Here is a 72089-nt window from a genome sequence, read left to right on the forward strand (position 1 = left end):
AAGACGGCACTGTTTCCTTAAATGTAACCCATTTTACTATCCCTCAGAGGAGCACTCAAATATGAAAATAAGAAGCTTCCAGAATGGTGATTGGTTCTCGCTGCTCTGTTAGTAATGGTGTAAGATCATCCACCCTCCTCCTACCGATAACGGGTCATATCTTTTACATTAGGGATTGCACAGTGGAGCCAGTGATGGCATTTAGTGCTCAGCTTTAGCTCTCACCTTGTCTCGTTTGGTAATTCAGATTAGTAGTTTGGTAATTCAGATTAGTAGTTTGGTAATTCAGATTAGTAATTTGGTAATTCAGTAATTAGTAAAAAAAATGCTGTGGTGATAAATTACCACCATTATTAATATTTCTTCTTGTGGAAGTTGAAAGAGAAAAAAACATTTCTTTAGCAAAAACTGAACTCAAATCAAATGAATAAATAAAAAGAAAAAAAAGCAGACTTTGCCACTGCATCTCACACTTTTTATATTCAAGTTATTCAAATTGAATCAAAAGCTAACATATAAAGAAATTGGAATTTCATCTTGAATGGCTAATAATTTAGTAAGTCGAGTCAAATAATTTGTAATCGGGTGAATTACGAGATAAGACTAAAATTCCTCAAAATTATTTTAAAGATCAGAAAATATTCTTTAAATAAAAGTAGAGTTTTTAAAGAAGAAAAAAAACGTTTTTTTGCACTTGTCTGTTATAACGGCGACCAAAAAATCTCACCAATTTGTCGATTTCAATCATCAAACTGTATAGCATGTGATTATATAATTTGATACTTGATTATATTTTTATAATTTAGCGACATTTTTTCTTGCCGCTTTTTGGTCACTGTTGCAAACGAATTTTACCCTTTTTTTAAAGTTAAAATGCCGAGAACTATTCTGAAATCTGTAAAGCTAATAGACTGATGATTCGTCAAAAAACACCGAACTCTAATGTATCTGATAACGTAAAAACTTACTCTATAGAAAACTGACTCCGTGATGAAAATGCAACACTGACAAATCAAAAACAACTAGAAGTCATTTTGTAAATATTGTTTTATAAATTCAGACAGATGAAAAAAGTAATACTATTAGAGAAATATTCTTTGCAAGATCTCACAAATCTTATATCTTAAAATCTGCAATTAATTAAAAGAAAGCTATTGTGAAAAGAAGTGGAAATTTAACATATGTAGTCTTCGATGGTTTCAATTTAATGAAGCAACATAAATAGTAAAAAAATTCTCGGAGAGTAATTTAAAGACTAGGACAAATTATTTTTATGTGATAAAGCTATGGACAGCAAATCATCTGTGGTACATTCCTTGCGTGCAAAAAGGTCCATTGATTATGGAGATACAAAGTGAGGGTATTCAACTAATGACGTCGCAAAAAGCTCATTTTAAAATGAAATGTTGATAATAACCGATTATGATCGAAAGTTTTTACAGGAAATATGTGTCACTTGCTATCCTGCCTTAATACTAAAGAATCCATCTCAGTTGAAGTATTATGAGAATCCCAAAAGGCAATATTTACGGAAAGTTTTTCATGTCACTTTAGTAAAAAAATTGTAGTATTTCAAATTCACTATTTAATTTCACTCATCATTTATTTATTTTGATGTTGAAGGGAGCGATTTTCGTAAAAAAAAAAAACTATATATTTAACTGAATATCTATACATTTAGCCCTACAGTCTTCTCACATTCATTCTAAAAATATTATCAGTCTTTTGGAAAAAGAAATTGCAAAAGAATAAATATTTTCTGTTCTTATTCACATTAAAAAAAAAGAAAGAAGAAAATAACTTTTAATTATAAACTTAACTTTCTCTATTTAATAAACTTTTAATCATAATAAAGAACAAAATTAAAATCTTTAATCGTTATTTTTTAATATTTTTAATTTAACATTTTTCTTAATATAGTTGTAGTTCATGTACAACTCAACCATTGTAAAAACTAAACAACATTAGGGTTGCTAGAAGAGCGTTCCTATGGGTTGCCATATTGGCGACAAACTCGGGGGCACACTATTCTTCACTTCATTCCAGTGCTCTTAAAACTTAAGGAAACAAGCATTAGTTTAAGATTGGTTTACACTCGGCCAGTTATAAGACAGCCAGTAGGCAGAGAATGAGTAGAAAAGCTGAAAAAAGTTGTTCGATCCATGGGAAGTATACTTGTCCTGACGGCACAACAACACGCAGCTGTACTGTATTTTTTCTAACGTGCATGCTTAGTAGATTTTTTTTAGCCGACATTTTTTGCTCTTTTTTCTTTCTGATGCGAGGTTAGATTTTTTCCTTGCTTTATTTTATTTCCCGTTCTTTTTCTATAGTTGACCTTTTTTTTTATTATTTTACCATGTTTCTTTGTGTAAATATCCATCATTTTAATACGATACGCAATGTAAAAGAAAAATTCTGGGAACCCAAAATGGCAATTTATAACCTAGCGTGAAATGTCTGAATCTGTCTTATGAAATCTTGTCAAACATAAATCAGTCCCTTTCTGCGCATGCGTTGTCTTACTGGCTTACTGGCATAATTGACCGAGTGCTATTTATATAAAGTTTACAGCAAGAAAATCTTATTTTCATCAACGAATCGCCATCTTTCACTTTTAATTAATAAGTATTTGAAATTTTTCTCTATATCCTTTGTCCTTTCATTACGGTTCGACTTAAGAATGTGAAACCACAAAACATTAATTACTTTAAGACATAATTGGTCAGATTTTATATTGTTTTTTTAATATTGTATGGTTGGAGATTGTAGTGAATTTTGGCGACAAGCTCGCACCATCTTAGTTTATGCGTAACTGCTTTTAATAAGTGAAAATTTTATGATTCGATTATGATGAGATCCGCTCTCATGAGTATGAGTATCCGCTTTCTCATCAAGTAAGACAAAATCGACCTAATCAAACTAAAAACCATAAAAAAAACTTCTTGGCTGGTTACAAAAAATGATAACAGAAAACAGTAGTAATCGTATCATCCGACAAAAATATCATGTTTATTGCAAAAACCTATTAATCGCCAAAGATGTAATGATAGTCCTTTGATTGATGATTGCCAATAAATTGCGATTAAGCGTGAAGTTCGCCAATGATATGTTTTATTACATATGTACCTAAATGACTTTTAAAGTTGCAACAAAACACACTGGAGTAGCACATTTAGCGAGAAATCGCCAAAAGCTTTGGCGATTGGACATTATTTTTAAATCCAGCCATGAGCGCATATGCTTATATTCACATATTTGAAAAATTTTAAATCAAACCTACAAAATTGTATATTCGATCTGCCTAAGTAAGGCGCAAATTGAAAGTCGTCCAGTGCAAACGCACTATGTGTCAAAAGTTGTCTAGCAACCAGCATGTCACGGCCAACTTTTCTCAAAATTATTATATTCCATATTTATTCGCCGCAAGTGCATCGAATTTTCGATTATTATAAAAATCTTGGCATTATTTCTTATCTACGTTATCCCCATTATTTCTTATCACATTGTATTTTGAAAGAATTGGAATGCCGCAAGCAAGATGTGTAGCAGGGAATGGGAAGTTTTAATTGAAATCTAAGTAAACAGTAATTCGACTTTGAGTACACTTTCCCAGTACTTATTTTTTTCTTTGTACGCGGTTCATTAGAGGATACATTTTTTTTTTGTGTTTTACTTAAGTTTTTAAAGTGTTTCCTTCATTTCAATTTATTAAATTTCGGTTTATTTGCTTTATCGCTTGCTAAATTTATTTAGAAATTGGAAATATGGTTCAGATAAGAAATCAGGTTATGTGTTATATTATTGGCTGTTTACTAAGTTCATTTCGATCGTTCAACCAACATTAAGAGATGTATTGTTGAAAATAAAATGCAGATTAAGAATAAACCAGCGATAATGGTCTCCACAAAAAGTTCTCGCATTTTCTCTAATAAATGTGTTATACCTGAGATCGCCATGCATGGCATTGGCGTACAATAATACAGATATTAACCTTTTGTGTGAATTTAGTATTTTTATTTAATCTATTGTGTCATCCTTGGCGAATTATTTGACGATTAATCCCTGGCATACGTTGATGGTAATCAAAATTCGAATTTGTGTTTTTCACACGCTTTCCTCGATCAATCGAAGCAAAAATTTGACATAAAACTGCAATTGTAGTCGGAAATTCCCTTAATGAATTTGATATATTTAAGTAACTGCATTTTTGAATTATCGCATTTACATGCTTCTGAAAGTACAGACAGACCGACTGTCAATCTGTAGTTGTATTTGGCTCAATATTTGACAGGTGATTACACTATAGATGTTAAATCTGCGAACCGAATTTTATAAATCTAGCTCTCTTCGTTTTGCTATTATTGTGTTAACTTATGTTCGAATAGCCGGGCTTTCTCAGAGCTGAACAGATTTTACTCAAAATTTGACAGAAATCTGCAAGTTTGATGTTAAGACTTCATACCAATCGTCTAGCTGAAAGTGTTTTTGAGTTATTTTTGTCACAGACGGACATTTTCCAAAAATGTGTTTTTCGAATTGAGGAAGGTATAGATGATAATGTTTATATTTAGCAATAGGGTAAGCTCAGATTATTCGCGTGATTAAAAGGTGTAATAATAGCTCATTTTTCTGCGTTCTACCCCTTAGCGAAGGGCAAGAGCCGAAAAGTGCTAGTCTTGGGATTTTGAAACGGAGGCTTCAAACTTTTCTTTACATTGTCTGCAAAGTGCAATTTAATTCTGATGTGCGAAATTCTGAGTAAGAATTGACAGCAGGCTTTAAAATGTAAACGCAATTTATCGCTTAAATTTCTGGTGATTACCATTATAGTTGAAAATAATCAATGCTAAAATGCTTGAATTTCTAATATTTTTGCTTTAGAATATCAGCTTTTTTTTAAATAATTGAAAAATATTCAGAAAAACTGAATTTAGTCAAGCAAGATTGTTGCCTCAAAATACCACTTCAGCAATTAATGTGATACTAAAATGTTGGACGTGTAAAGATGCTGTTCGTTTCTGGATGAATGTTAGCGAATGAATGAAACGAGTTGATATCGAAGGTTAATCAGTTTTCAATGCATCAAGAATGATGCGATTTAGGAGACGAATTATATTCAGTATAAAAGTTTAAAGCTTTAAATAACTGTGACATATAAATGCTTTGGCTACAATTCTTTTAATTTGTTCACAATTCCGTATCTTCTGTTATCTTAAATATTTTCCTTCATTTGTTTTTAAAATCATTTAGTGAAATGGTTGCAGAAATAAAGGGAGGTGACCAGCAGATTCGCCGGGGATGTAGATTATATTTAATTTCAGTTAAATGGTTTAGATATATCTTCAAGTCCCTGATATAAAGTGTCATACATTAAGGCCATGTTATTTTAATAATCTTACATATGTTCTGTTTATTGTATACATGAACCTTTCTAATGAAGATCAGTTTCATAACATCATAGCGCTATCAAAAGTGTAAATACGTGGTACATTTATCTTCTAAATTTCGCGATACTGTAATGTCCTTCTTTTTATTTTAGAGAAAGAATTCTAATTGACAAAAAGTTCGAACTTGAGATTTTAACGAATCTCCTAATTTCAGAACCACTCTGGTATCGATAAACATATTTATAGCGTTATGTTTGACGTTTATGACGTTTTATGTCTGGCGTTTTGAGACAGACTGATGAAATTTAGTATTTACACCAAAGAGGTCGATTTTTGTCAAATTTTGTGCGAAACCCATTCAGAGAAACTCTGTTTGTCAAACTGTCCGAATATAAGTTAACACAATATTTACAAAACGAAGAAAGCAAGATGATACACATTTAAAGTGCAAAGTGTAGATACCTTTCCAATTCGGAATCAAATACATCAAGGAATTGACTTTCTGTCGGTCTTTATTTCCATAATCATGAAAACGAGATGACTTAAATATGTGAATGATTTTGTGACTACAGTTGTACAGTTGTCTGTGTTTGAAATCGGTTTCAATCGGTTGAAACAAAGCGTCTGGATAATATTTGCAAAATGCCAGGTATCAATCACCAAAAATTCGCCAAAGATCACACAACAGATTCAGTAAAAAATGCTAAATTTACACCTAAGATCAATATCTCGTAACAATTGTTCATCAGTGCCATGCGAGGCTTTCGTGGCTTTACCCAAGGTCCACAATGTTTTAAAGAGAGAGGGGGGGGTAATTCCTTTATTAGATAGCATGCGAGATTTGGGGAGACAACCCCCGATGTTTTGTCTTTTCAACTGTTCAGTTATTAAACAGAATTCTTCTTCTTTAACTTCAAACGTTGAAAGAATACAACGCGATTGAATATATGAGGAAAAATTAAAAATTTTTGATTTTCAGGGCAACAATTTAATCTATTGCCCGAAATTAGGCACAAAATATTTTTTTTAAAAAAATTACGAAAATACAGAAAAAATTTGCTCAGCTAATAATTTGTGGTCATTAAAGAGACATTTTTTTTAATACTTTGAAACGGTGTAAAATTCATTTTTGTGCAATGATATTTTCTGAAGTTAATGCTGAAAAACAGGAGAATTCAACTTAAATTTCAGTTAATTAAAATTCCAAATAAAAGTTTTAAAAAAATTGCTCCAACGTGCACATATATACCCTCCAAGGTATATTAGTGGAGGGAGCTCTAGGTCAAACGGTATGGCCCGTAGAGTGCCGACACACAAACACATTCATCTTTATTATTAGTAGAGATTAACAGAATAACCGACATTATCAGGACACTTTATCGAATCTTGAAGAGGATAGAATGACACTTGCCCATTTATTAAATGTCATTCAGTGACTCACTCACCCATGAATATAAATTAGGGCTCATTTGATGTATCTACATTGTTTCTTAGAAAATGAGAAATACATTTTCGGTACTTCATCTAATAGCCTTAGCCTTTTCGAATAAGCATCGCTTTACGCCCTAGTAATAGTTATCTGCCTAAGAGTTTATTATGTTAAATTTAATCCCATCATATTTTTAATCTGACAGTTTGATATCAGAGGGAAAAAATTCCCATGAACAGCCTATTTTAATATATATTTAAGCATTTCATCCTCTACCCAACTATTCAAAAGGAGGAAATTGGGGCAGCCAGCGTTTTGAGTTATTTTGATTAGAAATAAGTTAAATCTAAAGTATCTTATTAGATTTTGAGAGACTAATAATAGGAATCAATAGTTTCAAGATAAATTGATTATTTTTAAAATTTAATCAACTTTTATGCCAATAGATCTATTTTATAAGTGTGATTTATAGTCACTTTATTTAGAAAAGGTTGGGTTAAGAATTATTTACCCAATTTAAGCAATTCATTCTCTACCCAAGTATTCAAAAGGAGGGAATTGGGCAGCCATCGTTTTGAGTATTTTGATTAGAAATAATTTAAATCTACAGTTTCTTATTAGATTTTCAGAGACTAATAATAGGAATCAATAGTTTCAAGATAAATTGGTTATTTGTTTTTAATTTAATCAACTTTTATGCCAATGCATCCATTTTATGAGTGTGTTTATAGCCACTTTACCCAGAAAAAGTTGGGTTAGGAATTATTTACTCAATTTAAGCAATTCATCCTCTACCCAGCTATTCAAAAGGAGGGAATTGGGGCAGCCATCGTTTTGAGTATTTTGATTAGAAATAAGTTAAATCCACAGTTTCTTATTAGATATTGATAGACTAATAATAGGAATCAATAGTTTCAAGATAAACTCGCTATTTTTTTAATTTAATCAACTTTTATGCCAATAGATCCATTTTATAAGTGTGATTTATAGCCACTTTACCCAGAAAAAGTTGGGTTAGGAATTATTTACCTTATTTAGTCGATTAATGAAAAATATGTACACCGAGTTTCATTAATATCGTCATAATCGTTTATACAGGATATACAGTGATACTGAAGCATAATTACGCCTTTTTCCTTTAACTTCAACTGTTGAATATTGAAACTCTTGATACTGAAAGAAATAATAAGAGCCAATTCAGTGCTTCACTCTAAGGGAATAAAATGCGAAACCTCTTTATCAAAATTATATTTTAAAACGAATAGCAGCTTTAAAAAATTCAAATGCAGTTTATCTCTGCCAAGCACTATTTAGTATTTTTCAAAACAATAATAAAAGAAGAGTTTCCAAAAAATATTCCTAAATTCACAGTCACAAAAATTTTTCAAAAAAAAACCATTAAAAAAGGGAGGAGGAATTGGATTCTTAAACTCGCAGTCATAAATTTTTTAAATAAAAAAAAACCCTTCATTTATTCATTTAGAAGTGAAACTTCGCAATTATGAAGCGTCACAATGTAGCTATATAGATAAAGCTCTTGTTCCAAAAAAATTTAAGTTATGAGTTATGAATTTATATCATGCCTATTGTATCCCAAATAAATATTTTCAATATTTTGGAGTAGAATTCATTTTGAGGACAGCAGTTCATCACAATTTTATCTTTATCTAGGAGATTTAATGGTTTTATAATTTCCTTTAGCCTTTTTTGAAGTTAGTTTAATATTTTATTTAAACTAAATAAATCCTTGATGAATTTTAAATTTATAAAACTATTAATACGTTATTATTGAAAAATGAATCCTAAAATTATATCTATTCTTATTGATTTATACTTCTTATTGATTTATAATCTTATATTACTTGACCAAGTTGTTTTCACCCGACAATAACATATAATCCTAGGTATTACGTTTAACAAGTGAAGATTTTCAGTACTTAGATATGTCAATTTTCAGTTTTTCTCCTTCACATATATAAATGATAGAAAAAGAAAGTAGACAGATTAGTAAATATAATAGTAATATAAAGTAGTAAAATGAGTAAAAAAAATTAAAAATAAAAAGTAAGTAGTAAAATTATAGTAAGAAGATAAACTAATAACATAAATGAAAAAATTAAAATAAAATAAATAGTAAAACTAAAATAAGTAAAATAATAAAAGCAGAAAAGAATTTATTAATTTTTGGTCAATGCATTTCATATAATAAATTATTACCTAGAAGAACAGATCGAGACTATTACTAAATATGTTTTATAATTTAAACTAAAACCCTGGAAAAGTTTTTAGAACATCAATTTAAAACCTTTTAACAAAGTTTATGGTAGTTTTAAACCTTTCAGAACCCCTGCTTAGTTATAGCTCTTCCCACTTTTCCTACTGTAATCATGATAAATTCTATTCCTCAAAGAATTTTAACGCTAAAAAATATAATTATCTCCTCTGAATTTTCTTGTTTGTAAATATATGATTACAAACAAGATTATATATCACAATAAATGCATGATGGAAATCCATTATGGATATTTCATATGCAAATAGATGTTCTGATTTTTTTATTCACTTAAAGTTCTTTTGGAATCTTTTAAGTGCGCCGCGACATGAAGATGCCATAAATAAAATTCTGCCAAAATCCATTGTTCTTATATAATATACAAACAGAACTTTATGATTGATGTTCATAAACCAGAGGGAGAACCCCTCTCCCCAAACTTTCTCTATGCATTCTAATAAAGGTGTTATCCTAGATAACATCTTGCATAGCATTGGGATTCAATAATTGGGGAATATTAACCTTTGACGTGAATTTAGCAGTGTCATCCTTGGCGAGTTATTTGGCGATAAATCCTCGCATGGGATTAATAGTATCCAAAAATCAAATTTTTATTTTAGATGCGTTTAACCCAGCCGATTGAAATAAAAATTTGACACAAAACTACACTTGTAGTCAAAAAATCACATGCCAAATTTGATATATTTAAGTCACTGTGACTTGGAATTATTGGATTTACATATTTCTAACATTAGATACCGACAAATAGCTAATCTGTTGTTTGGATTTAGCTCAAAATTTGATATGTGTCTAGGTTATAGATGCTAACTTTGTGCATAGAATTATATTTATTCTACTTCTCTTCTTTTTGTAGTTATCATGTTAAATTATACAATCTACAAATTTGGTATAAAGACCGTCAATCAAATTTCATCTGTCTAGTTAAAAACGTTTCTGAGTTATCTTAGCTATATGCAGTCGGACAGACAGACAAGTATTCTCCAAAAATGTGTTTTTCGGACTCAGGGGGGTTTAAAACATGGAGATTCATCAAATTCCACAATTCAAATTTTTTTGACAATTACTACACTATTTATAGACGATTTTTTTTTTTTTTGCTTTGTTTCTGATTTTTATAATTTTTTTTGGCTATATATTAGAATAAGTAAGTTGCCAGGAACATTCATTCCATTTAAGATTGAAATAAAATGCCTATTTAATAATCACAGTTTAATTGACATTCTATTTTTGTGGAATTAAAAAAAAATCATTTTTTGATTCATTTTTTCATACAAATAAGTATATCTAAGATATATTATAAAATATCTAATTCATTGTGATTGCCTTTTGTCAGGTTAATATTCCTACTTCGGAAATCATTTGCTACGCGTACTTTTATTCCGTTTTGTTCTATATGAATAATTCTCTGTCCGTATCTTTATTTTTCATTCTTCCATGGAGCGGAGGCATTCGGATAGTGTTCGACATACCCCTAGATATGAAGACGCAAAAAGTAATTTCAATAGATATAGAGAGCCAGGTGCAAAACATGAATGACGATATCAAAAGCGCATCAATGGCGTAATGTCTATCGTGATTTGGATTGGCGTGCGAAATGGATTTACCTCACGTGACCAAGAGAAATCAGTTAGGTCAATTATTACGAATGTAAACAAATGCTTAAGTTGTCATCTATATTGAGTCGAAAGTTTTTTCTTTATATGGTTTATTTTTCAAGAAATTTGGGCAATTCTTAATTGGTACAATTATTTTAAATTATCATATACAATAGTTTAAATGAATGCCACATCAGATTATAGATAATTGATGAAACACAGTTCCTATGCTTCGGAATACAAGAATGTTCATATGAACGTGAATTAAAATGCATTTCTAAACTAAGGAATATGTATTTTAAAACCTGAAAATGCCTGATTTTTTAAAAATTAATTCAAGATTGTTTCGTTTTATTTAAGTTGCTTGACTAAATCATGTTAAAATGTATTAAAATATCATATCTTGTGTTTAACATGGTCAATGGTATGTTTTATGATTAGATTCTTGACAATCCATAATGAAAGGTTTTAATTGAATAAAAAAAATGAGGACAGCTACGAATATAAATTAAAATACCTTACTTTTTGAGTAGCAACTTAAAATTTATTATAGACTAAAATATATTATGCCCAATAATATAAACCAAAATAGCAAGCAGTTGTTGCCAAAAGTGAAAATATCAGTTTATATATTTATTTTTCATTAGGATTTGTAGAGTCATTTACATGTTACAAATTGATTTAATAACATGCTCAACAATTTTGCCCTGCTAAAATAATGCTAAAAAACAGAAATGATTATTTTATCGATAACAAAAAGTATTAGAGCTTCTTTCTTAATCTGAACTATAATGTAAAACAGAACTGAAAACGATATTTAAAGAAAATATTTGATATTTAAGGGCTAAAGAGTAAAAAGGAAGTCCCATTTCTAGCTTTTCTTTAGTCGATTGGAGAAGTGCATTTTTTCGTCTCAGCTGCCCTGCTAAAATAATGTTAAGAAACAGAAAAACGCTTATATTCTGTGTTCACTTACTTGAAATATTAGAATAGTTCACACATCAGTGATTTATAAATATTTGAATTTGATTTGCAGATTATTTACAGAGCTTGAATTAAAAACATATTACATGATAAATCTTTAAGTTTCCTTTAGCATTTTGGAAAAATGTATTTTATTCTTTTTTCTAAACAAGATATTGAGCACCTTTATATATCTATTGCTACATTCTTATATTAAAAATCTTTTACTTTGAAACAGCATTAAAATTTTATCTTATGTATCATTAGCCACCTTTGGTTCGACAAGATTAATGGTTGCCAAATATTACAATTAAATACTTTGTGAACTATGTTTTGATAATTTTCAAAGTAGAATATTCTTAAATTTCAAATTTTAATGCCGTTTAACTCACACTATTTTATAAAACATAGACTGTTTGCTTCGATTAGTTACGCATTTCGCTAAATTTCTGCCTACATCTTTATACATCCAATTACATAAAAGTGAAGAACAATAGTAATTAAAAATGGGCAATTTAAAAAATTTTTTACCATCGCTTGATTCTGAAATTAAACTTTAACTGTAAATACAACTAAATTTCAAAAATTTTACTAAAAATGTAGATTATATTAAACTTATTCGACATGAAAAAAATAATTAAATTTTCATATCTTGATTATCAATAATGGGAAAAAAGACAACGACGATAACGATTGGAATTTCCTTCCAAAAATGAATAATATAGTTGCAAAATATACTTACTATATTTTTAAAAAAATGATTAAAAGTTAAAAAAAAATAGGAATTCGACACCAGAAATCAGGCAGTTTGAATTTTAAAAAGACATTAAAATAAAATTCTGCGATATTTTCTGGAATTATCTCGAAAAACGAAAATCGCGCTTCATTTTCAATTAATAAAACCTTTTAAAATGTATAGCTTTAGAATGCATATTTATACTTTAAATTGCCAAGTGTGGTAGTTGAAATTTAAATGTTTTTTTTCTGTGTGTATGAAGATGGTAAACTGATACATCTTGTACCTCCCACTCCCCCCCAAAATCCTCCCCGAAAATTTCTTATATATTTCAAACAATAAAGACCAAATATTGGAGAATACAATTTGCATTGTTGACATATAATCTCAGAGGATATCGTAAAGGAAAATTAAAACCTATTAAAGGGAATTAAATAGAGCTTCGATGTCATAAATTTATAGCCTACAAAAATTTCTACAAAATACGAAATTAGTTTTAGAACTATTTTATTACTTTCATCAAGGGATCATATTTTGAGCATGCGGAAAACTTCAAAAATAGATATTTTATGTGGTGCAATATGCGTAAAATGGCACTCTATAAATCAAATGCAGCGACTTAAAATGATGATAGTTATTCAAGAAAATAGATATAACTATGAAGGAGAAGAAGAAAAAAGAAAATGAATGCAAAAAATGGTTTCCTTCATTATCATTGCTATTAAAAGAGCAGGTTACTTCGACCATGACTATTGACCGAACATCGGGGTCGTTGAGAACTTAATGACTTTTGCAAAAACGAAGACACAGCAAATTCGGGTTTCACTATCGAAACTTCCCAGGCGTTACCTTTGATCTTTTTCCCCCTCAGGGCCCGTGTCTCCCAGCCTTATCTTTTTCAATATGCAAAAGATAAAAATTTAATCTTTCACCTCAACACGATGATATACATCATTGTCTTATTATTGGAAAGTTTGAAAGGATTTTAAGATATTAGCGGAGATTATTATTTGTTGAATCTTTACATTTTGTTTCATTCAGTGAATCTTGGGATTAGGAATAATGGCAGTGCGGTTTGTTTTAGAAACTTCTGTTTGCAGATTGGCAGCCCCGTAGGGATGTGTGCCAGGAAATCGAGCGGTACGTTTTCAGATATGGGTAACATTAGGGAAGGGATAGAAAAAGTGGATTAGAACATCGTCTACATATTTTCGATTGTAATTTATTTTTTATTTTTAATCCCCTAAACGAAATTATTATTCATATTAGTTTTTAGGATAAACAAGGAATTTATTTTAAAAGACTGAGATTGCGAATTAATTTGAATTTTATATTTTTATTGTTTTATTAAGTTATTTCCCTGTCATGAAAAAAATTAGAGATATGAAGACACAATAATTTATTTTATAATTCTGTGTGAATATGAAATATTAGTTTGGAAATATAATATATTTGCAAATATTTTAAATAATATATTTACATGTTATAAATATTCACAAGAAAAAAAAATTTGCTGTCAAAATTGAAACAAGAAAGGATCTTAGGCTAAATATTCAATTTATTTAACATCACGATCTCAGGATAAAGGTTACTACAAATACGATTTAGCATGAAATTAATCATTTCATTATATGGCACACTGCAAATCCACTCACCATCAAATATATAATTTGTTAGTACACTATAATTGCATTTTGAATCGAAAATATATGTTATAGGCCATTTTTTGGCAAATAAAGTGTAAAAGAAATAATAATAATAATAAAGTTTTAATTGGTAGAAAAAACTGCAACCTGTTGTGAATTTTATACATATAAGCATAAATTCGTTTATATTACTAAAACTAAACTCAGTGGCACGACAGCCCATGTGGGCCAAACGGCCTACAATGCCTATATCTGTTTTCTTGACCGGGGGCTCTGGGATGCAAGACATATGTCCCGGTTAGGTGGTCAGCCTAACGCGGAACCCCCAGTGTTTAGTTCTCAAGCATGCTTGGTCCTCAGTTTATTGACCCACTGAAGGGATGAAGGGCTGCTTTTCGATTACACCTTTTTATATATTTATTTATAAGCTAATTCATAAAAACTAAACAATAATATAATTAATACTTAATTTAAAACTAACAATATATATATATATAATAAATTTTAAAAAATATTCATACGATTTAAATTTACTTTTATAATTAAACTAATTTAAAAATGATATCTAATAGAAAAAAACTCTAAAAAAATAATAAATAATGCCAAATGAACTAAACAATAGTGAACCTTGAAAAATATTTTTAAAAAAACCGAGCTGAAGTTTTATTATAAGAACTATAATTATATTAATTTTAAGGATTATATTCTCAAAATATAGATTATAATTATTTATTTTAAATAACGAAAGAAGTTAGTATAAAGCATGGGACAATAGATAGATTATTCATTGGATCTGATTGAAAGAGAAACTTAAATTCTAGAATGGAAAATGTACACTGCATATATATTTCGCATTAACAGGTATGATGGAATCTTAAATATTTTTCAATCTTAGTAAGCTCTTGCTCATCGTAAAGAAAAAAAGGGTAGGGTAGGGAGGGAATATATTAATCTATACTATAGATATTATTTCTACCAGGGCATAAAATATTTCGATTTTTTTAAGTCCATGCATTGTTACATTTGTTGACATATCACATTTTAAAGCATATGTTATTTATAATAATTTTTTCAAAAACTGCAGAGGCAAATAGATACCCGTGTTTTTAGGATTTTAACTTTGCGAAGTAGATTTTACCAGTTTTAATTGCTCAAGCACCAAACATTTTGAATAGTATCATCATCCGAGACCGGAGTTTTCAAAATTATAAATGTAATCCCATTAAACTGAAATAAATTAATTTAAAATGGGAAATATATTAATAAACCTGAAATCACTAAAGTTGGGAGACTTCATTCTATAGGTTTGCTCATTAAATAATTAATTACAAACAATTTTTAAATAATTTTTTTCTAATATAAAACTCAGCTGTCAATTGTGCTGGAAATTAGCGTCAACAATCAAGATTACTATCAATACTATTAAGCTTGATTTTTTTGATTGTCACACTGATACCTAAAGTGTGTGATTATTAGCAACAGAAAACTGATTACAATTGTTGATCACGTATTATGCTTCAGACGGTTTGGAATATTTCCGTTGCAGTTAGTAATAAAAGTGTTTCACATGCATGCATCTCAGCTTCTGTATTGTGGATCGAATCTTTCTAACTGGCTAGGTTCTAATCCCCAATCCCATTACAACTTGATTTTTTTCTATATACCGACTACTCCACTTAGATTTAAAATATTATATATCATTATATATTAAATTGTAACTTGAATTATGCTAAAAAGGAAGAAATAAAATATTTTTATTCGTCATAATTTCAAGGTAAAATTCAAATTCGCAGATGAATGCAAATGGTAAATGTCAAAGTTACAAATAATTTTTTAGTTTGAATAATAATTCCTTTTAAAAATGTTAAATAACCAAAGGCTAAATGGGGATGGCACTAACTTATTGTCGTCTTATACTTAACTGGCACTGTCTTACAATTTGAAAAAACAGACTCGAGTTAAATACCTTCAGTTTCAAGATATCTACGTGTAAGTTTTCAAGTTAAATTAATATATTGTACCAAAGCTTTAATTTAATTTTTACTTGTGCTAGAAAGGCTAGATGAGGAAATTGAATTCATTGTAATAAGGGAAATAATTCTAGACGCAAACGAATGAAATATAAAATGCATGCGTATGTCATGTTCTCATATAGAGTTTCCAAAATTAAGCATGAAAAATCATTCAGTGTTTTACATTTTGCAATTTTTTATTAAAAACTTTAAATTGATCTTTATATAATATTTTGTAAGTAGTTATTAAAATCGTTTCATTTCTTTTAAAACCTTTTCCCAAAAATGTTCCTACTTTCTGCATTTTAGGGACAAAACAAATTGTGGGCTTTGTTGACCGACATGCTACGTAGTTTTAACAAGCCTTAACATTCATAAATGCGTATCTCCATTATATGAAAGCGCTATTGTGACAATCAAAGATTCAATTAACTTTATGAAATCTCTTTTTCTACCTTTTATATCGTCTCAACATAAACCTATCTAATATTGAATATATTTAATATTTATATATTGCATTTATTGTCAATTAACGGAAAGTTTTAAAATAATCAAATTTTTTAAAATTAAAATTTGATTTTATTAACTTCTTATAATGAATTTTATTTAAGGACTGACAGAATGCGAATAGATAATCATAATGCAACTAAACTTGCTCATTAATCTCGAAGTTTACGTTCTACGCCAATATGAAAAATTGAATTGCACTAGTCTCATATGAATGACCTATCTTCGAATGACCTATCTAGCAAATAAGACGATTTTTGTCGTCTTAACAAACTGGTGCAAAAGAACGTCCTGCCTTTTTTTCTTATAAATTTAAAATATAGCGAGTAAAATAATTATTATTTTTAATGAAGTACGACTATGCATTTAGAAATGAAATAAAATTTATAAAAATGTATTTTTACTTTTTCAACTCCAAAAAATAAATTCAGCTTTTTTTTTCTTTTTTTTTTTAATTTTCTTTTTGAAAGTCTAAAATTATTATTTTTCTCATTTTTTTTCACAAAATATAATTTAGCGAATCTTTATGTTATTAATTTAGAACAGGTTATGGAATATTTTCATAGTTAATTCTATACAAACAGTGGCATATTATTTATTCGTAATTGCAAGAATACATGTAAAGCGTTTAGTCAAAAAATTACTCAATTCACCTATTTATTAATTTTTCATGAAGAACTCACTCCCTAACTTGACATTTAATCAAAGTATTTATTATCTGGAAATAATTCCATTCAGTTTTTTTTTATCTCCATAAATAAAAATATTCAATTTTATTGAAAAACTTAAATAACATACTGATTTTACACTTGATAGGTTAGTTGCAATAATGCCGTCTAAGTAAAATAGAAACGTATTCAAATGTCAGTCAATGGCAAAGGAAATTAAAATAAATATATCAAATACGGAATTTAATTGTTGTCTCCTACTCAAAAGCACATTAGAATTGTTTTTAAAAATTAATTTAGACATTAAATTTGTAAAATGTAGTAAAATGTAATCTAATTTTTTTTTTAAAATTTTTTTTTGAAATAGGATATAAAGTGAAAATATTATATTCATCGAAAACAGATCCAATTTTGAGATTTTGATAGATATATCCCTTTGACCTTTTTAAATTCGAAAAATAAAGAATAAAAAAAACTTTTTTTATATGTGAATTCAATTACCCTAACTCAAAATGATGTAGACAATTAAAATTTGACATACAGTTTATATTAAATTTAAAGACTGGTCCCGAATTTTGGATTGTCTGTTAAGCCTGCCTGCTAATAATACATCTAAATGCGACGAATTCAACAAATGAAATATGATAAAGTATATGATGCACCTTGATCCTCAGAATTGAAAAAAAAAACTATTTTCGACAAATTGGCTGTCTTTTGATGGTTTTTTTTTTTTTTTTGTGTGTGTGTGTGTGTGTGTGTGTGTGTGTGTGCGATAACAGAAAAAGAATCGTTATTTAAATTTCTGGACACTGAATCTTTAGATAAGCATCCGAATTTGGTCTTAAGTATTCAAATCATATTTTTCAATATCGTTACTGTACTACAAAATAAAAGATAATATATTCCATATTGTATAAATTACTAGAATTATTCTCGATAAGGATAATAATCTTCTAGTATCGGAATAGTTATCTTGAAATTTTAATTGTCCTTCATGAAATATAGTTGAAAGGCTAAACTATTAATTGGTTTTTGTCACAATAATATTCTGAATAACTTGTCGTTATTTCGATTTCTAACAACCAACGATTTTTAAAAGAGGCTTGTAATAAATGAAGATTAATTTATTTTTATTATTTTGGAGAAAAGAAAAATCCTTCTCATTTTTTATCATTTTAATACAAAAACTTTTGTTGGAAAAACATTGCTAATGTTGGTTTTCTTTGAATTTTCATTCAATATTTGCATTTATAAAAAATATTCGAGTAAATGAAATAAAGCCTCTTTTTTTCTTTTTTTTTTTTGGTAAAGGAAACTTTGAAATATTAAGATTGTCCTGCGTCAAATCTGTGGTAAAATGCTAAAAAAATTTAAAGCTAAATATTTGATGATATGGAAATAGTTCACTTTTTTCACAATGCGTTTAACCTGTTGAGCCATACATTAGGTATACTTTGAATTAAAATTCTAATTATTACTCTTTCTATTATAATGATTTGATGTCTTTAAATTTGTGCATATTGTACACCATTCTTTCGAAATTAAATTGAATTAATTTTAAGATTATGGAAAAGTTCTTTTATCATAAATAATCAGTTTAGATATATATTATTTCGAGAGATTTAGTGGTTGCGACAGTATGCGAAATAAAAAAAAAGATTAAAAATCAAATGCATTTAGTTGAAAAACCAAATTTTCTTCAAGAAAATTTGACAAAGCTGAATGAATGGTTATTTTCAATATTCAAAAAGAGAGTGTTGAAATAATACAAACAAAACGACATAAAATAAGAAATATTTATTTGAAAAAAAAAATACAAAATACATTTGCATGTTGTTTCAGACCTGCTTAACATGAAATGTTTGTGGCTTGTTATTTCCTTCGATGTCTTATTGTAATTTCTGAGCTAAATTGTAAAACATTGTTACCTTTGCAGCACAAATACATCAGCACTGAATATTTATTCTTGTTTCATCAGTTCCACTTGCATCTTTTAATATATTGATTATTAATTCGAAGTTAATATATAATTAAATAAGTATACTAATCATTTAAGTTCGGAATTTTTTACCAATTAATTCAAGAATTCAATCAGTTGGGAATTGGGAGATATGATCTTACAGAATTTTGAAGACTGTCACTGTCAAATGTTTCATGGCAAGCGCAGTTATATCTAGAATGTGACTTATTTTGTGAACTGATACCTTTAAATTCACAAATTATTCAGTTTGAAATGAAGTATTAATGCTGAATGAAATCTCATAAGGTATCTTACAATTGATTGAAGCCTTATTATTTGCATTATTAAATTCAAATAATAAGTATACTTTTATTATTACTTTTACCAGTGGACATCGAAGAAGACAATACCATGAAAAAAATACCACGTTTTTATAAAAATATAAACTGTCATACAATGTACGCTAAATATTATTCTTTGTTACAGAGCCAAATGAAGAAAATCTACAAAATATGTTCTTTCTTTTTACATTTTTATCAATAACTGCACCATAAAGTGCAAGAAATTGCGCAACGGAAAAATTAAATCCAGAATGTAAATTTTAAGTTATAGCACTTACTCAAAACATTATAAAAAAAGACAATTGCAGTATGCTTTCAAAATTAATATCTGCAATGAAACAAATAAACAATTTAAATTTTTATAGTAAATTACACTGATGTAAGTGCAATTTATAATATTAAATCCAAATTCACTAGTATTAAATCCAACATTAGTAAATGATTCCTGAGTGCATTACTACTTTTATACAATTTATTTTCCAGAATTAAAAGCATGTGTGAAATAAATCCAAATGATGAATATCTTTAAAATAAAATTTTATAAAAAGAAAAGTTCCGTTAGTTATTGTAAATGGTTGATTTTTTAAAATTTGTAAGGAAAATTTTAGATGACCAAAAAGGTACGTATGCCTTAATCGACAAGTCAATTTATTAATTGTGCTATTTTATTTTTAAATAAACTTTAAAAGTATATAAAAAAGGTATATCTGATTTACAACTTTTCTTAAAGAGGTGGAAATGAGTGCATAACGTAAATGCCAATATTATTTTGTAATTATTGAACAAGCAAAAGGCAGTTAAACGTGTAAGCAATGGCCGGTAATAAAAGCAACAAGTTTAGAAAGATAAATTTGCAATTTCGTGCCCATTACCCAGTGCAAAACAACTATACTTGTCACATTTGACTGACATGCCAAAGTTAAAGTGATATTTTTTTATGCCAACACATAAACTGTGACATCTGCTGTCAGACTTACAGAAAATTTATATTTCACGGTGTCATACATGCTCAGTAATAACTGCTGTTGAGCTAATAATAGGAAAGTGCCGAAACTTGTTTGGATGTTTAGAGAATCAAAAGTATAAATAATTCAATTTGTGGTTTAAAAACCCCTTTTATCTTTCCAGTCATTGTAGTATGCTCAATAGATCGTGAAGTTTTCAGAAAGCAAACTAAAACAGAAAATTGTAATATTGATTATATAAACTTCAAAAAAAAAAATAGAATTCAGAAATATATGTCCCAAAACTGTACTAACAAGGAAAGGATTGACATGAGATAAATTTTCTCAGCTTTTCTACCTTTTCAAAACTCGGAACAAACCAATATCTCAAAGCTTCCTTTGAGTGAACTTTGCAATATATTTTCATAAAAACTACAAATTGAAATTAGACACATCTATGTCTGCATTTTACTACATTTGGCGTTACATGAAATGGTGCGATTGACATTATTGTGCTCAAAATTCAGATGTTTAATGATCATAATTCTGATATGTCGCCAAGATTTGTTATGCCTTAATACTTGTACTATTGTTGGCTATACCGGCGCAACATTTGGCAACATATCAAAGTGTTCCGTTTTTCAGCCGTGGTGATGATGCATGGGGATGAAGACTGGAATAGGGATGGGATGTTTGTGATGGCCTCCACCTCCCTTTTGAAGGACCTTGGCGAGGATTCCAGTGAGAATTAAAAGCTCTTCCATATTCTGGCCTTTCCTGTGATGATGATGATGAGCTTCCGTGACAGCAATCATTTCCAGCGCAAAGGCTGCCACTACCACAATGAGAACAAATATTGCCCTCCTCTGAGAGTAAGCCATAGCACTCCTGTAAAAATAAAAAATAAAAACTTATAAACTGGAAATGAAATTAATTAAATTAATTTGCTTAATTAAATTAAATAAATCAAATAGAATTACTAAATTAATTTAAATTGTTAAATTAAATTAAATTAGAGTGTTAAATTAATTTTCTTAATTAAATTAATTTACTTACTTAAATTTAATTAATTTAATTAAATTGAATTAATTTACTTCCATTAGTATGCCAGCAATCAAAATATTGTCATATAAAGCAAATATAACTTAGTTGAAATCACACATTTTAAGTGTAGGATTTAGCAATTTTCGAATTTATACACAATCTAGCGGTAGTTGCGAACAAAATGTAGTATTTCTTAATCATATTTTTGATTTGTAAATAAAACTATTGATCGAATTCGAAAAGAACATTATTTACACAATCTTATATATATCGAATTTTTTTACTTTGTTTACTTTTTAAAATGTTTCAAGATTTTCTAATAAATTAGCATGATTTTTTTCAAAAATCGAATTCTAAGCATAAAAACGTAATGTAAAACTCAATAAGTAAAATCTCACTGTTGTTGTTATAAAATTATTGACAAATTCAATGGTATGTGGTCGATTATTTGCCGAATTTGAAGTCAATTTCGGAAAAGCACATAAACTTATCTTGAATACTCTCTGTTTAGAACTTGAATGCTCTCTTAGGAAGATAGAAATTTGAATCACTCTGCTAAGAATTCGGAAGGGAACAAAAATTCTTGGCTATAAAATTTGACTTTGGACTTTTGAAGCTCTGTCTTCTTGTAAATAACAATTACTTACACATCATTTTAAACCGCCTGTTGAGCAGTTGAGCAATTTTATTTACGTTAAAATCTTTGTAAAATTAATCCTTAAACCAATGCATATTTTATTATTAATAAATAACGAAGAAATTAAAAAAATGATAAAGTATTGCTAATATTATTTTGAATAACTTTTGAATATTTATGAGTAAATGTATATGTTCTTCATTTAAAATTCTTTTGTTGTGGTACAAAAATCTTCATAAAGGACATTTTGGGGCTGATTATTTAAAACTTTGAAAAAAAAGTTGCATTTTAGTTATTTAATTTTTTAAAACTGAAGTTAATGCCATTCACACAGTTTTTACCATTTAATGCAAGGTAATTGTTTATATTCATCGTAAGTGTTAATATAGAGCTTTTCAAGTTTTGATTTTATGATTTTTACGGCTCGCACTTTCGCTACTTGAAAACTATTTTGAGATGGACTTTGCCAAACGGGAAGACAAGAAAGGTGTACATCCCACTATCCAAATATCCACATCGCAAATTTGAGATAGAAGCCAGTGTATAAACAGATAGATCCCCTTTCGCAACCATTTGGCATACAAATTTCATAAAAGTATATAATTTTCGAAAAATTTGGCGGACAAATAAGAATAATAATTGTTGCATTCTGGAATCGTCATGAAACGGTTATTGAAAAAGAGTTGCCTCACCTTTTATTTTGTCGCTATTAAAAAAAAAAAAAAAAAACTCGATCATTCACTATATCTTACGCTGTGAATCTTTTGGAAATTTATTTCATAAGCATCTTATTCATAAAACTTGTTTAATTTTTCAAATTTTTAATGCTGTTTTACTCGTGCAGCTGACGAGAGAAAGAATAAGAGACAGAATTTACGCCACTACAGCTTCAATGATTCAAATGAAAGGACACAATACCTGTCACCTATAACTTAAACGCAATACATATGTTAAAAGTGGGAATTTTATTTTCTGAATGAACCTTATAATAATTACACTTGCATTCGATGGGTGAAAGAATAAGTGGTATTATTTTATGTCACTATGCGTCCGAAAGCTGTGGAGTTGCGAAATTGTTGCATATAATATACAAATCCTAACATTTTAAAAAAGTGCAAATATTTATAATACATAGCTTGTCATATGTTAGCGATTTTCGAGTTTTACATTCTGGTTGAATATCACATGATTAAAAAATATAGCAAACTGGATTAAACAGATGTGATACGTAATGCACAATTATAAAAAAATCTATAGAATCAAATCTGTCACTTGAAATTGGAATTGATCATTTATTTGATAATAAAATATATAATAAATGGTATTCTATTTTTTATACCAATTAAGTGAAGGATAGACTCTAATAAAATGAAAATATAAAATTACTTAATTGAAAATAAAAATTTAAGTATAATTTAATTATATAAATTAAAACCAAAAATATGAAAATTTCCTTTTTACAAAATTTTTAATTTATATTTTAAATTATCTTTTCGTGACTTTTGGAGGTTAAAAAATCTTAAAAATCGAATTTTAGTTTCTATAATGTTAGAATCTGTTGAATACATCATAAAAAAGAAAAGCGAATTTTACAACATTTAAGGCAATTTCAGATAGAGGTTTTTAATATCGTTTATATTTATCTACTTTAATCTTTTATAATATTGAATATTATTTTTCTAAAATTTCTTAAATGATTTAATTATGTTCATTTTTGCAAGCTTAAAAAAAGTTGAAAAGAAATTTAAAAAACAGCAAAATGATTTAAGTTTAAATTCTATACCTGATAAAGTAAAAAGTATATATATATATATATATATATATATATATATATATATATTAATTCTAGCGTAAGAAAAACAGAAAAATTCAATTCTTTTTATAAAAAAAAATTATCTCAGAAAATACACAATTCAGGAAGTGGAACTGGATGTTTGAATTTAAGTATTAGGATATCAATATCAGTTTATAAAAAAATAGCTAAGATGCAGTTTAACAATCTATTAACAAGAAAAACGTTGAAGAAATATAAAATAAATTTGTAAAGAAAGATATTTTTATTTCTGTTTTATGAAAAATTGAAGTCAGCTTTCAGAATGACCTACAGACTCAGTAGGAAAATTGATATATTTGTATAATCAGAAAATCTTGATCTTTTCAGAGAATTAAGAAAAAAATGATAATTCGTATTTATTCCGCATTTTTAAATACTTTCTTTGCTAAGATATCATTTGAAAAGCCTTTTTTTCCCCTTAAATTCTTTGATGGAAAAAATCTGACATTGATCGATTAACAAATATAGCTTATTCAAGGATTAATTCTTTGATTGCTTGAATTGTTTTGTTAATAAATTACCGATTTATCTTTATCTTCCATGGGAAATATCTTTATTTCTACAGAAGATCCAAAAATAAAAATAAATATATAATCTATATTTATATAAAGCTCAATGTGTGCGTGTGTGTGTGTTGGCGCTAAACAGAAAAGACCATTTGACCTACATGTACCAAATTTGGTACATGTATACCTTAGAGGTCCGGAATGTGCACCTGGGGTCCCTTTTTTTGAATTTTTAATTAGAATTTTAATTATTAATTAAAAACTAACTTTCCCGCCAAAAAAATCTTCCATTTTCCCCACCGCCAAATGAGAAAGGCTTCAATTTTTTTTCTCCCAACAGTAATGAGGCTAGGGTTAAAATTTTTCGGCGGATTATTTCAATCGATTCTGTTTATTTTCTTAATGTTTGATGCATTTAAAATTAAACATTGTTAATGAATCGATCTTTCAGATTCATTCTGGAGTACTTTTGAATTAAAATAAAACAGAATAAAGGAAATTAAAAATTTCTAATCCGCATAGCGTTACCCCAACTGGCATAGAAAAAATCACGTATTTGCGTTACGTAACTGGGGAAGAAAATTCACGCATGCGCATTCTGTTCTGATTGTTGTCATGACAACCGTTATCAATGGATGATTTAAATTATTTTTGAGTTAGTCGCATGCTTTTGTAAGTAAATTGTATTTATGTTAGTTATATATTTTTTGTATATGCTTATAGTTTTAAGTACATCGTTTTTTAAGTAGTTTTTTTAAAACCTGTTTTCAACCGTTTATTTTAAACGATTCGTTTTATTTTCTTAGTGTTTGATGCATTTAAATTTAAACATTGTTAATTAATCGATCTGCTCATAATGAATCTCAGAAAATTTTGTTGACAAACTCTTGAGATATGACATAAATTAAAAAAGATATTCTTTAGTGCCCATAAAGTTTAAACGCTGAGTGACTCTATTTTCAGTAATCAGATTATAAAAAAAATGCTTTGTTTCAGTAAAAAATATTATTATATTAATTGAAGATTAATTCTTTCCACTTTAATTTAAAGCATAAATTCTACGGGTGCTAACAGAAAATGAGAGATACATATTACGTTATGACTGAAGGCCTTTATAATATTATGAGTGAATTATGTGACTATCAAAATTTGAAGTTTTAAAATATTTTGATGAAGAATCTATTAAAGTGGGAATTGCGTAAAATATTTAATTATTAAAATTTAAACGAACATTAAGATTCGCGAACCAACTGGTCGCCAAAGGCGGCTAGTAATTCAATATATTCATTTATTGTAATGTCGTATAACGGGGCTGGGGCTCCATGCAAAACATCAGTTAAAATTTATATATAATATATTAATATGCAAGGTATATAAGGATCAACCACATTAGTTGTAGTCCAATAGTTAGTTTATAAGTCGTTGGTGATAAAATATAGATCTAATTTATGTTATAGGAATTATACATCTTCGTTTTTCTTTTAATATTTATTCTGTGAGGTTTCGTTATTTAATTAAATATTCACTTTCTAGATATAAAATTGCTTCCTGAAAGCGTTCATTGCCCGAATCGATCATGACTCAATCATCAATTATACTACCTTAATCATGAAGGATATTTCTAGAGATTTTGCTGGTAGAATTTCATTGTGTTTTCAATTATGCAAAAGATGAAATTATAATTTATTATAAAACTTTGTTCCATTGTTAATACATGTTAAATCGTTTGCTAAAATCACATCTGAAGTCATAGTAACTTGAAATTCGAGGTTTCGGGATATTAAAGTTAAAATCCATTCGAACCCCGAAGGAATCAAGTATCCATGAAAATGATGCGCCTTAAATAAGTAGATCGCAAATGCCCCCTCCCCTTCCATTGTTCTGATTCTGGAAGTTAAGTGAAGGATTTGGATGATCCTCAATATATTTGATGTGGCTCATAAAACAGATGTTAATTCAGCAAAATCATACTGAATATTTTAGTCATTCTCATACTTAGACAACACTGAATGTTTACTCGCATAAATTAATTTCCAAAATTATTTATTATATATCGTCTTTGCTAAAATACCTTGTTTTGTAATTACTACTCTATAAAGAATTTTTTCGATTCTGTTTCTAAAAGGAGTTACATAATTTCTTCTATTCTTATTAAGTAATTTTAAAAGGCATTTCTTCAAACACTATTGAAGCAACATTCAATAAGTTTTCTAAAATGATATACAATCTCTTCCGAATTTTATGCAATAAGTTATGCCTAGGATTTCAAGGTTGATGGAGAATTTCAAAAAACAATACATGCAAAAACAACATATAGCACTAGCATCCATCCACTGTTTTCCAACTTTTCTTCATGTAATCTCATTTAAGCTATGTTTGTCATCTAATAACAAGTAGATTTGCATATGCACAAGGTTCCGAGCTACTTACTATTCAAATAAAATAAGCAAAAAAAGTATCCTTTTTCAGACACTTGAGAAAACATGCCAACAAGAAAGAGCGACAAGTAGTCATGCATAACACGGATTTGGTCTAGGATATGATGCACATCTTCAATTATGATAATAAAACATATGTCGAATTTTAATAATTCATATCTTTGCATTTTTAAACCATCAAGTTCACATGATCTTAAACATACAGAATCATTCAAATTATAATATAGATCTCCAATTTTTGCTAACAGACTTTAAAACTATAAATGCACGAACTTTTTTCTCGAACTGTAGAAAGAAAAGAACATAGAGATTAGTGAAAATTTTGAAATTTCATTTATTACCGATTCAATGTTTACTAGAAACAACAATCTTTAATATTTTATTAGAAATAGTTGCGATTTTATTAAAATTGTTATAGTCATTCTTTTTATACATCAAAATATACCAAATATTGGTCTGATTCATCCCATTTCATATAAAGAACCGTCTGTGAGATTTAAATTGAAAGTCTGACAACGAGAGAATTGAGAAAAATTGTCGCCAAGTAATAACTAATGCAAATCGTCAATCACCAAGGAACTCAACTGAAGCGTTAAAGCGACAAAAGAGTGCTTAGCCAAGTATGAAATATCCTTCCTAATAACTTTGTTACTATGTTGATAAAGAAACATTGTATTTCTAAGTGAATTGTTCTATGAATACAAAGTGAGAAGAGCTCTTTATTATGTATTTTTATTTTCAAAGCAGCAATTTTTTTATTAGTTAATTTATTGTAGCCATAATTTCTTACCAAAAGATTTTTTAAGTTAACATTAGTAAGAATGATTTGGAATTGCTATTATATAATCTATTCATTTCAAAATATAGTGTCGATAATAAATCTCTTTTTACATATTTAATTGAATTTGTTTGAAATGTCCATGAACGAATTGAATTAAATTTATTATAATTCATGTTTATTTTGACTATGCATTTAATAATTCAGTCAAACTAATTGTATTTTTCATAAACATTGACGTTATACTGAGTGTTTTTACATAGATCGAAATGAGTGACTACTCGATTTTTGAGCAAAATTCACCATTATTAATCATGAAAACAAAGCCTTTCGAACATTTTAATTTTATGTACGAAAATCATTTTAATTAATCATTCACCATTTTTAAACCTGAAAAAAAACATGGTTTTACATATTGATTTTCTATAAGAAATTTTTATATATAATTAATAACTAAATATAAAAATGCTTAAAACAGTATAATCATTTAACTTAATGAAATTGATACAGTTATTTTTATACATCTTCGCAATATAAACAAAATTTAAATAATAGAAATATTAAAGCAGATTTATCTCGTATCTGCATACTTTCATTTTTTTTTCTTTTTTTTTTTTTTGTATTTTTGACAATAGTTTATTATCATGTACAATTTATAGACACTGACTCCATATGAACAGAAACCATGTGTAAATCGTAAAGACTCGCTAAGTAAAATAATAATTGTTACATTACTTCGTTTTTATATTCACATTTCTAACGTTACCACGTCGTTTATTACAACTTTTATTGGTCCGCCGGATTAAGCCAGTTCCCACCTCACCCCCCGGCTAACACAATTTTTATCCTTAAAAGAGTAAAAGCGAGATAATATTGCATACATTTAAAAATATTGGAAGAATATTTGTTATTACTATATGCCATTATAATATCATTATTATATATATTCCTATATGCCATTATAATAAGTGAAAGTATGCTCTAAATTATATAATCTGTCTTTATTTTTACTACTCGACATTTTAAATGATTTCTTACGAAAAATACACAGTTTTCCCTGACTTAAAAGCTCAAAATTAAACATTTTCAATAAAACCTGATTATTTTATTTACTCCTCTTTGACTTTCAATCTGATCTTTATTTTTTTTTAAAAAAAAGAAATTTAGTAAGTTTCTTTGAAATGTTATAATAATTTGTGATTATCTAGTTTTTCAAATTTATATTATGAGCTATTATAATAACAATATCAGTTATAAAAATGTTTCTCAAAATTAAGAAAAGTTTATAGTTATAGTTTTAAGAAAATCATACATTGTTATACACAAGATGCTCAACCATTTAAAATGAAATAAGAAAATATAGACCTCGGTAGCAAATCATACATTGTTAAAATCATACACAAGATGCTCAACCATTTAAAATGAAATAAGAAAATATAGACCTCGGTAGCAAGAATCATTTTTTAAATAAAATAATGCATTTTATCAAAGCAAATAATCTCTTATGAAATATAATGTCCTGCTTTAAAAAGTCAAACACAGCTTTCAAGAAATCCATCATTTTCTGTTCAAGGCTATTTAAAAGTTATCAACTCACTCATCTATAGCCTTTTCCCATCAATGTTTATTATAGTAATGTATATAAAACATTTGGAGAAACTACTGGATTTTCAAGATAATTTTTTTATATAAATTTCTGAGTTGTTTTTTTTTTCCGACTGATAAGAAGTACATGAGAATTCTTTAAAAAGCAAGCAGCGTCAGCCAAATTCAGTTTCAATTTGTAATTTAATTTTTTTCAATTGACTAAAATGTTTAAAGAAATTTAAAAAGGTGATTCATGTATCATTAATTGTTATTAAATCAAAGCTATAAATGAAAAAAGAATGTAAATCAAAATCAATAGAATGTTATTTTCATATTAATCTTAAAATATTAAAATTAGGAATTGGTGTATTTAAATACAAGTTAAGAATTTAATTTGGATTAAGAATATGAGAATACTTAATATTTAAAGCATTTTATAATTAAAATACATAAATTTAGGTATCATTTAAGAATTTAATAAAAATATTAATGAAATTTATTTAATACTTAAATCAGACTAATTTGGATGTAAAATACTTAATTTTGGAATTGATTAATTAATATTTTAATCAAATTACTTTTATTATATGACACTGAAAATGAATTTATCATGTATTATAATATGATTTCAAAATAGTACATGTACTTATTAATTCAATCCAATTATTATGTGCTGATTTAAACTAATTTTCTTATTTAATAAACGCTTAATAATTATTTTCTTTTGGAAATAAATATCATCATTAATATTCTTTTTACATAATTATGTGAATCATACATATATTATAGAAAACTATACATTCTTTTTAGCATTTAACAAATAGGAAAATCTCGAAATCAACTACACCGTTAAGAGAATTTTTTAATAGAGAAGTACGTACCTGTAACAGTGGGAATGTACTGTAATGAGAATTCCCAGTGGAGAGGATATTGGTGACTATCAATGACTATGGTGGGGAATGATTTGATGGAGTTTTTTACTAGGAAAAAAGTTTATATACTCCCACATGACGGAGAAAGGTGGTGTTTCTTTTTCCCATTTTTTTCCTTCTCCTGTAGGAGGAAAGCGATATCTAAATCCAGGTCGCGATCGTACCAGCATTGAGGCAGAAAAAACCGTCTCTCTTACAAGACTTTTTCTTACTTTTTTTCACTTTGCTTAATCGATGGGTTCCCTAAGGTTTTGTTGGGTATTTTTTTTTTCTCATTTAGGGTTAGATCTCTCTCGTTTTGTTTGACATTTCCTCCCTCGAAAATTATGCAGAAAATGTTTCATTCATTTTCAATTGGTTTATTTAAGATGTCAGGTTTTCGCTTATTTTTTTATCAGTATGTAATGTTACGCTTTCTTTTGCATTTTATTTTTATTTTTTTAAATAAAATAAAGATTCGATTGTACTTTCTGCTGCTGGGTAAAAAGGCGATGTTTACCAGTGAACATATCATATATGCCTAAAGCTATAATTAAATTAAGATTACAAGGATTCTTTTGCTTTAAGGAATATATTAAAAACATTGAAGGATAGTTTTTTATTATCTTGATGGAATAGTTAAAACGAAAAAACGTTTTTCTAAATATTTGGATTAATCCAGTTCAAATTTGAGGTCAAAATTAGGAATCAGGTCTAGATTACCTCGCATTGTTGTTTCAAAGTCAAGTTTATGGAATAAAGATATCCTGAATATTCAAAGCAATGGTAATTGCTCGAAGATAGTAAAGAATATAATTTAAGGTTTTAACTATGACAAACAGGTATTTTCCGAAATCGCTTTTATGATTCTCAGATTTGATTCATTTCAGATTGATTTTTTTTTTTTTTTTTTTTTTTTGTTAGGAAAAGTGAGCGAAACACCTACATACACATAAAAATTAACATTCGGTTTGAATTAAAAATGAAATTAATCCAAACAAATATCAATTTTTTTCTTTCTAACTATTTAATAAAGATAGGAAAATCTTCAAATAATTTAGGCAATTGGAGGACATCGCTACTTTTTTTTTTTTTTAATTTTTTATGTGCAAAGTATAGAAATAGTATTATTATCGTCAAAAAAATTCTAACGAGATTTTGTCAAATTTCCGCGTTTCAAACCTCTCTGAGTTCGTAAAGTACATTTACGAACTACATAAGGCTAACATACTAACTCAATAACTACAAAATGAAAAAAAAAAGGGAGATACATTTTTTTACGGATTTAGATCTAAAATATATATTCTTATCAAATTTTGGTTCCGAATCAAATATTCAACAATCAAACTCAATCGATGGCAAAAAAGTATCTGAAATACATATTTCTACGATGGATTCTGAAAAAAATGTTAGATTCATTCATTCGATTCATATACAGGTTCATATTAAGGTTCGCATTGAGATTTCTGTATAAAATATTATGCAGCCAAAATTTCATGAAAATTGGGTAATAGCACAATGAAAAGCAAAAAAAAAAAAAAAAAAAAAAAAAAAAAATGCTCCCAAAACCCTCATTAAATGACGCTGTGTGACAGTTCTACTGGCATAGGCAAATATCGTAACCGTTGTAATCCTGTGAAAGGGCAGGAAAACATGCAATATAAAATTGCAATAGTTAGTCATACCTGTATCCAAGTCAAAGAAGCGGACAGTGACTATACAGGAATGTGCTTTACCTGTGAAATTTTGTATCAAAATAATGATTCTTCTATTGAAGATTTGCGTAAATTTCGGTCTTTGAAGAAATCCAGTCACTATCCAAGGACTGGAAAAAAAACATTATTACAAAATTTGATCAACATGATCAAATTTCTTAATCATTGATTTGAGCAGCATGATCATTGAATGTTAAATCAGGAAGAGAACGAGGGCATGTTGCTGCAGAAGTAGTGGATGAAATAACGATGCAAATGGAAGAAGACAGGACATATGGAGACGACGCAATCATCACTCGTCATTTTCCTACAGCTAAGCCTCCCAGATCACCAGACTTGAGTCCTTGCACCTTTTGGTTACAGGGATTCCTTAAATGCTTGGTCAATCTCGATCCCATTACATCCGTTTCCGAACTGAAAGATAACATAGATCACCATGTTCATAACAGTGGTGGGAATCATATCGAGCATGTTTTATAAATAGGAAAATTCTTGTATTTTTTCTTATTATGCTCTCAATAAAGTTATAACATGCCATTTAGTGGTAATTTTTAGGATTATTTTAGCTAGATAAACTTTCCATCTTTGCATTATGCCATTATCCAATTTTCATGAAATTCTTCTGCATAGCATTTAATACAGACGTCTCGCACGTAATTATGGGTATCCTGTATTCTATATCTATTATTCACCAATCCGATACAAAGCAATCGCGGTTTCACCCAAGGTCATGACAAACGTGTTTTAAAAATTAGGAGCCGGCTTCCTGGCATAGAGGTAGCGCGTCTTCCCCGTAATCGGGGCGTCCTAGCTTTGAGTCCCGATTCGGACATGGTTGTTCTTCATCTGTCAGATGTATGAATGTGCCCTCCTGTAAAAAGGGGTTGTGCAAGCGAATGTGATGCGTGAGTAGCTAAGATGTACTATTGGCCTTAGTTAGCGCTACTAAAAAAAGAGACGTTCCCTTGGTTTGAAATCGCTGACTTTGTCAGCGAACTAGTCCATGGCAAGTACCATTAGAAACAACAACAAAAATTGGAAAAAAGTTTTTTTTTTTTTTCCTTTGGCTAAAAAGTGGTATAAAGGGGAAATGTACTAGTTTATAGATTAATCAAATGAATTGCTTAAAATTTTGCACAAGCTTAAGAAATATATTATCTAACACCTAAACTAAAATATAAACTATATTTCTATCCATTCTTTAAATATTGTTCGATTGAATTTTTCTTTAACTTTGTGAAGTACTAAAACAATTATAAAATATTTCTAAATAAATATATTACTTATTCTCCAGTTCAGGAACTGTAGAACATATTGAGAAATAATTATACCAAATTGGAACAAAAAAATATGCATTTGATATTAATTTATAAAGTTTTTTTAATAAGAAAATCCATCAAAAATTAAAATTTGAGAAAATAGGATTTAAAGATGTTAAATAGCATTAAAACGTAATTAAATGCAAATATAAAAATTAATGTAACTTTCTAAAAAATACACTAAGAAACAAAATTCTAACGATTTTAAAGAGACCTGCTCAAACATTAACAATACTAAATTTTTTAAAAAATCATAATTTACCAAATAATCGACTTTTTAACGTTGTCTCCTATCTTAAATGAAACAATAATCCAATCAAAATATCACATTCTGGCAGCTGTAGACAAAAAGCAACTGTGAATTTAAGAGTATCACGTTTCAATTGATGCTAAGATTGTTCATCTATCATTAACTTTCATAAGTGAGAATTTTTGTATATGTGAAAATTTCTATGTTTCCTTTTCCTTCTTCATAAATGTTGTTAAAATACAAATATCCATTACAAAAATTGTTTTACTAAATACTTGATTAAATTGTTTTTAGAATGGGTTTATATTAATAAAGTTGCTGAAATAAGCCATCAAATCACAAAAATGCGCTTTTTCTACCAAGTTTGCACAGTTTTGGCAACTACTTTTCTTATGAACCAAAGCTTTAAGCAAATAATTCTTGACATGTACCATCCCTCTTATATCCTTGTTGGAAGTATGTTCTAGTAAGTGCAAAAGTGTTTGCTTATTTTTATCTTCTCGCGTATCTTATTGTTTTGGAGGAGAGGGGCACCAAAAGTAGAAGAATGAGAAGAATTAAATGTGTTCTCATTTTCCTTAAAGGTATAATGATGATAGTGCGATTCTGGTTCTACCTCGATGACGGATTGTATCTTCTAAGGAAGGGGTTGTGCACGGACTGTGGCACGACCGGTATTACTAGTCTCGAAAAACGGTCATTCAGACCTATCGGACAGTTTAGAAAAAAAGGCGGGACTGATTTTGCTTGAGTTATCACGTATCTTGCTACAAAAACAGTATGAAATGATGAAAGGACAACAAGCAACGGAATGAAACTTTGAGAATGAACTTTTCAGAGTCCCGTATGATTCTTGAGAATCTGCTGCAATTCCGTAAAGAAATTATAGAAAATTTATGCTATATTATTATTTGAAAAAAATACATTAACATTAATAGAGGATCATTCTTCAAAAGGTAAACATTAGCAAAGTTTAAAATGGGATAAAAAATCTCAAGTGACAATAAAAATAATAATTTAGATTTGAAGAGAAATTGAAATTGATTAAACATTTAGAAAGAATTTTTTTTAAATCAATTTTAGGGTGATAAAAGTTGTTAAAAATGGATATTCCTCTTAAAATGTAGAATACTCTAGAAAAATCATATTTTGTAATGCCATGGCATATAAAGAAGAATCTCAGAAACTACTACGATTATCATTTAAAGATTAAAATATAAAATTATATTTCAGAAAAAATCATTAATCAAGAAATAATGAAAAAAATAGAAAACTAAAAGGATGGCAGTGTAATAGACATGAAAAAGAAACAAAAATCGTTCGTTTGTGATACATATTCATAAATGAATACTAATATATTTTTTTATTATTACAAGGGCTATGAAAAATCTACCTTGATGCTCTAATTACAGTTGATAGCTCGTTATAATATTGTTTATGTGGAATAGGAAATTTAATACTTTCTTAATACGCATGTAAGAAATCTTTTTATTTTGTTATTTCTTGGAAATAAAAATGTAAAGACGTCGAAATAGAGAAATAATTATGTATAGAAAGTTTTAAAAATTAGCGAATTTTCGATAATCAACAACTGTGAAAACAAATTGACAGTAAATGAAGATAACGTGATTTAGAAAGATCAGGTACTGTTCTAGGTTATATGAATAGTATAATCAGAAACTAGAAATCACACATTCTTCCAAGTTTGATTTGTACAGAAACCATTCTATTTAAACTTAAATACGGTCCTGTTCTTTCAAACCGTAGTCAGATAATGAGGATGACACGTGATTCGGCATACCATTCTTTTCATTTCCATGTCGCAAAATTATAAGATATGAACTCTTTTCATTTCCATGCTGGAAATATTACAGAGAAATGAAGGATGGTGAACATTTTGTACAATATATAATGTTTCCAGATGAGGCAAAAATTCACATATCAGATATTTTTAACCAATACAATACTCTAATATGGCGATAAGAAAATTCTCATGCCTAACTGGAGGAAACAAGAGACTGTCCTAAAGTAAACATGTGCCATGGCCCGATCAAAATATTGGGCCTTTTATCTTTTACGTAGTAACCGTCTGTTCAGACAATTACCTTGAAATATGCTTGAAATTTTCCCATTTCTTTAAGTACAGGATTTGCAACCCAATCATTTTTCAGCAGGATTAGACATTATTACCCTGGAGTTGGGATGTACGGAAGGTTTTAGATGAAAAGTTCCCCAGGCGATGAATAGGATGAGTAAGCCCGCCTCCTAAGCAGACATAACTGCCTTCCAGACATAACACCTTTGTGCTTCCTCTTATGGAGACACGCGAAAAACATTGTTTCCAAACTTCAATTTTAGACACTCATGAAATGAAAAATCGTATTGTTCGGAGTGTTTATCCTGCAATGTTTCATAGAGCATGGCTATAAATCTCGTATAGACTCGAGGAGTTGCGCTAGTCTATACGAGATGAGTTATGGTTCGACCACTGAAATTGTGCAATAAGACATTGCAAAAATACTTTGATGTTTTTTTTACGATATATTAAATATCATAAGTGAATATCTTTGTTCCTTTATTTGTAATTTTTTTTTGAAAATGCAGCCATGTTTTCGGACACTCTGCATATTCTAAAATTGAAAGACTACTGAATGGCTTAGTTTAGGCCCGGATGGAACATAAGTAGACCATGTAAAAGTTTATTAATAGTTTAGGATAATTTTGAGTTATAGCATCTGGCCATTATTGAAAACATCTAACTATATTAAAATCAAAATTATTGAACATATAATACCGGAGGACTTCAAAAATAAGACCTATATACTTAGTTTTGAAAAAGAAATTATGATAGGATAAAACTGATGAAAAAAATAGAAATATTTTGGGTCTTATCCAAAAAGAAAAAAAATATACAAAAATTAATTTTCAGTTAAAAAGAAAATTATATAGTAATGTAATGGATGCCAAAAAATTCAGCAAATATTGACAACATTATTAAATTTAATACAAAAGTAGCAAGATGTATTTTTGTAGTATAATATTTTGTAATTTCATTTTGATTGATTTTAATTTTAAAATATAGCTTAAAAATATAATTCCAGATAAAGTTTCAAAACATATATGAGCAAAATAAAGTACTTCTATCTGCAATGCCTTTATTTCATAAACAACAAGAGTTGCCAACAAACAATTGCCTATATATGCATACATCCTATGTATTATTGTTAGTGATTATTGTATGCTAAAAGTAAGGAAATAAAATATCAATATAAAAAGACTGAATTTTATATTTTTGTATGAATTTTTTTGCATTTATTTCCAGGGTGATAATAAAAATTTATATTATTTTAATGGTTATATATGCACTATTTGCTAAAATGAACTCATTTCTTATATTTTTACCTCTGAAACTTTAGTTTATCATTAATCTTTTAAAGAAGAAAATTTTTTCAGTGTCGCATTCATTAAGTATTTGACATAATTAATTCTACTGGTTTTTTATTTGTCTCTCATTGTCTAAAAAATTTAGTTCAATTCTATAATGAGTGAAAGCTTAAATAAAAAGTAAGCCAAAATTTACAAGTCAAATCAAAGGTCGTCATATGAATTGTAAGTCGATTTCGAGCCATTAAATCGATTACCTTCAGGAAATGTTTTTTTTTTAATTTATACCCTGAATATTGATTTAGAATGAATTTACAGCATTAAAGAAAATTAATTTAACCCACATAATTAGAATTTATTCTGTGAATTGATCGTTTCGTTTAAAGCTAGATTTTTGTCTATGTCGCATTTCTATGAAATTTCACAGCGGTTATAACGCATTTAATTATCTCTGAATGGCAATCATATATATTTGACTGGACGAATGAATGCTTTTATAATACTCTCATCTCTTCTGTCGGCTTGAATTATTTCTAGCTTAAGGATGTATAGAGAAAGACTTTCAATGATAGACTAATTAACCCACTGACCGGCAACTATCCAGCATCTGAATCTCCTTAAAACAACGATATTTGAATGCAAAAAAGAACGATTTCTATTAACTTCTATTATTATTCTATTATTTCTATTTAACTTCCAGCCGTTATTGGTAAAACTCATTGGACATTTTTTTTTTTTTTTTTTTTTTTTATCATCAGGCTGGAAATTAAATAGAAAATTATTTGCAACACTTTATCAAATATGAATCAATTGAGTCTTTTGATACAAGTGGATAATTTATTTTTACAATTGTTCTATTTAACGAGTTATTTATATTTACAATTGTTCCAATCTGATTTAGTAACTACTTTAAACAAGTTTTTCTCTTAATATATAAATTTTAAAATTTCTTAATGGAAGTTTTCCACATAAATTTTTTAGACATTCTATTATTCTATTAACATTAATGTTATATTATATACTTTCAAAAATTTCATATAGAACAGAAAAAACCCATTAAAAACTAGTCCGCAGAAAATTTTTGTATGTATTAACATGGTTTATCCTCACCTGATTTTTAGAGAATTCTAGATCTTTGGAAAAAACCCCATCAAAATAGATAAATTGTAAAGTGATGCATAAATAATGTCTGAATAAAATCAAAAGAGGAAAAGTAATAGGAAGTGTTTGGAGGTTTATTGGAAGTTGCCATTGCCATAATTGTTAATTGTTCCTTATGTTTCTTTTTTGTTAAAACGATATTCAAGTCAAGAAAGTATATCAAGTGAACAGTAAATGAATGTCCTAAAATCGCAATTGTCCAGAATGTTTGATTTTTATGCTTGCCAGCAAGATGCTACAAATCAATTATTTCACATTAGCTTTTTTTTACCTTGAATTGTCAGCAAAAAAAGATGTAAAATGTCTTAACAGTTGATGGTTACATGCAATCAAGCTGCGTGACAATAAATCAATATTCTCCTAATATTATTTCCTTAATGAGTAGTAGTTTTCCTTTGACAGTCCTTCAAAGAAGAAGATGCTTGAGCGAATCTGATATTACCTCAAATAAACACGATAACACATCTCTTTTATTGACGCCTTCCAGTAACAGATATATTCCCGCTTATTATTTACCTGGGAAGAATCTAGAAATCCGTTATTATGCCATTAACAATCACGAATTCTCCGCGAATAGAAGCAGTGATTTGATGGTAAGCTGGAATTATTATCGGCTTTTATACTAATTATTACATTTTCCGTAGTAATAATATTTTTGTGCTAATTATATTCGCACAGTTGAATCCATTATGATAGCCATTATTTTTATGAATGATATTACTATGCTCACAGGACTTAAATCAACCTAACCATCTTTTTATTGATTTGAATGGAAAAATGTTTATCATTATCATACTACTTTCACAACATGCATGAGATACGGCAGGAAAGTATTTACAATTTCTCAACTTCCACGGAGCCTCTTTAATATCGGATATCCAAAATCCTTGACATAGTTCAATTTATTCTAGACATTAATCATTATCAGGCATGGGGAGGTAATCCAATTCCGCATACAGAAGTCTTCAATATTAAATTCTTTTGCTAACAACTGTCTTAATTTTGAGTTAGTTTAAACTAATTAATTAATTATTTACTACGTATTTCCTTTTAAGCCATTATGCATGGAATTTTCATTAATGTCAAATGGTATTTTTCACGTAAACTGGATTTTTTACTTTTTTACATAACTTTTGGGCATCAGTGTATCAGAAACTAAATTTGTAACAAATAGATTGATGGCTCTCTAGCGGACTTAGAAAAAAACAAGTAACCGTCGGAAATAGAGTGTTGTTAGGATTTGTCTAAATTGTTTTGTGTTAATTCTGTTCTATCTAATTGTTTAGAACTGTAACTTATTACATCTGAAGTATAATTTTACTTGAGCCAGCCGGCATCTGCCATTCTTAAATCATTCAGTCACAAGTTTTTATTATGTAATAACTTATATAGTCTTGCGTAATGCTTACTTCCTGGATGTTTTACTAATACACATATTGACTCAAACTCGAAGTATCTAAAATACTACAACCTTGAAGTTAAGCAAATTGGAAAGATTTGAGATATTGAATAATAAAAGAATTTACACCGCTAATTATTAGGAGACTCCTTTTATAATCACAGACCATCGAAATTATTCATCCCAGCTACCATTTTGTTATAATAACGGAACAATAAATCGTTATATGCAATCCCGCGATTTAACAATATTAAGGAAATTTAGCATTTTAGAAATTTTAGAGAAAAACTACATTATTTAGAAATTTTTTTCAATGTTATCTTGAGGCACATTTTTAATAATAATTAGAATCACATTACCCTTTCTCTTTAACACCCCTTCACACCATTTTTAGAATTCCCCTTTACCTTCATTTTAGGGACTGGCATATGGTAGAATTTAGGAGGAATAACATGTCAAGTTTTTCTTCTGTGCTCTGTTTCAGATTCTAATCTATTTTCTCTTTATTTTTAAAACTAATCTGTTCATTAATCCTTTTTGAAAAATATTAAAAAAAAAAGGAATGCATTTAAAAATAGATAAGAGAAAAAATGATTCAAAATAATTTATAGAATCATATTTACAAAATTCAAAATTCTTCCTTGGCAAGTTAGGTTATTTTCTGCATAAAACACTGAAACAGAAATCCGTGATTTACATACTAAAAAGAAAAAGGTTTAATGAATTCTATATATGATAAATGCAGAAACTAAACCATTTTGAAGCGTTTTTATCTTCTTCTGACTTTATTGCAGTATGCTCTGAAAACCTGCAATATTTTTTGCTCAAGTGATTTTTGTTAGTGAAATCCCTTGTATTGTACTTCTTTTTCTGAAAAAAAAAGGTGTTAGACATAACGAGAGGGAAATTGAAATTCACAACCAGAAAGAATTAATTAGTACCTCTGCATTTGTAACTAAGGGCTAATTTTTAAATTCATCGCAACATAATCATTGAGTGAAGTGTCAGATGGCTTCAGAATCTCTCCTTAGTCATATTTTGAAGAAGTTAAAATTAATTCCTTGCATTTTCAAATAAAAAAATATTGTTTATAATTTAATGTTTTCCTTTTGGACTGAAAAGTAAAAACTTAGTGATTGAATGATTTTATATTTATTCACATCCTCATTAATATTTATTGGATTTTATTTCCCAGAAACAAGATTCTCGTAATTTTTTTTACAGCTTGGTAATGAATTTGATTCAGGTGTTTATAATAGTAGATAATAGAATATTTATAACAAAACGAAAATTCAAATTTTGCTTAAATGTAGATAGAAAATTTTCAGTTTTATCATTATAACATTTGTAAACTTATTCGAATATTTTAAACTGTGACAAGCGTAATGGAAAAAAAATTCAGATGTCTTCTAAATACACTGCAAACAATAAAAATCGGTAACTATTCCAAGACACATTCTAATAAATGTGAGAATTATCTCATCAAAAATAGCTTCAAAAAATTGTAATTTTTAAAGAACTTTTCACTGAAACTTTTTACCTTGTTTTCCAACAATATCTTATTTTTACCTTACAAACTCTAACATAATTTCATAAATTTGAATCATATCCTATATCATATTTTTTTTATCTATCAATGGTTAACGGTAACTGAATTCCAAACATTGAAATCTTATCTAAATATCCTTCTATCAAGTTCAAACTCATTTTAATACTACAAAACAAACATTTAACTTAATTGCATTTCAAAATTACCATTTTACATACATTCTGAATCATCATAAGAAACGCCGGGATCCAGTCATTCAAAACCCAGCTTTTCATTTATGACCAAAATAAATTAAGGCCAAATCCCTCGAAGGTATCCCTCATTTGCATTTAACATGCTATTAGACGTCTGTAGGAAGGACAGTAATGACTTCTTTATTTCAGTCCCTTTCGGGTTGAATTCTTTGTTAATTGACCGTGAAAAGACTTCGAACCGCCTAATCTCCCTTGCAGATTCGCATCAGTTCTTTTGATCAGATAGGTACTCTGTTTGAACAGACCGTAGAAGACATCCCGGTATTCAATAATCCGTCTGTAGTTAGAACTGTTTAGTAGATAATGCAATTTTTGGTCCTAGTAAAACAGCTTCATTTACAAGAGATAATGGAATGATAGTAATTTAAACTGTCTGTCACTTTATCTTGATGGATATGCACAAGGGGGAGTATCGTGAGAAAATGGCGCCAAGGATTCTGATTTCAAAAACTTGCGGTGATAAGGGAAGATTAATTATCATTGAATGATGCGGATTTAACTGATACTATTTTAACTGGGTCTAAGTGATGCGCGTTTATTATTATACGTTTATTTCCAGTGGTATTATTTATTCTCATTTTGTAAAATATAGAAAAGTTAATCATTGCGCTCGTCAAAAAATACGATAAATTTTCACATTTTAGACCTCTCAGAGTCTGAAATATTATTTTGAGAATCGTATCTATCTACTGGTTTGTTCGTCTGCAAACAAGTAATTCACAAGAGGAATGAATTAATTTAATAGAACTTGGTATTCAATATGTGCATTGAAAATCCATGGTTGGAGAATATATTTCGATCTAGAAAGCAGAAATTCGATATCTTTTATTATTAAATTTGTAGATGTACATCAGAGCTTCCACCAATAGGTCAAGGAGAGAAAGGAACGAAATGCATGTTCAATTACACTTGAAATGATTATAATATGACCCTGAGCACAAAATGTTTCATGTTCCAGACAAAGCACATAAGAAGAGAATACAGGTAATGAAAAATAATACACAGAAATTACTTTCTAACCTAATATTACAAGTCCATATTTTGAATATACGAGTTTCAAAAGGTTGCACAAAAAATTTATAGAGCAACAACAAAAACTTTAGAAAGTTGCCTAAACTGCATGTAGAATCAAAACTACGCTTCAAGCGTTAATTATTGCCTGGTTTTATTATTGCATGCATGTATTATTTACAAATTCATAAATGCATATTTAACCACTGATTAAGTCTGCAGAGGTTAGCAAAATGCAGCACAGATTTATACTTGCAGCTAGTGTCCAATAATCTTGATAATGATGTGCATGAAGAACCATCATTGTATTTATGTCAGAAGTTATTATATTACGATTTTTATTATGAAGTTAACATTCTATTCTTTAATATCTTAAAGTGCTTGAAAACGTTCAATGCTAGCCTTTGCAAAGCGAAACCAAATAGCAGCACTCGAGTGTGACAGCGACAATAAATAACTTGCAATCTTGAAAACACAATCTGTAGAATGGCATCCTTCTGTTAACATCAGACATTTCACTCATCCATCATCAGGACAACACCACGTAAATAACCGCAAGCTATCACATGCACGTGATCGCAGAACGCCCACTGTAACAACTCTCGCAATAAAACAAAAATAATACTTTTCTCACTTCTTCATTAGGATTACAAGTATCAAAGAAAGAACTCTTATGACTTTTGGTGGCATTCTAAACAGCTGATCTTGGGAAATTTTTATAAATTTACATAAACATCTAATAATAGTTTTAACTATTATAGCGAAATTATTAACTATTGTGGTCATCGAATAAATATAGAAGGTCTTGGTTTTCAGAAGGACTCAATAATAGGATGTCATTGGATATATTTACCCTGAAAGTATATAACATGGTAAGGAGAAAGTGCAAGATTCGGTGATAGCAATTATCTTAGTAGCACATAAATAGTGTACAATATTGTATAATACTAAACAATGTTTACAATATTGTATAATACTAAACAATGTTCACAATATTGTATAATACTAAACAATGTTCACAATTTTGTATAATACTAAACAATGTTCACAATATTGTATAATACTAAACAATGTTCACAATATTGTATAATACTAAACAATGTTCACAATATTGTATAATATTGTTGAATATTGAATAATATAATAACACAATATTGTACAATATTGTGCAACAGGTTGTGATACCTAGGTTATTATACTTGTCTTATAATCGCACAGACAGATGATTCAGCATACAAATCCTATACTGGACGATGTTTATTATTTATGGTATGATTGCATTACGGAAGCGCATTTTGCATAAACCTGTGCAAAATTTTGAAGATCATATTCTTAGAGAACTCAAATGTACATAAAAATTAAAGAAATTAAAGAAAAACTAAAATCTGAATTAAAAATCAAAAAGTATCAGACGTAAGCAGTTTTATAATAAGCATATTTCTGTTGGCTTTCTTTATTATTTATTTTTATAAATTAAAATTACTGAGTATACTAAAACTACTGAAAACCATAAAAGTATTGTAAATCACTAAAGATTTCCTGCCATATCTAATCTTATTTTAAAATATAACATATTATGATGATGCACATCCATAATAAATCAAAATTAATAACTTTTCATTGTGATTTTTTTCTACATATGTATTCATATTTTAGCTGAAAGTCTGATGAATTTTCTCCAACAAAAACTCCAGTGTAATTTCAGTCACAGCAACTATAATATAGCTTATAAACTGTACATTGCTGAGGATCTTCACAAAATATAACAGGATATTTGACAGATTTACATAAAAAATATTAATATCTGCTGAATTAATTAACCATTGTTCTAGTGACCCACAGTCGATTCTAATTAAGGAAAGATATTATTAGAATTTCAGTACAACGAGGAGTTGCTTCTTCGTACTATGAAGCAAAAATATCGATTATCATATTAGATATAAACATAGGCTTAAATAACAATGACAATATTTTAAGGTAAATTTTTTCCAATTACAGCATGCTCTGCGAGTAGAAAGGATCAATTGAAAGTTACCAATCTACTTGAAAATATTCACTGAATTCTTAGTGGATCTGTTTCATTGAATATTTAAATCAACACGTGCTTCTTTTTCATTCCACATAAACAGGATCTATTCCTTCTTCTTTATCAGCATTCTTCAAGATCAAAAGCATAGCGAATTTAATTAACAAAGATCAAAATACTTATCAAAGAATTTTTAAAACAACCTGTCGATTCTGAGTTTTCGAAATACAGTAAATTGACAAAAAAACAAGAAATTTAAATTGAACATTTTGAACTTTTAAGGGTTCTCTGAACGTTCTGATGAGCATTTGCTCATACACCATTCTATGCAAACGCGTGAAGCTGCTGCTATCCTCCCCTTTTATCATCAACATTTTTCCAGATTAACTGCGCAAACAAATGCAGTTAAATGAAAATGGAATGTATATCAAGCAACTTGAAAGCTACCAGTGCTCTTAAATTTGTTTACCGAACTCATGATGTGTCTAATTCTCTAAATATTCAGGTGAGCACTTGCTCATACATAATTTCACGCAATCCAGTGTAATCAATCAATCTTCATGTTTCTTCTAGCTTACTTGCAAAACGAATGCAATTAATAATAAACAAGATAATTTATGATTATTTCGGAAGATAATTTAAATTTAGAAGAACAACATAATTTACAATTTTTGAAATAATTACTTTTATAGTCAGAATGATCATATTTTATACCAATTCAAATCTTCAAAGGAAAAAAATAAAGCTTTCAAAGGAAAAAACAGAATGTTTCCGGTTTCTTTATTTCACTGTTTCCTTAAAAAATATCTTATAATATATGATCAATAATCTAAAGTAGTAAAATGAGCTCATTATTGCCAACAAAGAAAAATCTGTACTTATAAAAAATTGTCTATTTCATTGACGAATTCCCACAGCTGATTCTGAATTTTGTAATTTTGGTATTGTTCGGCAATAATTTTGGAAATATTTATTTTTTTAAAAAAAACTTATGGTTTCTTATTATTCTAAATATATACAATAACAATGTTTTTTATTCAATAATATTTAAATATTCTTAAAAATTATATTTAATAACACAAACTATTATGTGAATGGAAAAAAAGGATTTTATTTCATTAGCAGATGGATGACAATACGCATATAAATTAGAACAAAAATTAAATGTGCAATTAATATTTTAAAAAGGTTTGAATGGCAACAGGATGGAAAGCAAATATAATATTATGCCGGGTTTACAGTCAGTGGGCCAGTTATAAGACGGCAAGTAGGCAGTGCATGCGTAGAAAGAGATTGATTTATGTTTGCCACAATTTCATAAGATGGATTCAAGCATTCCATACTAGGCTATAAATTGTCGTTTTGGTGTTCCTGAATTTTTCTTTTTCACAGCGTATCGTATTAAAATGATGGATATTTACACACACACACACACAAAATTTTTTTTAAAAAAAGTCAACATATTTAAATTTGAAAAACTTTAGAAACGAAATGGCAAATAAAATCAAAACACACATGCACGCACGCAGGCACACACAGAACCTCGCATCAGAAACAACAAAGAGCAAAAAATGTCGGAATTAATCTACGATATGTGATGAATTTTTTCAAGCCAAAAAAATCGCCAAATTACACAAACGCATAAACGCATACTGAGTAAGAAAAAATACAATAAAGCGGCTTGTAGTTGTCCCGTCGGGACAATTACTTGCCATCGACGGAGCAGCATTTTTAAGCCTTTCTACGCATGCGCTGCCTACTTGCCGTCTTATAACTGGCCAAGTGTAAACCCGGCATTATTCTAGTACGCGAATAATAATGCTATGTTTGTTATAAATATTTTTGTAAATATGACGCTCTTTTATTTCTGAACATAGTGAAACAGTTCTGCAGTGTTATGTTAGAAAAGTGAATCTAGTTGCTTACGGAATTGTAAAGATCAACAACTGCACTTGAAAACAAAATGTTCGGTTTTTCCTTTATGACTTCAACATTTAAAAACACACGAACCGATTTCAGACGTCTGTATGTTGACGGATTCTTTAAAACATTTTATTCAGATCGGCCAATACTTTTCTGAGGTAACATGTGGTAAATTCTAAATGTGATTATTTCTGTGCGAGGAAAATTTAAAATTTCGAAATTTAAAACAGTTTTATGTTGTTATTTTTGATGATAAAAATACTTTATATATATTTAGATTAGCAAAAAAAGAATTTCATCGAAGCGAATGGTATAGTTTAAGCAGACTCTTCTAAAATACCATAAAAAGAATTAAAGGGTTATATTAAAATGTCATTTAATACCGATTTCTGAAAATGAGACATCATGGAATGAAAAGAGAAATTAAAATTTAATCAGAAGAAACTTAAAGAAAAAGAATTATCAATATCTTATACTAAAGATATCATTAATGAATACAATCTGAAAAATATAACTATATTAGAAAATTTCATTCTATAATGACAGACAGAGAGGAGATAGACCTCTGAGACAGAGGAGATTGATTTGTTAGAAAAAGAAAGGATTAACAATTAGAGTCAACATATCTAGTCAAATCAATGAATTCAGAACTTACAATAGAAATCATATTCTGTGTGTCATAATGATTTCGGAGATCTAGATATTAATTAAAATAACTTGATACTAAGTATGGGAGATATATTTGTATTTCACTTGGAAGAATAATCAGAAAATTTTACACTGCAAACCTATTATACAGAGCTATTCAAAGTTGATGCAAATCTCAGTCTGCTTATTTCTATACAAATATTTAAAAATCATTGATATCTAAATATATAAGAACATTTTTTTTAATTTGCCAGAATAGAAAATGCATGTTCCAAATGCATGCCAGAATACCACTGCAGTTCTTATTCATATCAATTCATATTCATAATATTATCATGCATATTCTTATCAATTTAAAGACAAACTGTAGACAACAAATGATATTAAATCTTTTCTATACCAGATTACTGACACTACAGTTCAGCTACATTCGAAATCGAATAGAATGGAATTTTCTTTTCTTTAAATTCATTGATATCTAAATATATAAGAACTTTTTTTTAATTTGCCAGAATATAATATTCTTATCAATGAAAAGACAAACTGTAGATAACGAATGATATCAAATCTTTTCTATTCCAAATTACTGACACTGCAGTTCATCTACATTCGAAATCGAATAGAATGGAATTTTCTTTTCTTTAAATTCATTGATATCTAAATATATAAGAACTTTTTTTTAGTTTGCCAGAATATAATATTCTTATCAATGAAAAGGCAAACTGTAGACAACGAATGATATCAAATCTTTTCTATTCCAGATTACTGACACTGCAGTTCATCTACATTCGAAATAGAATACGCCAATTCCCATGTTAAAGAGAATTTCTTTTTTAAATTGAAAGAGGAAATCTTTGAAACTTTCAACTCCTTCGATGCGAAAAATAACACAAATCCTTAATAATAAAGAGTGGCAGATCCAAACATTTATGTTAAACAACAAAAATGTTTTTCTTTGGAGAATAATGTATGAGAGAAAAACAATGTATTAATGTTTAAAAGCAATGATTTCTGATTCAAATGCGAGATTAATTTGTTAAAAGAATTTAAAATTTTTTACGCATGAAAGCATAATATGCAATGAAGCTGCAGGATTTTAGAATATTTATCCGTCAATGACGGCTGTTTTGAAAATGTTTTTAAAATAACAACCCGAAGAATATAGCAAATAAAAAATGTTCGTATGCTAATGCAAATAAAGCATAATGGCATAGATATTGAGACGAAATAAATAAAATGCTTACTGAATTTTTTCAAATAATGCATTTTGTTTCATTTTTCTTTGTGATCTAGATTACTGAAAGTAATAATATGCATTTTTTACGTTGTAATCTCATAGCGTAGCAAAGATGATAGGGCACAAGTATTCTGTATTTGAAAAAATTTGTGATATTAATTATTGTGCCACCATGAATTTACAACATGCTTACTTTCCTTTGAACTTAAACCATCTAAATTGTCTTTAAACGTTTTTAGAAAATGCGACAATACACTTCAAAGTTAAACAGAATTTCTTCACATTCTGAGGGATTTTAGAAGCAATTATTTCTCTTGATCATGTTTGTAAAACAGGCATTTTATAATTGATTTTAACTCTTGTTTTTGTTTACCAGATTTCTGAATTTTTCTTCAATTGTGTATTAACAATGAATGTACAATTTAAGTATATATTACAATTTATATAATTTAATTGAATGTCCTTTTGTTTGAACCTTATACAATTCCACAACTTTTAACGAATCGAATCAAATTAGAACACGCGTTTCTTAGTACTGTACAGGATGAACCGCACTATTATAAAATCTTTGTTCTCTAAAATTGATGAAATGGGAATAAAATGAATTTATATCTTCCTGCTATTACCTTGAAATTTATTGTTGCACAAAAAGCAATTTTACAACATTTTAAAATTTAAAATTCGTTCGTCAGTGGCGAAGCTTTCATTTCTACACAACAATTTTTCATATTTTAATCATTTTTTATTATATCATTAAAAACAACTTATAAAAATGCCTTTTCCGCTGAAATGTTAAACTTATTTTATTTTTAAATCAAGCCTCTCGCTTTTGTGCTCTTATTAATTATAAAAAAGAACTTCAATAAAATTATCAAAAATTATCTATACACAATGTATATGTTTTATTATCCTTTATGTTTTTTTCCTTTGAAATATTAAGCATATTTATTACTTAATAGCATGGCTTACTCACATACTTTTAATAATGTGATTGTTAATTTTTCTCCGGATATTTTCATTTTCATCTTAAAGGCATTTGATATACAAATGCAGGAATTTATCTTAAAATACTTTAAATTTTTTACAATTTTTTACTTTTTGTTTTAATTTTATACCTTAGAACTCTTACCTCATACCTTAAGAATTTCATACCTTAGAATTTTTAAACCTCCGTTTGTTTATTGTATACTTTTTATAGTTGTTTTTTTAGGAGACCATTGACTAAGATTTCATTTCACTGGATTAATTTCAGTTTTAATGAATCACTGTTTTATTGTGCCGGCTTCAAAGTCATTTTTTAATGTGTTCAGTAATTTTTTTCATCAGTAATTCTTCAGTAATTGGTCATCAGTAATTTTTTTAAATAAAAAGGGACCAAAAATTTGTTTTTAGATTGACATTCTAAGTAGCGTCGTGAACTTGAATTCATCTTATCATTCAGGCATTGAGGTCAACTATTATTGTCATATCACCAAAACTTAAATTTCTAATATAATATTGTGAATATTTGATTAAACATTAAAGAATATTATGACTCTTAAAGTAACAAATGTATGTTGAAAAATGTTTTCACATAAATAACTACATTTTTTAAAAATATTTTATTTATTGTGATGCACACTGATATTCTCTTGAGTACATATCGCATTTTTTTCTGTGAAATCTCTCAAAATTTCTTCCTATCTTTTGAAATCGTATTAACGTAAAGAACCAGAATAAATATTAAAGTACCACAGCGCAAAAGAAACCTCGGAAACAAATTTATAAAATCAATCTTAAATGCATTTTTCTAAAGATTAATTTTGAAAACTTGTGCATAACTAATCCAGAATTGGTGAAGCTTAATGTATAACTAACATCAATCTTCACTAGATGAAAAAATAGTCATTCAAGCTTTAATTTTAATTGATTTTTTAAAACTAATTAAGACCGGAAAAACAAAATAGATTAAAATATTGAATTTTACCAATACGTTTGAAAATGATTAAACTGCATAATTCGAGTTTCATCTAATCATGTAATTTTAACGGAGAAAAATGGCTTCCTTGCTAGCTGGAATCAAGCTATAAAATTTGGGTGAGTAAACTAGCATTTTAGCCACCATTAGATCTTGAAATCGTTTAAAGTTATTTTCTTTAGCTTATCTATAAAAATTAAAATTCAAAGCTGCTTTCGTGAAAACTCATTTTGTCGTTGTTGTTAAAACCAGATTAAGCAAATAACGTGCATTTCCGAAAGTTGCAAAGAATTAACAATTCTTAAAACATCCTTTTTGGATTATGTAGATCAGTAGAACTGGAATTTGATTTTTATCCATAACATCGTGGGAGGAGCAATTTTATCATTTACAAATTTAGGAATTATACAACAGAAATAGATTTTTTTAGCAAATTAAATCAATTATTTACAACATGCTGGAATGGATTTATATTCGATGCCTTATTCCAGAATGGATTTATATATGATGTATTCCAGAATATTGCATAAGTAATGTCAAAAATAAGCCAATAATCACAAGATTTGTATATATTAACCAGTTAAATGTTTTTGAGTATACTCGTCATGGAAAAAGTACAACATTTTTGCCGAGTTTATACAATGACAATTATTATATTTATATAATTGCTTAAATATTATATTTATATAATATATATGCTTATGACAATTTAGATACGCATTTTCCGAAGAGGTCGAAATAGTTAACTGATTAAAATCAGGCATATTTGCTACTTGGTGATGCACCGAAGCAATGAAAAGCATTGCATCTCCGTCTTAAAACCTGTACACAAGATTTCTGCACAATTTCCAATTTCTACTTGCAACCAATTACAACTTGGATACGTCAGTTTATGCACTTTGTGAAAAAGGGTAAATTTTGACCAAGATATGGTTTCCTTCAACATGAAAAAATATTTGTAAAGCGTCCGACTATTTCATAATTTTCTTGGTTTTTGGTGAATTAAAGATTCACAACAAGAATTATTCTAGATTAGAATGATGTCAAAAAATCATCTACACCTACCCAAGAATTTTTAAATCAGCATTGTAAAGAATTTACAAAAAATATTAACTTTTATTCCAAAAAAAAAAGTCCAAAATTAACTTCCTTCAGATACAAGAAAAAAAGCATTCAAATTATAGTTGAAAAATGAAAAGGCCTCATTCGGCCACGTCATGATGAGATGCAGCTGTAAAATTCAACAAACCAATATAGTGAACTAAAAATGTATTATAAAGTCTTTAAATTAAAGTTCTGTGCAGTATGAAGGATCCAAGAAATGGCGAAAAGAATGTATAAAATGAAAGCTTAGTATGAAAAAGTATTTAAAAACAATTGAAATTGATCATACAAGTTCCAATATTTCCGGGAGTCATTTTATGGCATAAAGTCGCAGGGAGGCTGATTATGTTGGATATTCAAATCAAATAGATTATACACAGAGAAGTAACTTTATTGGCTCGATTTTGTACGATGTACTTGCGGATCAATTTTAATTGGTTGTTGCTTGGTTGAATTGGTATATTTATTACGACTGTGTTTTTAAATGTGGAAAACCGACTTTGTGTATGTGCTTTGCATGCTGCAGAAATTTTAGTTTATTAAAGATGTAATTTTTAAGTCACCTGCCTGGCGTTTGCACTTTGCTGATAATTATATATCTTTTTTGGCGTGAAGCATACCAATAGATTAAATGAGTTACCTCGATCAATGTGTAATAATTGTGCTAATTACATTAAAAGAAGTATCAATGAAAAAGACGTAGAAAATTGAACTATAAAATCCGATTTAAATCACTTCATAAATTTCTGCAACAATATTTTGATCGGAACTCCTGCAAGAGTTTCTTCAAAACTTCAGAAGCATTGAGAATAAAATACGGAATGTTGCCGTATTGAAACAATACTGAACATGCTAAACAACTTGATATGATATCATTGATTACTAAATATGTATAAATGTCATATGTATGTACACTGCCAATTTTCTTTCGATGATGCTGAATTGCAAGTTTGAATGATAAAAACAAGCTACTGCAAACAAAAGCCCCTCGCTAGAAACGTTTGAAAATTAGTTTAACAAATAAGAATTCATAAATTTTATCTCCAATCAAAAGAAATTAAGAGTTCTAAACTACAACTGTTCTAGAACAGACATTTTGAATCAACTGTCATTGAACTGTATACTACCAACCATTCTGCCAACCACTGTCGCCAATTATTCAGCCGGGTTGAGTTTTGATCTCTTGGCAACGCTGTCGCGCTCAATTAAATGGTATATGTTGTGAAGATGAAGTAAATTTCATGACGCCGCGAAAGACAGTTGCACATCTCGGAGCTCCATTAAAAAATATTTCCTTATTGATTTACTTCAATTACACTATTGCAGATTTGAGCTAATACTTAGAAGACGATTGGGAAACCCATCCGTAATTCATCTATCTATCAACTATAAAACTGTACAAGTTTCAAACAAATCTGATTAGAATAAACACTTGAATTTGAGTAACAGGTTTATTTCCTCTATTAAATTAAACTATCAAAATTCGACTACACAAACTTATCAAAGTAAACCACAGAAGATCCTATTTCAGCACCTACCAGCAACAAAAAGTGCAATCTAAAATTCAAATTTGAAAACAGACGAGACAAAAAGAAAAAATCCAACCACGAACAAATATAACGCGAAGTAGATGTTTCTACTTCGCTCATCATAAGGTCAATCCTGCTAAAACAAACCGAGAAAGAAACCAGACAAGAACAAATGAAAAAAATACAAATAAAACCAGCCATCCTCGATTTATCCCAATTCTACAATGAAGAAATTGAAGCAAGAGCTTGCTTTAGGGCTGTACAAATACTGTAACAAAATATCCAACTATAGAAAAATAAAATATCAACTGATTGAAAGTTGAATCACCCTTAATAAAGATAGCTCTAACTGCACCCAATTTAAAAGAAATTGAATAACTAGAAAGTCTACCAGACAACTCCTAAAATCTACACCCTATAACGCCAAGCAACAGCAAAATAACCTCTTCTCCCAAGACACTCCATTCTAGTCTGTCAACCAGGTTGAGCAACGAAGATTAAACCCACAGCGGAAATCCAACACACAAAACAGATTCGAGGTTTTCGACTATAATTACCTGATAAACTCACCATTTCTGCAATCGTTCTCAAAATCACTCCAAACTAGTTTCATCCTCCAGATAATATTTCACCTGGCCATTAACACTATTATAACAAAAAATGTAACAAATTACGTAGATGAAAGAATCGATTCCAAGGAAAGAACCCAGAATTAAATTCTCAAAGGGCCCACAAAAAGCAGGCCACTTAAAAAAATTCGAAGGATTTCCAGTCAAAATTCTATTGAACAGATCAGACAAGAACTAACGGACCTTAATTTTAAAGTTACAAAAATTATACAATTCCAGAGCAACAAACGGGAATCTTTAAAAAAATACATTGCTTGATTGAAGACAACATCAAAATCCTCACTTGCATTAATTGTACTTGCAAGTTCACCGAACATACAGCCCAGCATTCCTTAAAATTAAAATTGAATTGTAATGATTTAAGTCTGTCCGACAAGGGCTCATTATGAAGATGAAAAAAAAAACCATATAATGCAAACAATAGCCGACGTAGTCACGCCATGTAGGAAAACTTGATGGAGCCGCCGAAGAGCAACCCTACCTAGCACGGAGGAACAAATGACACTTGACATTCATTAGACATTGAAAATACGTTTAAGGCAATTGGTAGCTCGGACGTTGTCAAGAGAATACCGAGAAAATATGGGTGAATAAATTATATGGATTTTTGAACAGTTTGAGTACTCGCACAGTTCTTTAACAACGAAACTTTCTATTATCAGGCAGTTACTCAGGGCTCAAGTTCTGGTCAAATTTTGTGATTTTTGTCGCGGCGCTACTATATGAATCATTCTTGGAAGCGAACTGAAACTACTCTGATCTTGACTATATAAACAATGTGGCGTCAACTTTGAATTACTTTTACTCACTTGCAACAGCTGTTTGCGTGTGATGTTACGTTTTATCAATAAATATTTTGTTTTTTGTAAAGGGGGTTTATTATTGCAAACTACCAGCTAAGAACGAGGATTAAACAACAATTTTTAATTACGAACGCGTTATTGAATGAATTTCAGGACAATCCTGAATTTAGAGTACAAGCATTTACAGATGTGGTAATCCTTATGAGAAATAAAGCATCTTTTCAATTTGCTCAAATGAGCAAAGCTATAATGAAAATTATGAAAAATTGATCAAAAAATATAAATTAAATTTTAGCACAAATAAATGCAAATATATCATTTATAAATTGTTACTTAAAATAAAAAAAGAAAGTCATTTCCAGGAAATATATTAAGTGGGAATAGAATATCGTACACTAAAATGTTAAAGTACTTAGGAATCAATTTTGACCCTAATTTCTCATTTATACCACACTTAAATGAAATGTTACTTAAAATATGAAAATTAAATGAAAAAAAATAAGATTGACTTAGGCTACTTGGGGACTTATTGCCTTTACAACTAAATATATAAAAAGGTACTTGAAAAAATTATAACATGGGTCTGTTATTTGGTTAACTGAAAAAATCAGGAAAAAAAAATCAACAGCTTTATTCCATTGCATGCTGTAACTAAAGCCTATACCGCGGCATCCGCAGACACACTTCAAATTCTCAGTGATTGCCCTTCCGCCGATAAAGCTATTAAAAGAGAAAGGGAGACGGCTAAGTTAATTAGAGAAGCAAAGAATGTAGAATATGCAGACAATAGGCACAATTTTGATTTTGAAGTATCTATCCTACCATGGAAAATCAAAATAATTATTTGGAGCTACTATGTGGATGTTACCCCTAAAGGTAATTGGATTTATACAGACGAAAGCAGTCGTATAAAGTAACCAGATACACAAGTTGGTATTGAATACCATAAAATTATATCCATTACAAAGAAATTACATCCATTAAATCCAGATGCATCGAGTATAGACTCGAATAAGAGAAAGTATTTCCTAAAGATTTATTATTTAAGAATAATCCATGACTCGCATATACTTCATAATTATATGGATATGAATAGCCAGATGAAATGAAGGACAGTTGTGCTCTCTCTCCCCTAACAAATGATCATGCTTTGTTTGAGTTCGGCTATTTTGGATTACAATACAGATTTTATAGGAAAGGATTTTAATTTTTATCAGGTTTTAATCCGACGCAGAAGATGTTACTGAATATTTTAATGACCAAGACGAATATGGAATCGGAGATTCAGTCTTCAGGGAAGAATTACGATCACGAGCAATTACAGTAGAATAGAACGTTCTTTTATTTATCTGTTGATAGACAAGCGACGCACATCTTATTCATTTTAACTTGAAAAAAAAATTCATTAATATTTTAAACATCCCAGAATCAAAACAAACATTTAAAATCAAAATTGCAATGGATGCTTCAGTTTGTACTACGCCACATTCTCTCGTCTGAAGTTCAGTTAATTTCTCTACACTCCTGCATAATTAACTTTCAGTTTCTTGTCAAATCAATTTCAAACCGATTGTGAAGTTCTAAAATTCGATTTTAAGCATCGATATGTTTATAATTAGTGTTTCAGAGAAAAGAAATGTAAATAGTTGCTATATGAGCGAAATATAGAATTTAAATTTAGATATAAAAACATAGAATAAATCCAAATATGCAAGATGTTCAGAAGATCTTTAATGAATTTAAGTCACGGAAAGTTTTAAAACTTTCAGATATGATCCGCAGTTTGATGATAAATTAGCAAAATTTCACCTTAGGATTGCAGGGTTGTTCATTCGTGGTCCGTTTCATCTGAAGATCCGAATTAAATTCATCATCTTGAGTAAAGCAGGGTTTACTCGAAGCCAACTAGTGAACGCAATTGAAGGTCACGCTTACTTCAGGGAGATCATGTGACCGCATTTGGACAATGACAAATGGTTGTTCCGATGAGATTGTCCCGTTTGGGGTCACGTGATGTTCCTAAGGTTGGCAGGACCTTCAATTGCGCGCAGTATTTTGCCTCAAATGAACCTTGCTCTAAGCTTCCGCCTGCTAGTATTGCGTGGAAATTTGGAAAGTGTGATACCAGCTCTGGTATTGATTTTTTCATAAAACCAAGCTCAAAAATACGAGATCCGTCTAAGAAAAAAGTACCAAGTGAGTAAAATAAAAGAGCCATTAATAAACATGAATGAATTATGTGCGTTGCTTTAATGTTTAATCATTTATGTACGCATTTGCAAATTTTGAATCCTTTTAGTAATGACCATTTATTCATAGTTCTGGATAATTTGCTTTCCTCCAATCAAAATTCTTTCAAACTCATTTGAATAAAAAGTTGCTAAAAAAGCAATTAATCTTGTAATATGAATAGTCTTTTTCTACTACCTGGGCATGTTATTTTAAACTATGCTTCTGGAGATAATGGGTGCTGCTGATTTATCCCAAACCTACTCCTACCCGTTACATTATGTAAATGTTTGAGTGATTGACTTAGAGGCATAAGTTTGGACCTCTATCGAAAATGCACCAAACCCACATATTCGATAGAATGTCAATGGGAATATTTCTCGAACCCATTATTGTCAGACCCTTGAAGCAAAACCTTCATCATCATACACTACAGCCTTCTAGTATGTTGCAATGAATGGTCTTCAGGAAAACTATAGATCCGTCATAAACTTTGTGAAAACCACTCTACGTCTGACGATTATTCAATCATTTCGTGAACAATGAACGTGAATTAGAAAATTCCAGACGCTAAATAGATGAATTTTAGTATGTAACATAGCAGTAACATTATCGATCCGTGTAAAATTTTGAGGCCAATCCATGAAAGGGAAGAAATTCTTATAAAACTTTCAGCATTCCATTTTTTCAATTTATCGTGAAGTTACAATAGTAAATAATGTAAAGAAGGAGAGAAAGTCGAAAGGAAAAAAATTCTCCTATATTTAATAATAAAAATTTAAATAATTTACTTTTTTTATAGATTTCTTTTATGTTACTTCTGAACAAAAAAAAATTGAAACAGTAATTTTTCATAAAATTCACACACCAAATTTCATTTGGTCTAACCATTTCCTATTTTTGAGTTACCATATTCACATACAAATAAATAAAATCCCAAAATTGAATTAATTTAGATACCCTTAATTTAGAAATTCACCAAAATTTGCTGGTCATTATTTGTTTACTATTAAAATTTTTTTTCTTTCTTTGCTTTTTATAAGAAAAAGACATAAATGGTATTGTCAAATGAACAAAAGTTAAGTCTACTCAATTTTAGTTCCGACTGCATGCAATTAACTCAGGTACCTATCTTTAATTTATTAAAAGCATAATAACAAATATATTCCTAGCTAATGTTACTATTTTTACTTATAAAAAATTATAAGCATATGAATACAATTATAAATATAACATTTATAAGCATATGAATACAATTATAAATATAACATTTAGAAGCATATGAATACAATTATAAATATAACATTTAGAAGCATATGAATACAATTATAAATATAACATTTAGAAGCATATGAATACAATTATAAATATAACATTTAGAAGCATATGAATACAATTATAAATATAACATTTATAAGCATATCAATCGCCTGTTGGCTAATTCTAAATCATTAATTAACCGTAGGAAACTTTTATCAAATAATGTCGCCATTTGTTTGTACAGCTTTCTTAATGCTTTGTTCTCATGATAATGCTATCATTAATGATAATTCGGTGAAGCGAAACATTTTCATTGAAGCAAACTTTTACATATGAACTTTCCTAACAATGCTCATTAATAGAAACTGCATGGTAAACCAAATCCATGCACTGATGGCTATCAGTAGTGCGCATGCGCTTGAACGATTACCAGTGAATGGTTCAAGGCGAATCTGATGACACTGAAGGAAATCTGTGCAAGGTTTTTAATCATTGCATTCTTTTGTTTGCTGATTGATCGGCTTTGTTTAGGATTTGTAGATGAAAATTGATTTATAGTGTCGAATGCTTCAATGAAAGTTGATACTTTTTTCCTTTTGAGAGATAATTTTAGCCATGTGAAATCGAATACCTTGAGAATAATTTTTTTTTCTGTATTAAGAGGCAAGTTCAAGGGCTTAATTGCTATTATTCAAATCAGTATGGTTATAGGTAAAATAAAAATATATAAGAAATAAATTTGTCTATCAACGATAGATATTCGCATCTGAACGATAGCGTTACATTTAGATTTTCTTTTTTATGATTAAATTAGAAATTGTGACATGATTCCATTTATAAATAAAACAAACGAGCATATATCTACTAAATATAACATTTCTAAATTTCCTTATTTGATTTTTAAGAACTCCTTAAATGTAAGGACTCCTTGTTTTAACGATTTGGTAGACAGCAGATTGTTAAAAAGTGACTTGAAGATAAACCAGTGAAACAATTACCAATTGGAACTACCGAGATTATGTCCAATATTTCATCAATTTAAAGAAATATTGGTCCAATATTATATCTATTTGCGGAACTATGAATATCAAATTGTTTATTAGTGAATATTTAAGCGACGAATAGTTAAATAGTTAAAAGAAATACGCACTCAGATTTGAAATACCGATATTACACCCAATATTTTATTTATTAGCAGAACACCTGCACATTTGCTTTATCAAGCTAAAAGTTTTAAATTGCAAATTGATTAAAATACTTATTCTTTCAGTAGCTATTTTTTTAGTTATAGATTAAGACGAAATTACTAGTAAATTGGAGTGACTATTATTTAAAAGATTTTTTGTGAAAAAATCAAAATTTGCTTTATCAAGCTAAAATTTCGGAAAGTGTTAACTAATTAGATTCGCTATATTTCAAAAGTAACATTTATAGTTTAGGCAAAAACAAATAAATTCGAATTACTGCGCTTTTTAAATTTTTTTATAATGATAAAATCAAATTAATATAGAGTTGCCAATTAAACAAATGGATTATAGTTAATACTTCATGCAAAACGTCGAATTTTTGTTTAAGAAATATTTGTAATTAAACATTTTTACTAATTTTATTTCCCTGACTTCCGCTGCCATAAAGGCTTAAAATGATCATTATAATCATGCGGTAACATAATATTTTCAATTATTGATCGGCGAATTTTAATAGTGAACAAATAATGATCTGTAATCTTTAGAATAGCCTCAGAGGTCTTGAAACAAATGTTTGGCAGGGTATAAGGACTCTTTTCAGTTTGAACTGTTTTAATTTTCCATTTCGTTTTAAATTTATAGAGTATTGCTATTGCTATGAGAACTACAAAATAGTACTTATTATCAATCTCACCAGAAGCGTCTCATGAATGGCGATGTGTAATTACCGGGTACTATGGTTGCCGATTTCTAGGAAGGATATTTGATTGTGGTTTCCTTTGGTTAACAGGCATTCCGCCGATACGATATGTAACTTTCTCTAGAATTCGATCTGTCCTTGATTAATGCCGCAGTAAGTGCTGTTTTTCAAAAATAATTGTATCTTCATTATTAATCGTATCGAAATATGATGAGTGTGAAATTCGAATCGATTTAAAGCTCACTTCACATTCAGTTGTGTGATATTTAGAAAAAGAGCAATATTGATAACTTCAGACTTATAAGCAACTGTTTCATAGAAAAAAAGAACAGAACAGTGAGTGATAGTCTGGGAATCAACACCTTCGAGACTCTTATAAGACAATCTGGTCTCCCTCGTTACTTCTTTCTTCTTTTGTTTTTTCTCCGTATGATTATGTCTATGTATTATTAACTTATTCTAATTTCATGTTTTTTTTTTCTTCAGGGTTTTTCAGGTAATCCGGATTACTGCAGGTCCGATATAGAGTTCCCTGATTATCTTATGTATGTACAGTGTGTTCCTAAATTCATGAGATAAATAGAATACTATCAGAAACATTTTTTGTATAAGACTACATAGGTTCAAGTAGGTTCAAGGTACTTTTTGAGACATAAGAACACTTACATAAGAAAGTATAAGTTGTTTTCTTACAGCTCTATTGTAAAATGCTTCTTTATGCAAATTGATTTTATATTACTTGGACATTCAGTACTACGTATCCTGAGCCTATTAGATGATGTTGTATTTGGTTTCACATTGTCAGACATAAATTAATGTAAAGTTCCTGACTTTAGAAACTTTCATCAGACAAATGAGTTCATGATTTTCAAATTTACATTTTAATGCGGCATGTAAATACATTAATATTGAAATAAGCAAACGAGCAAAATAAGACTTTTTAAACAGCCTTGAAAGATCAACACTTATATAGGTTAGAGAGACCATTTTCGCTTTAATAATTAAATCACCAAATCAAAGTGGTGAATTTTTGAGATAATAGATTAGGCTTATATAATATGATAACCCACGTCATAACTCATGAATATGTCTATCACAAATTATTTGAGTCGTAAATTTTATATAATAAGCAGAAATTCATGGCAAATAGAAAAAGCCTAATTTAAGTATAATTCGATTTAAAGCCTAATTAAGACTGCTAACTACATTTGATAATTTGTTTGCTGCCGGGAATGTTAAATGCATTTAGTTTCAGTTTATTTATCTTCATAATATGCATGATTCCCTCAACTAAATAGTTAAAAACTCAAATTTGAATGGAAAATTCGTAGTGAACATATAATTATAGTGTAATATGAAAGGTACATGACGTCACATAACGTCAGAGTCTCATAAAAAACATATAGGTTTGTATGTTCTAATTGTGACTTACGTTGTGCTTACTACATTATATTGTTATTTACTACATTACATAACTCATAGCATTCCAGCTTATCCAATAGGGAATAAGTACTAAAAGGTAAGAGAGAAGAACTGTGTTACAATTTCTATTTCTTATTCCCTGCACACTTTACCAAAATTAAATTGGTGAGGTACAACTTACGTGATGATATGTGCTCCGTACGTTAGCTTAAAGCAAAAATTTCAAAAATTAATAACAAGCAAAATAATCTATCCTGACGAACATATTTCATGATAGATTTAATAGAGTATAATCCTACGAAAAATGTTTTAAGAAGAAGGCTCCTCTTTCAACAAGGAGAGAGACGCAAGTCATAAAAGTTTACTTGCTTTTAAATGGTACAATCATTTTTGTTTCTTTTATAATTTTTTAAATAATTTAGGCTGTAGGTATAAACCCCTTGAGAGTCGAAAAGTACAATGTAGAGTTTATAAATATAAGTCAATACTCAATTGATAATAGAAGGAATTTGAAGTGGAGAAAAAGAGGCACACATGCAAATCAAAAGGAGAAAAAGAACATGATTATAAAAAGAAAAAAATTACAAATAGTAAAAAAATAAAAAAATTAAAAACACACACACAAAAGAAGTAAAAAAAAAGAAGAAGAAAAAACTAAGAATACACACAAATACAAACAAAAAAAATGCTCACATGCACATAATTTAGATTATACAATGGGAAGGCAAAATATATATAAAAAAAAATACAAAAACAAATTTAAAAAAAAAACATGGAGTATGAAATTATACATGTAATATATATATATATATATATATATATATATATATATATATATATATATATATATATATATATATATATATATATATATATATATATATATATATATATATATATATATATATATATATAATTATAAAAATATATTAAATATATTTTTTATAACTATGCTTTATTTTTAACAATGAAAGAAATATACAATGTTAAATATTTGAATAAATAATGAAGACGATTTTAATTTCATAGCAGCTTCAAAAATAAATGTTGCAAATTATGTATGAAAACATGTTTTAAAACGTGTTCAAATTAGAGTAAAACTTGTGCAAAAATTGAATTATATATTTTATTCCCAAGACGTTGAAAAAATAATTTCTTTATAATAATATTTTTGAAAGTTCATATATTTTTAAAAATCAAAACTACATTTAATTTTTTAATAATTTTAAATTTCTTAAAATATACTCCAAGTGCTCATTTCTGGCATTAAAATTATGTTTGTGCCTATGTTTAATAATTCTAGGTTAAACAATCAGCCTTGTTAAACAGACAAACAGATGCAAAAACACATTTTCTCATTTATTATTAGCATTGCTCTCAAGACTTTTTAAATCCCGGACTTACAATGCGTCAGAATACATATATAGTTAAAATGGGAGTTTTAGGCAAAATAATTTCTTTATAATGTTTTCGAGAGTTCAAAATTTGATAATTCTATGCCAAACATTCAGCATTGCTGAACACTAACAGATAGACAAACCGAGAGAAAAACACATTTTCTTATTTATTATTAGTAGAAATGGGTACTATTAGTATTGCTTTAAAAACGCCTTAAGTTCTTAACTGACAATGCGTCAGAACACATATTTAGTTAAAATGCGAGTTTTAGATAATTATATACGAGGAAGTTTTTCCGACTGTCTTAACTTAACTATAACCTATATTTGCATAAAATCCTTGTAAATGAAGAGAAAAAAGTGAGAAAATTTATTACCCGTACAACATAAAATGACACTAATGCGTCACATTATTCACACTGTTAGCAATTGTTTAGCCTTCTTTGCAGCTTTAATTATACAAAACAACAAGGATTTAAATATCTTAACATAGTTAAAACGTTATCCTTGAAAGCATCGTTGATTGCATTAACACCGATAAGCCTTTATTTAAATTTTTAAAATGATAGCACAGCGTTCAAAGCCTGTTATTATGAGAAGATTAAATGTCTAGCAGTCTATTTAGATAAAATCAAAAACATGTTTATTGGGTCTTTTTTAGTTAAGAAGAAACTATTTCAACTAACATAAACATTATTCTCATGAATTTAACTCAATTATTATACAGAATATATGAATTTATTCAACTATTTTTCTTATCAGATTTCTTTTGAATGGATGGTTATAGAAGCAAAGTTTCAACTTAAAAAGATTTTTTAAAGCTTTATTTATGATCAAGTTTTTTTAAAAAACATTATTAAGAATATTGCATAACTAATTCTCCACAACGAAGATGGCACTCTATCATGGCGACAACACTTGGAAAAATATTTCTGAACATGAACACAACAATTCAAAATTAATTATATTTGTCACTGGATTTCTGTTCAAGTGATACCAACATGAAATGAAAGCACAAATTTTGTGCACCTTCTGTGCTTGTTCCAGCAATTCCTTGTGGATTTACTTTAACCCTTTAAAGGGCCATTTTTTTTCTAGTCATATTATGTTAAAATATTTTTAGGCTTAAAATTAGAATAAGAAAAGAGATTCATTTAGCTTATTAGATAAATTTAATTTGATTCATTAATTAATTTGGCTAATTAATAATTAAGTAACAAATCAAGACGTATCATTTTGTCTGAGATAAAGAACTGAAGCTTCTAAGTTTCTGACTTACTAAAAAATTTGTCAGAACTTATGCCAACCTACATAATTTTATACAAAGATTGATAAATTTGGTGGGAAGCATACTTCCCACGGCTCTAGAAAGGGTTAAACAAGGCATTGCTTGAAGACTAATACATCGAAGAAATAATTCTAACAAGGCAACAGACCTTAGTCAGAAATTCCTCTATATAAATAAAATAATTCATGGTAGTTTATTAACAATTGATTCCATTAATGGAACTGTTTCATCAAAATATTTAATTAACTTTAAGATTCTTTCTTCGCTATTTTCTTTAAAAAATATCAATAAAAAAGTAAAGTTTATGGTTGTAACCATCGGAATCTTTTGGATTCTTAAAAAGAGTTTGATGGAAATTTTGTTCTCTTATTCTTTTTTTAAACTTTTTTCCTCTTTCATTATTCTTTACGTTTAATATTTTATGAATGTGTGTTGATCTTTTCTTATTTTTAAGCTTATATCAAAGAGCTTCTTTGAAATTCGATATTGAAATTTTGATTTTCCATTCTTTACGGAATTCCATTTGTAGTTGTTCATGTGTTTGTCTATTTGTTTGTATTTTTGTTTTGTTTCATATTTTATTTAAGTGTATCTTGTATTTATACTTTGTTCTATTTTCATTGCTTTCACTGACTTCTTTTGTTTTCCATTTTCTTTTTCTTTTGTTAAAAATTATTTAGTGCAAGGTTTAAATTGTTCTTATGCTTACTTCTGTTCAATTATAAATACATTAAATTCAATTCTTATTCACGTGATGCCTACATCAAATGTATCACATTAATTTAATTCGAATGTATGATTGCGAAGCTCTCAGCCATTGCTTGAAGAATCACAATACAACATAAAAGTATATTAGATGATGCATGGATGAATTTTTGTCCTACATTGCTGAAGTCACGAAAATGAACTCCATTCATGGTAATTAATTTTACGCTGTTGTTTTTTTCTGTAGTACTTAATTTTACTTTTAGTTTGAAGAAAATTTTACACAAAAAACTTTGAAAACCATTATTTATGAAAGTGTGAGAAAAACTGTTTTTTCAACAATGTTAATAACCAGTGGTATCTTTCGTATATCAAGGATTAATTGAAAAATTGCTGCGATAGTTTAGATACTCAATTTCAAGAATTTAATGGACATCGCAGTTTTATACCCTAAAAATGCTAATTTTTTAAAAAAAATTAGGTCTGTATTTCAATCTGCATCTAAATATATGTTTTAAAATTTGTTTCAATCCACCCAACAAATAAGACATTTCAACTTAATACTTGTTCCACAAACTTTACAGTTTGCCCTTTAGAAATAAATATTCATAGCAAGTTTGCTTACAATGCAATTCTGAATATGGCTTCATTTCAAAATTGCCTTTCATAATAATTGCTATGTTTTAGCTTGTTATATTTCCAACATTATAAATCGGCAACATCTTCTGTTCTGTGTTTCTCTCCATAAATACTATTTCAACATCATTCTTGTACGATTTCATAAAGTCTTATACTTACCTAGTTCCTTACTAACCGCAATAGCTATGCTTATTTTACTAGGAGCGAGAAAGACAATCTCCATCATTAAATCTTCGATAGAAATCTCTAAGATCACTGAGGAGGATCTGATCAATGAAGGATGCATTCAAAATTAATCTCTGTTTTGCCAATACCTTCAGTTAAAAGTGACACCTCTTCATTGGTAATGTAAAATGTACATTTTTTCTCAAGTGTTTGGATTCGTTTGTTTCCCACTGCTATATCCATTATTAATAAAAGAGAAATAGTCTGTTTTGTGTACGTATGTATTGCCGATTATAAGACAGACTATTAGATCTACAGTTAAAAAATTTCGTTATACTTTGTTATTGTCAAAATGTACCTTATTTCGATTATTTGAGAATTTAATTGGAATTTTAATTAATTAAAAATGAAAAGATATTTTTGACGTTTATACACAATACTATCTATAAAAATATTGCAAAAAAATACTCTGTGATTTTATGAATTTACTTTTAATGATTTCAACTTAAATGTAGTGTAATTTATTCTAAAATTTCAGCAATTCCTTAAAAATAATGTTTTGCCTGAATTTCAACAAAATTTTTTATTGTTGCAATGAGATTAACACTATTTTCATCATTCTTCAAACGTTTAATCACATGAATATTTAATGGGACTTCACTCCATTAAAAAGGTACATGCACGTAATAAAGCGAGCAGATATAAACTTATTAAAATAATACGACTTTAGCTCCTATCATATTTGATACGCAAAATTAATTTGTAGTAAGAATCATTGACATCAAGTTATGTGATATTAAAATTGAACGAAATCAATATTCCTGTAGAACTAGTTGGTCACCAAATACAGCTATTCTAATAATAAGAAGCATTGCTATATAAAGACACTAAAGAAAGGAGAGATAACACTGCTGATGCATTTTTTAACGTTTTAAAGACACCATTCAACTTTATTCTTTAATACTGTTCAGAACTCATGTCTCTGTCATAAAATGTAATTTTTTTCCCCTCAGATACATATTTAAAAACATATTTTTTTTACATATTTTTTACATATATTTTTACATACATATATACATATTTTTTAGATACATATTTTTTTTAATACCAAATTAATTCGAATTATTCAGAATATTCAAATGCAGTTTTTGAAAACTGCATATATTTCATATATTTTGCAATAGAATTTCTTGAATAAAATATTTGTAACATAAAAATTAATAAATAATAAAAAAATTAATAAATTAAAATTTATATTTACAATAAAATATTTGTAAATATAAATTGTCCATTTATATGTTTAATTTTTTAAATTTCTGGTCTCTTCTTTGATATTTCAGTTAAATTTCATTTAACTGAACTAGTTGAACTGATTTTCATATTATTTAATATTTTATTCCCTGATACAAGATCTGTCTTTAAAAACACGCTATCTTACGTAAAATCCGTATGTTACATTTTGCAAACTTTTACCTTAATCGAAGTTCGTAAAAAATGTCTTATTAAATACGAACATCGGAAATTTTAGAATTTCCTCATATTTATAATTGAAAACAATAAAACTCCAGTTCCTGATACAATTAGTAAAATCCCTTTCCTTGTAAATTGATATTTCCGGTACTATTTCAGTTTTGTTGACGGAAATACTAATTTCACATCCCGTTAAACCAAGACATTGAAAAACTGATGATTGTAAGTTTTTAAACCCAGAAAGGGAAACCAATTTTTGGATTTAGTTGTGAGAATTCATACCTCTAAAGGAAACGATCTTGAATACGGTAATCCTTTCTTATTTTCCTTCCTTTTCTTACAGAAAATGGTGTAATAGATGCTTACAGAATATATAAATATAAGAATGTTTACCGCTAGGAGGGTTAAACCTAATACCGGAAATGGTCATATTTCCTGAAAGAAGAAAGTTTTTCTTTATATATCTTAATAAGCTAGTAAGGAAGTAGATTAGAATAGGGCTTATGGAAATATATTGTCCATAGAGTAGCATTTAAAATTTAAATGTCTTGAATCAGTTTTCTAAACCAAGCATTTTAAATGACATCCCTGTTGCATGTGAATGCGCTTTGAGAGAATCTGTGATTGTTTGATTTAATTTAGATTTTTTCTAACGAAAAAAAAACACAACAACATAACATTATTACGTTGTAAAAGTCAGAATGATTTAGAAAATTTCTGGATATTATTTAATTAATGCAGCTCTTAGGCTTATACCAGGCGTATGACGAATGTTCTTAATAATTTTTAATTAACAAATATTGAGTAGCATATTAAACATATTATGTACAATGTCTAGCTATTTTACCATTTCGACCAATCATGGAATTTTTTAACAATGGACTTCGTTTTAGTGATATGCCTTACCACCAGCGTTTCTCAACCATCACTGTTCCATTTATCTCTCCCCAGTATGTATAATTACTGATGTCCAAGTACGTAATAAGACTATAATGTCGAAACAACTTAATTGTTATTAATTATGTAAAAATTCTGTACAATTTTACATGGTATCCACATTAAATTAAATTAATATACATAATTTGAATCTTTGATGACCAATACAATTCTTAAAAAATTTGTTCTTGTGCCTATATTTTACGTGCTGTACAAGAAAGCCTTCTACACTAATATGGTGCTTGTAAAAGGCAGCAGAACACCAATTGCCTTATTGAATAGTTCAGAATAATACTCTTTCAAGTCAACCCATATTAAGATAATTCTTTTCAAATTCTGTCGAATTTTACCCATACATTTTTTTAGGTACACCCTCAGACCATTTCATGTAAAAGTGAGGATACCCATGCCATGGAGGGGATAGTAATTCTTACTGATTACTATTATCAGTTCTTACGTATGAGATTCGTGTCCTCCAATAGTACAAAGTCCAATGTTCTTTTGATCTTCATATTTTTAAATAATCTTTAGTTAACAGAAGATGAAGGGACAATTCAAGATATCAAATTTTCACCTTATATGGTGACACCACAGTGAATTTTGCCTCCTAAAAATATTATTTTGTGTATAGCATTTTTTTTTTTTTTTGCTTGCAAGGCAGAATAACCATAACATCATTTTAGCACGTATGTTTTTGATAATTTGATAATTGTAGATAAGATATCAGATAGTGTAAATAATTAAGAATTCTTAATTATCTACATAATATTCAATAAAAAGGTTAGAAATATTTTTTTCGAAATTCAACATTTTCAAATAGATTTAACGTGTATTATTTCCTTTTGGAAATAGATACAGTTTTTCTTTTTACTTTAGAATTCCTGTGTATTTAAGTAACAGCACTGTTTTTGGTAATTATACGTGTATAACTAAACTGATGAATTTTATTTATAAACTAATTAATATATCAGAAATTAGAGAAAATTATCAAGGATAAAGAATTGAGAAGCACCAAGAAAATTACTTCAAAAACAATAAAATAATTCTTGATTTGTTAATATTTTAAGCTTAGTTTATAAGAAGGAAAAAAGCTTAAATATTTTACTAATATATTTCCCAAAAAAAATTGATTCAAATACGAAATTGATCAATTTCGCATTCAAATACTGACATGAAAAAATTAATAAAACGTACTAGTACATGATGCTGTGAAATGGAATGTAGGTATGGGGAAGAAGCTCGATTGCCTTTATTAGTAAATAAATACAAATGAGTCGATTTGATTTCAATTTTGAAATACATGCCTGTCAAATGATCAAGAATATGATAATTAATCCAAATAAAACAAGCAAAACGCCAACAGTTTTAAAGATAATTAAGAAATCTCAGAAGCGAAATGTATGAATGAGAATAAAATTTCAAATCTTTTCTATGAGCTTCTCACAAATAAGTTTGATTTTATTTCAATTTTCAAAAAAACGCCAGTAAAACGGCAAGTTTGCAAAAATTGAAATAAGTGTTCGATTATTAATTCTAATGAAAAGATCTTTTCATGCTAAAAAATGATTTCATATTCAAAGATGTTTGTTCAATGTATAAATTATGTTTAATGACCTCAGACTTATAAGACAAGTACAATAATACAAGTTATTAAATTACAAAATAAAAAACTTAAAGAAGTAAATATTAAAACATAAAAGTATGAGTGTCCTAAAATTTTACCGATAACAGTTTATAATAAGATGGATATTTTTACTTTGATATAACCTTATAATATTTTACAAAAGCAAATGTATTAAAATATTTTGCTAATGATGATTCTTTTATTAATAATGCTTATTTTTAATCATTTATTAATTATTTATAAATTTACAAAAAATGAGAAAAGACAGGAAGTTCTGTTCTAGTATACAATTTTGAAGAGACAATAACATGCAAACAGATTTTAAAAAGTTTCTAGTAATTTCCCTGTGCCTAAAATAATTTCAAAAATATAAAATTTTGGACTTCTAAGTATCCACTGACAACAAAATTCAGATTTCTCAAAACGATTCATGAATTTTTTTTTAATGCCTATCTGATCTAGACAATTATCCGGGTATTTAAATCACATCCGCAAAATAATCTTCAAAATCCTCAATTTATCAAAAATTAGCAAACTATCAAATACAATCACAATTCCTGGTTTAAAATCACTTTGTTGATTACTTTAGCACGTTAAGTTTTTGAAACAGTTATAATCTGCAATCGACACAATTTCAGGCGTTCGAACAGATAAAAAAAATTACACGGTAATTTTCTAAATCTATTTCAATAAATGTGTTTAGTAATGAAATCTATTTTTATAACTCATTGCTCAGTAAAATACACATTGAATTAAAATCTAATCCTTGTTAAGGAACGCAATCATGCGAAGCGTCAGATAATAAAGGCTTTGAAACAAAGAATAAGCTGAGAAACTCGTTTCTTTCTCGTTTCATCAACTATCTTTTCTTCCAAAAATTTTTATAATGACAGTATTCAAATTTAATAATAGAATATTTTCATACCATTATATTTTTATTTTCTCTCATTTTAAATAAGTAGAGATGAAGATTTTAATCATCTAAAAATTTTTTTCCATGTAATAGCAGTTGAAAAGTTTCAAATAATCTTGTTCCGATGAAGCATGTAAATTTTTTTAAGTATCTGTCTTTCGGTTCATCATTGTCTATTAGAATTCGATAATTTAAGTTCATAAATGTATATTTTAATATTATAAAGTCACTGTTTTGCGATATTATGAAATAATTCTCAATATACATGAAAAAAAAAACATAAATTTTTTTATAAACTGCTTTGTGCCATTAGCTTAAATAGAGGAAATGTGGCATGCAGTCTTTGCATCAAGATTGCATGGATATGTTTCAAAATTTAAGCTCAATTCTCTAAAGATGAAAGATCTAAAACACAATATGAATCATAGTTTTGTTCAGTTTATACCACGTGCCATGATGTTGCTTGGAATCGCAGGTCAGAAGTATTGTCAGAATTGATAATAAAGATTTTGATTATGAATTAACGAAAATAAAATATTTTATTATTTTCAAGATTAAAGCACGAAAAAGTACCCTCTAAGCGGAATTTTAGGAAAAAAGCCAGAATATCGCTGCCGATGAGGATGCAACGTTCATTAAGAATACCTGGACTTTAGATCCGGGACCGACCTATTAAACTGAAACAAATTAGTAAAACATTACTTAAAGAATAAGAATTTAACTGAAAGAAAGTAATATCTAACTGTGGGCCGCCTTAATTAAACATTACTATGGCAGTAAAATACTAAGTTGGAGGGAAGAGAAAAGATAAAGAATTTTTTTTTTACTCAGCTGGAAAAAATCTCGTTGCATATTTAACTACTACACCTCCTCATCCCTATTAGCACAAGATATTGCCCAATGTTCTGTTGTTGTTCCTTATGGCACTTGTCATGGACAAGCCGAAGGCAGCGAATTAAGCCGGTGGGGGAGAGTCTCTTGTTTTTAGTAGCACCAACTAGGGCCAAGAGTACGACTCGGCTATTCACGCATCACATTCGCTTGCACAACCCCTTTTTACAGGGGGGCACATTCACACATCTCACAAATAGAACAGATGAAGAACAACCATGCCCAAACCGGGACTCAAACCCAGAATGCCCAGATCACGGGGAAGACGCGCAACCCCTATGCCAGGACGCCGGCGCCCGATGTTCTGAATAATTCCAGCCAATGTCTGGAAGATATCGTAACTACATTCTTCAGTATTTTGTGCTAATAGGGATCAGAGATAGGTGTTGCCGAAAGGATTGATCAGCTTGATCTTAGATCTACGAAGGCTTTACTGTCTTTATCAATGTCGGTTACTCTTTAATATTTGTACTGATTCACTTCAGGGCTTCCACAAGCACAAGAAGCTCTGAAGATGATTACAAATCTTTCTTTCTAAAATACATTAAAATATTTTGGTTCTGGTCTTTCTAGCTGATTTATCTAGTTTCTAGATGACTTTTCTAACTTGTTTTCTGCCGGTGGTAATGCTGGAGATCGATTTACAGATTCACCTTAATGCTAAGTGTCCTGTTTCGGGACATTTGATTGGTTCCGTTTTTTTTTTTTTTTTTTTTTTTTTTTTTTTTTGCTGCAGTCTCTGGTTATCTATTACATTCTATGCAGTGTAGATTACAGCTGCAATTCCGTGGTATGGTAAAATTCTGCTCAATGATAGCAGATCATGGTGCAAGTCTTTATTTTATATAGCTCGAACTTCATTTTCAGATAGTATAATGTTTCATGATGAAAATGCTCCGGATTTTCCGATCTGCTTAATTATTATCAGGAAAATGACATACAAGGTCTTTAGACGGTAGCTTTTAGGCAGCGAGATTTTTTTCACTCTGAAATTTAATAATTCTAGTACTAAGGCCAGTTCAGCTGTATTGTGATCAGTCAGCAGTTCTTTGGCAATCACTTTCAATGGTCATTTTTTTTTTTAGTCTTCCGACAGGAAGAATTAGTTTTCTTTGTTAGTAATGATGTGGATCGTTTGCAACTATT

The sequence above is a fragment of the Argiope bruennichi genome, chromosome 4 (assembly GCF_947563725.1).
Source record: "Argiope bruennichi chromosome 4, qqArgBrue1.1, whole genome shotgun sequence".
NCBI lineage: Eukaryota > Metazoa > Arthropoda > Arachnida > Araneae > Araneidae > Argiope > Argiope bruennichi.